The sequence below is a fragment of the Equus caballus genome, chromosome 1, assembly GCF_041296265.1.
Source record: "Equus caballus isolate H_3958 breed thoroughbred chromosome 1, TB-T2T, whole genome shotgun sequence".
Lineage (NCBI taxonomy): Eukaryota > Metazoa > Chordata > Mammalia > Perissodactyla > Equidae > Equus > Equus caballus.
The window spans coordinates 167,952,141-168,024,229 of NC_091684.1; the positions used below are offsets into that span (position 1 = coordinate 167,952,141).

General features: G+C 36.6%; 5 protein-coding genes and 1 long non-coding RNA gene across 6 annotated transcripts; all 6 read right to left on the minus strand.

Annotated features, from left to right (window-relative positions):
* Nucleotides 1-17,536: 17,536 nt before the first annotated feature.
* Nucleotides 17,537-18,475, minus strand: OR4F58B (olfactory receptor family 4 subfamily F member 58B). Its single transcript, XM_001501798.4, has one exon. The coding sequence runs from the start codon at nucleotides 18,473-18,475 to the stop codon at nucleotides 17,537-17,539; it is 939 nt and encodes a 312-aa protein (XP_001501848.4).
* Nucleotides 18,476-26,609: 8,134 nt separating this feature from the next.
* On the minus strand, nucleotides 26,610-27,465 carry LOC100071955 (olfactory receptor 4F3/4F16/4F29). The gene is given in 3 exon segments (XM_067053849.2): nucleotides 26,610-26,749; nucleotides 26,752-26,793; nucleotides 26,796-27,465. Coding segments are annotated over 3 exon segments (852 nt in total).
* A 5,494-nt stretch (nucleotides 27,466-32,959) lies between these two features.
* On the minus strand, nucleotides 32,960-48,034 carry LOC111768384 (uncharacterized). Its single transcript, XR_002800724.2, has 3 exons — nucleotides 47,839-48,034; nucleotides 38,348-38,479; nucleotides 32,960-33,047 (listed from the first exon to the last, which is right to left on the minus strand). It is a non-coding gene; the product is annotated as an uncharacterized lncRNA (long non-coding RNA).
* On the minus strand, nucleotides 33,903-34,840 carry OR4F77 (olfactory receptor family 4 subfamily F member 77). The gene is given in 2 exon segments (NM_001391517.1): nucleotides 33,903-34,560; nucleotides 34,563-34,840. Coding segments are annotated over 2 exon segments (936 nt in total).
* Nucleotides 48,035-52,154: 4,120 nt separating the features above from the next.
* Nucleotides 52,155-53,108, minus strand: OR4F14O (olfactory receptor family 4 subfamily F member 14O). The gene has a single exon (NM_001391519.1). It carries the CDS (start codon nucleotides 53,106-53,108, stop codon nucleotides 52,155-52,157), a length of 954 nt encoding a protein of 317 aa, NP_001378448.1.
* Nucleotides 53,109-70,165: 17,057 nt separating this feature from the next.
* Nucleotides 70,166-71,119, minus strand: OR4F14K (olfactory receptor family 4 subfamily F member 14K). Its single transcript, NM_001391520.1, is given in 1 exon segment — nucleotides 70,166-71,119. A coding segment is annotated over 1 exon segment (954 nt).
* Nucleotides 71,120-72,089: the final 970 nt, after the last annotated feature.

Consider the following 72,089-nt stretch of genomic DNA (forward strand, 5'->3'; position numbering starts at 1 on the left):
CTGATATAAAGAAACCAACAGAAAGGGTGGGTTAAAGATGTGGGACTGAGTGGGAGTAATTGATGGAGCAAGGTCCCTGAAGGAGTAGAGAGGGATGAGGTTAGAACTCATTCACAGAAAGGGCCCTGTGCCTTGATTGTCCTGACTCTGCCTACCCAGTCAAATTCTCTTTCCTTGAAATTTGAAATTTGCCATGCCTGTACTAGGTCACAACAACGGCTGCCACCAATGTCTCAGTCTCCGGAGGGTCTCACCTTTCACCGAGAGGCACCCACAGCCTACGAAGGAGAAGTGAGTGGTGAGGTGGGTGGCCAGGTGTGTCTGGGAATAACTATACAACTGGAAAAGGAGGACAGGTCAAAAATCGCTCATTCCAAATGAAACAACAATACAGCCTGAATGAACGCCTAAGATAGTGAGCATGAAACACAAAAGTAGTAAAAGACCAAGAAAGGGAATCCAACTGTAGATAATAGATAGAGAGAGAGAAGCAAGTTGAGTACTAAGGAGCTGGAGGGTTTACTCTGGTGTCTGATATAGCAAATGTACCCTTAGGAGAGATGCATTGGGATCTCAGGAGAAAAATATGTTCTAAAATATGGTCAGCGCAAAACAGGAATTCCAGGAAATCCAGACCCTAAAATTTTTGTACTTCCAAGAATTGCCCAACCAGAAGAAGAGGCTATGTTCTGAAAAGAACGACTAGGAGAGATGATGAAAGTGTGAGGCAGAGGTCTCTAAGAGATCCTTGGGCAATGCTGGCCAGCCCTCAAATAGGTGCACAGTGGCCATAGGGGCCTTGCAGAAGGGAGACAAAGCACGCAGATTTCCCAACAGACAGTGACGTGAACGTGAATTTGGTTTTGACTAATGTGAGAAAGACTGCTTCTTGAATTATGGTAAATCTGAGTTTACTTTCTTATACATTGCTGAATATAAATGTGACAGTAGTGACAAGCTAGGGTTTGTTACAACTAGAAATAGAAATCTTCAGTAAATTTATTATATATATATATATGTAATTTGTTATATAATTATGTATACACAATATATAATCACATATAGGATTAATGGTCAAACAGCAAGGTTCAAAAAAATGACTTTAAAGCCAGCTTTGTCAGAAATACTTTCCTGTGAAAGTACTTTTACTTTCTCAAACAAAACTACCAACTGTTCTTGTCAGAAGATTCACAGTAACAAAAATGGAAGGTTTACCCAGTTCTGATCTGAAACGTGTATTATTCTGCAATTCTAAATTATGCTAAGCTGTGCTTTGTGTTTATGATTCTGAGTGAAGTTATTTTCCATTGTTTTGACTATGAAGCAATGCAGCTGTCTCATTGTCCAATAAAATTGCTTATACGTTGTCTTTCAGCTGACAGTGTGTGACTACACTGAACAATATGGGCTGTATTCTCTATGTAATATACATGGTTTTGATTAATCAAAGCTTCCTGTATTATACAAAAAACTATTTGAAATTATCTAGATATTATTTTTCCTAGACATTTATAAATATGGCCTAACCCAGGTATTTTTCTAACCTATTCATAGTGTTTCTGTTTTAGATTGAACTTCTTAAAAAAAATAAAAATTTAGTACAACTGAAATGGGAATGCCCCACAGGCTTATGCGTACAGACAAGTAGTGTCATTCACAAGTCACACTCTGATCCTACTGATTCACATGTTAAAAAGGTTAGATTCATCATTTGTTAATTGATTGGTCTGAGCTTAGAGTTTGACCATTGTAAGAATGCACAAAATAAATGGATTAAAAAAAATTAATCCAAACACTTGGGAAACAACTAATTATTGTCTCCAGACAGATGTTCCAAGCAGCCTCTTGGTGGCTGTTCAGCTGAGACATGTTAACATCTCCAAGCTGCCTTATCATCAACAAAATAGAACTTAGAAGATTAAAATAGATAACCACATAAATGTCTTAGCATATTGTCTGGTATATAATGAAGCATATTACATTTAATGGTAAAAATTACTAAAATGATTACTTATTGTCTTTCAAACTTAGGATCCAACCACTTTCTATTGTTTTTTCTACTTGACAGATTCTGGAAAGTTCACTTTATTTTTCATTATGCTTTCATTAAATAGAAATCATCATAATTATTTTTTCCTCTTATTATGTACATTTCTTTCTGAATTTATTAATCTAATAAGTATTTAATTGAATTCCTACTATGTGGAAGAAATTACACTGGGCACTGGGATAAAAATATGACTATTATATAATCTCTGTTGTCAGTCCATTTGCAAACATAGACCCAAATAACAGGTAAATGATGCGTTTGTTTACCAATGGACACCTGCATAAACACCTCTCCTCTGGGATGCCCATTCATATTTTTTTATTCACTCATACTTCAAATTGTAGTTGAGTCTCTACTATGTGTATAATATTCCGGAAGGTAGCTTATAGGTATAACTAGGATGCGTACCTCAAGAATTTAAATAAAAGGAAATCTAGAGACCACTCCTTGGTGAAAAACACTACAGGGTGAATAGAATGAGATCAGAAACTTATTGAGTCATCTTATAAATACAGCATTGATTTAATTCAAGGACAATACCAATCCAATTAAATAACATTTTCTGAGAAATAAGTTGTTTTCATAATTAACCTCACAAGTGTCCGACATATACAAGCAACACACACTCATAAAACAATATATAAAATATAATAGCATGAAGACTATAAATGGTCTAGAAATAAATCTAAGAAAACTTATATAGGACTTCTTTATAAAATCGTATATAATACTATTGAGAGAAATTCATGATGATGTAAACAGATGGAGGGATATCACTGGTTGTGATCATGAAGGGGGTAAGTCTGCAAAGGGAAGTCCAAGAACAGAGCCCTGGAGTACCAGTGCGTGGAGATCATGCAGAAGAGGAGAAAACATCAAATGAGACTGAGTAGGAGAAGCCAAAGAAGTAGGAATAAAGTTAAGATAAATATGATATTATGAAAGTCAATAGAGTGTTTCTAGAACAAGAGATTGTTTACCCTTATCAAGTGCTGCTAGGTCCAGCGAGATAAGTCCTGAGCACTCACCACTGGAATTTACGTCTATTTTCACGTAGTCAACTTCCATATGGAAGTAACTGGAAATCTTTAAAAGAACAAATAAATGACATGGAGTATTCAAAACAGAATGGAAGTTTTGCTCTAAAACATAAAATGCACTTCATGCCCGAAAAGCAGGCTACAAAGACATACGTAAATAATTGTGTAATGACAGGATTTTATATGTGTATTCACATATATGTGAACTATATGATAGAAAAAAAGAAATTTTAAATTTGATATTCGTATATGCTGGTCAGACTCTGCTATACACTTAAACTAAAGTGATGTAGTTACAGGGGTGAGGCATAGAGAGAGTACAAAAGTACATATGAGAGACCATGCAACCTCAGGCAGGTGGAAGAAAAAGTGATTTTAGTTCCCTGTGCCAGTCCTATTTCATTCCAGTTCCTGATGGTTCTGCTCTTGGGTTCCACAAAATACATCTACATGAAAATAACTCCTCTCTTCTTGTTTCTGCTACTTGCAGCTAAAAATTTTGACTAAGAAATTGACAGGATTTGATTTTGATCTTGACTTATCATTTTCTAGGCATGTGACTTCTAGGCTGAAACTTCTTCATTTGTGAAGTGGGGATAACAGAATCTACCTCTTAGGGTTCTATAAGCTTCAGATGAGAACATATGTGATGCCGTGGAGTGTCACAGTTGTTCATTTATTGTTGGTTCCTTCCCCTTCACCTAGAGATTGGTGGAGGAAAACAGAAAACTCTGCCCATATAGTTCATTTTATATATGGTAATAAGCACTTGGGAATAGATACTAAGGAAAATCCCATGATCAAACGTGGTAGATTATAGAGAAGTCTGAAGCTTCCCTTGGAAATCTTAGAAAAGATGAGGCATAATGCAAGATGACCTTTCAATCTGACAGCATATCAGCATCTCTTTCCTGTGTCTCTGCCAATCACCCTTGCCTCTGTTTCTGCTCCCACCCGACCCCCAGATAGTTATAAAATAACAATTTACCTAGAAACCTATCAAGGATATTCTTCAAAGCATTCTCGTTTCTCTCTTCAACCTAGGACACACATTCCTTAAACTGTACTCTCCATAAGAAACAAAGTGTGTCTCTTATCTTACTCTTCACAGCACCTAAAAATTGCAATTCCTATAACAGGAAAACTTTGGGCAAAATAATAGAGAAGTCATTTTATCTCCCCAAGTTTTCTTTTCTTTTCTTTTTGCACTTCTGAAATGGGGATAATAATAGCATCTGCTCCATAAAATTGTTGTGAGGAATAAATGAGCTGTTCTTTTAAAGTCTTCATTAAGTGTCTCACCAATGATGACAAAGATGAGGGTGACAGTCCTATAAATCACTCTTAGCTTTTATTCATTCAGTGGAATACTTGGTCAAGAGATTTGATGCTGTCTCAGGTTGATTTTACAGGGGGGTTCTAAGAAATCTGTTTTATTGTTGTGACCATTGTTAAGTAACTCCAAATGCTTTTATATTAAATAACAAGTTCTCTTGCTATAAATGTGGTTCTGAAACTAAGATTTGCATGATGCAAGTTGCCAAAATTGTCGTGTATTAAAGTAGATTGCATATGTCTAATTTTAAATCAAATAACATGTGAAAAGAAATCTATTTTGATTCATTATATAATCTTTACTCCATCAAGATTTAGGGATATGACTCAGAAACGTATGACTTACACTCAACTCCACGTTCTCCTTCACTACTAACAGCAATGATTACTAAGTTAAAGCAACGTATCTTCAACTATTCTCACTTGCCATTCCAACTTCTGCTCCATTAGTTCATGCTCCTGTAATTTCTTTTACCTGCACTACAGAAGCCATTTCCCCACAACTGGCCTACCTGCTGCTAGCTTTGCACCTCTCAAATTCATCTCCTATATTATCTTCAAAGTGATCTTCTAAAACACAGAACTGATCATGTTACTCTCCTGCTCATGTTACTCCCATTACTTACTACTGCTAATAATCCAAGTCATTAAATATGTCTATATTGCACCCTCCATCATATGATGTCTGCCTAACTCTCCAACCATATCCATACCTTATGATCCAGAAAAAAGAAAGCTTTGAGAGCTAATTATGCCTGCTCTTTTACAGTACCCCAGAATTTGAATGTTGTTTGCACTGCATGCAATGTCCTTCCATACCTAGCTGACAACCTCCTATTCAACTTTCAACAACAAGCTCAACTTTCTTGTCCTCTGAGACTTGTAAGCAGAGTTGTTCATTTTCTCTATGTCAGCACTCTACTATAGATATAGACATAGATAGAGGCATCAATAGGTACAGATGTACAGTATAGATATGCTTCACTTGTGATATTTATATGTTGTATTGTGATAATTTGTTTCCAAGTCTCTCTCCTCTGTTATGCAGAGGTATCCTAGAAATCTGCAATTGTGTATTATTCATCATTTCGTCTCCATTCCTAACTGGGACATACCAAGTTATTCTGAATACTGCTTAATGCCTTTAGACATTGAGCTTACTGACCTAACTCCAACCTTCTAATTATAATCCAATTTACTGCATCACTGTTCCTAGGGAGAGAATGAGCTAACCAGAGGCCTCCAGCATAGGACACCCTTTGGCATTTCTTTCTTCTTACAAATTAATAAATAGTAACTATAGGTTACACATTAGTTACTGTGAGTTTAGTAATCAGGAGTTATTTCTCCAAAGAGAGTTTGCTTCTGGAAATGTTAAGAATATTGTTTCTAGGTAACCAAATGGAGATCCAGTTCTTACAGTGTAATGAACCTACAAAGTCCATCCAGAATTTCTAGATAACTCTTCTGTCTCTTTACACTGTAATGTCAACTTTGGTTAATTATTAGTGAGAAATTTTTAAAGCTCTACTCAACTTTTCCTATCCATATGTAGTTCTGTATTCCCAAGACAAATGAGAGAAAGGTTGAATGTTACTCTGTCTCCATATATGTTTTTTATCCTTTTTATTTATTATACAATTGGACTAAATCGAGTCTCTTTCATTATTATTGCCATCACAGGCTTCATAGCATATAAAGCTAGAATAAAAACAGTTATGTTTGGGCTGGCCCTGTGGCCGAGTGGTTAAGTTCATGTGTTCTGTTTCGGTGACCCAGGGTTCTGCAGGTTTAGATTCTGGGTGTAGACCTAGCACTGCTCATCAAGCCATGCTGAGGCACTGTCCCATATGGCAAAACCAGAAGGACCTACAACTAGAATATACTGGGGGGCTTTGGGGAGAAAAAGAAGAAAAGAGGAAGATTGGCAACAGATGTTAGCTTAGGTGCCAATCTTTGAAAAAAACATCAAAAAACCCAAGTTATGTCATCATCATATAGGCCAAAAATTTCTTCCAAGGTTGATTTGTTACAGCAGCATCATTAAAAGTGCCTTCCTTAGAAACATTTGATATTGAGTTTTCAGCTGTAGCCCTTGAAAAGCCAACAGAGGCACAAAATTAAAGAAATAAAAATATTAAGAAAACAATCCCATTTACAATAAGCCAAAAAGAATAAAATACTTAGGAACAGATTTAACCAAGGAGGTGAAAGACTTGTATCCTGAAAACTATAAAACATTGATGAAAGAAACTGAAGAAAACAAAGAGAAAGAGTTCATAGATTGATGACTTAATTTTGTTAAAATGTCCATACTACTCAAAGTCATCTATAGACTCAATGAAATTGCTATGAAAATTCTAATGGCATTTTTCACAGAAATAGGAAATAAATCCTAAAATTTTTATGGAACTACAAAAGACTCAAATAGCTAAAGGAATCTTGAATAAGAAGAATAAGGCTAAAGGCATCACACTTCCTGATTTCAAATTATATTTCCAAGCTATACTAACCAAAACAGTATGGTACTGGCATACATAAAGATATGAATGTGACAAAATAAACCAGTAGAAGAGCATAAAGAGCCCAGAGATAAACACACACATATATGGTCAACTGATCTTTGACAAAGTCACCAGGAATGCTCACAGAGGAAAAATAGCCTCTTCAATAAATGGTGTTGGAAGAACTGGATATCCACATGCAGAAGAATGAAATTGGACCCTTATCATACACCATGCACAATAATCAAGTCAAAATGAATTAAGGACTTAAATGTAGGACCTGAAACTTAAAAATTCCTAGAAAGAACATAGGGGAAATTTCCTTGATATTGGTCATGGCAATTATTTTTTGGGTTTGACACCAAAAGCACAGGCAATGAAAGCAAAAATAAACAAATAAGACTGTATCAAACTCAAATGTTTCTGCACAGCAATGGAAACAATCAATACAATGACAAGGCAACCCACAGAATGAAAAAAAAAATTGCAAACCACATATCTAATATGAAGTCATACCCCAAATACATAAGAAACGCATAAAGCTCAATAGCAAAAACAAAAGCAAGATTAAAAAATCAGCAAAGGACCTTAACAGACATTTCTCCAAAGGAGATATTCAAATGGCTAACAGGTATGTGAAAAATGCTCAACATCACTAATCATCTGGGAAATGCAAATCAAAACCACAATGAGATATCACCTCACACACATTGGAACAACTATTATCAAAAGTCAATAGATAACAAGTGTTGGCCAGAATGTGGAGAAAAAGGAATCCTTGTACACTGTTGGTGGGAATGTAAGTTGGTACAGTTGCTATAGAAAATAGTAAAGAAGTTTTTCAAAAATTAAAACTAGGTCTACCATATGACCCAGCAATCCCACTTCTGGGTACATATACAAAGGAAAAAGATCACTATCTCAAAGAATATCTTCACTCCCATGTTCATAGTATTATTTACAGTAGCCAAGATATGGAAATAACCTTAGTTCTTCGATAGATGAATGGATAAAGAAAATGTGGTACATAGATACAATAGAATATTACTTAGCCTTAAAAAAGAAGGAAATCCTGCCATCTGTGACAATATGGATGAACCTGGAGGAGATTATGATAAGTGAAGTAAGTTAGACACAGAAAGACAAATACTGCATGGTCTCACTTACATGTGGAATGTAAAAAATGAAGTAACAGAGTAACAAAGTAGAGTGGGTTTTACTAGGGTCTAGGGGTGGGGAAAATGGGAGATCCCAGTCAAAGGGTACAAACTTCCAGTTACAAAATGAATGAGTTCTGGCAACCAAATGTACAGCATGGTGACTATGGTTAATGTATTACATACTTGGAATTTGCTAAGAGAATAGATCTCAAGTGCTCTTACCGCAAAAAAACGAGGGAGGTAACTAAGTGAGGTGATGGGTCTGTTAATTAACTTGATTGTGATAATCACCTCACAGTGATCAAACCTTCACATTATGCAACCTAATACATACAATATTTATTTGCCAATCATACCTCAATAAAGTTGGGGGAAAAAAGAAATAAAAATAAATCTTTGTCCATTGGTAGACACCTGTTATTTTGACACCTCCTAATGTGATAGAGAAACCGTCTCAAAATGCCTCTTACTAGTTAAATATATTAACTAAGAAAAGAGAATTTTGTCTATGCCAGAAAGAGCTGTACTTAAAACTTAGTGTTCATTTTGTTTTTTCTTTAAGCTCTTGTTGGAGTACTTTGGAGGAGCCTCATTGTGTACAATCTGGAAGCAGTGCATCATTTGTTAAGTCATTTCCTGTTGTCAATCAAAGTCATTAAAATTCACTCATCCTCTGCCTGGACTAATACAGACTCTCTGGTTCTGTGAGAATGAAGGAACTACATGAGGTGTCTACTCAGCCTTCAATTTTCTCCTCAAACAACAAGACTCTATCACAGACTAAATATCTCAAAGAGTAGATGGTGCAAGCCCTCCACTCATGCATAATTGTATTTGATTATGTGGAAGTTATAAAGTCATTTTATTACATAAATCTCCTCTGAGTCTTAACACCTTTGAATAGTAAAGAGATGGATATTCTAATGATAGATTAAAATAACAGAACAGAAATCTTGAAGAGCATTATATTGTATTGAGTTGATGCATGTTTTATGTTTGTTATTTTATGTTATTAAGAGGGGAGAGAGGGGAGTGACATCAGCATCATGGAAGAGTGAGCTGTTCCCTTTATTTCTTCCCCTTTGAACTACAACTAAATGACAATTATGGACCAATAGTACAACAGGCTGCCTGAGAGACCCATGCAGCTATACATCTGAATGTGGATGGACTGACCATCTGTGAAGTGGTGGAGATAGGTGAGCACTTCTGTTCTTCTCTGGAAGGCAGCCCTGTGCATGGGTGTGAATAATTTTCTAGCCGGTACAAGTTCCCATAGTACCACTGTGCCCCAAAAGTGGAAATGTGCCTTGGGGTGACAGTAGGAAAAGATAGTGGCAGCCCTTAGCCTGTTTTTGATCACTTTCCCAGCAATGAGAGAGCCCACCATGCTGCTGCAGCCCCAATAAGTGGCCTTGGCTTGGACTCTGTGAGGAAGTTCTGCCCACCAAGCACAGTGGCTGGCAGAATCATAAGAAGAGGTAGCAGCAGATCTACACATGAGCCCAAAAGATACCTGGCTTGTGCAAGCACCCATAGTTCCCCCACAACTTCAAGCAGGTGGGATGGGATAGGAAACTCAGCGCCTGCTTCGTCCTAGCAGTAGCAGGTGGACTCTGTGACCTAATACTACCACAAATTCACTGACAAAAGATAAGTTCATCAAATACCATGAGAAACTACAGTAACAATTCAGACCAGAAAGAAAAGGACAATCTACAGAGAATTAAAAACAGCTGTCATAAAGAAACTCAATGAATTACAAGAAAAGTTGGAAAGACAATCCAATAAGCTCAGGAATAAAATTAATGAGAGGAAGGCATACTTCATCAAAGAGATTGAAACTACAAAAACAAAAGTCAACCAGAAATTCTGGTTATGAAGAAGACAATTAATGCAATAAAAGGGAATTTAGAATCCTTAAAAAATAGAGCTGATATTATGGAGGAAATAATTCTTGATTTAGAGGACAGAAGTTTAGAAATGCTACAGGTGGTGGAGGAGAGAGAACTAAGATTTAAAAAAAATGAAGGAATTCTTCCAGAAATATCCGACTCAATAAAGAAAAGCAACATAAGAATTATAGGTATTCAAGAGGGAGAAGAGCGGGAGAAAGGAGCAAGGAGCTTGTTTAAAGAAATAGCTGAAGACTTTCCAAACCTGGGGAAGCAACCAGATTTACAAATACATGAAGCTAATAGAATGGCTAATCACATAATGCTAAAAGACCTTCTCCAAGGCATATAATAGCAAAAGTGGCAAAAGTCAATGACAAAGAAAAAATATTAAGGGTAGTAAAACAGAAGGAAAAAACCTACAAAGGAACCCCTCTCAGGCTTTCAGTGGATTTCTCAGGAGAAATTTTACAGGCTAGGAGAGACTGGAATGATATATTTGAATTACTGAAAGACAAAAACTTTCAGCAAAGAATACTCTATCCAGTGAAACTGTACTTCAGATACAATGGAGAAATAAGAGCTTTCCAAGATAAACAAAAGCTGAGGGAGTTCATCACCATTAGATATCCCCTAAAAGAAATGATTAGAGATGCCCTCATACCTGAAACAAAAAGGCAAAGGTCTACAAAGCTTTGACCAAGGAGATAAATAGACAGATAAAATCAGAAAACTGCAGCTCTCTTTCAGAACATGGAAGCAAATACTAAATTGCAACTTAAAAATCAAAATAACTATAAACACTTCAACTTAGTCATAAATTCACAACACAAAACAGAATAGTTTGTGGCAACAATAACTCATAAGGGGCAGAAAAAAGGAACGGAACCAGCTTAGGCTAATGGAGATAAGACGCTATCAGAAAATGGGCTATCTCATCTATGAGATCTTTTATACAAACCTCATGGTAACCATTAAACAAAAAAATCATAGCAGAGCCACAGTTCACAAAAAAAGAGAAAACTGAGAAAACCTCCACAGAAACCACCAAAATAAAATGGCAGTCAGAAATACAAAGGAAGAGAGACAATGGAAACATAGAACAGCTGGAAAACAAGAGATAAAATGGCAGTATTAAGCTCTCATATATAATAATCACTCTAAACGTAAATGGATTGAATTCTCTGATCAAAAGATACAAAGTGGTTGAATGGATTAAAAAACAAGACCCAACAATATGCTGCCTCTAGGAAACACATCTCAATTCTAAAGATAAACATAGGCTCAGAGTGAAAGGATGGAAGACGATACTCCAAGCAAATGGCAAACAAAAGAAAGGAGGTGTTGTCATATCAGACAAAGCATACTTCAAGATAAAAAATATAATGAGAGACACAGAGGGGCAGGATATAACGACAAAAGAGATATTTCACCAAGAGGACATAACACATATGAATGTATATGCACCTAACACAGGAGCACCAAAGTGTATAAAGCAACTATTAACAGACCTAAAGGGAGAAACTAACAGCAACACAATAATAGTAGGGGACCTTAACACCCCAGTTACATCAATGGATAGATCATCCAGACAGAAAGTCAACAAGGAAATAGTGGATATGAATGAAACAGTTGATCAGATGCAAGTGATATATATAGGGCATTCCATACAAAAATAGCAGAATACATATTCTTCTCAAGTGCACATGAATGATTCTCAGTGATAGAACATATTTTGGGAAATAAGTCAAGCCTCAATAAATTTAAGAAGACTGAAATCATCTCAAGCATCTTTTCCAATCACAGTAATATTAAACTAAAAATCAACTAAAAGAAAAAAACTGAGAAAGTCACAAATATGTGGAGACTAAACAACTTGCTATTGAACGACCATTGGATCAATGAAGAAACCAAAGGAGAAATTAAAAAATAGTTGGAGACAAATGAAAATGAAAATACAACATACTAACTCTTATGGGATGAAGCAAAAGTGGTTGGAAGAGAGAAATTCATAGCAGTACAGGCCCATCTCAACAAACAAGAAAAATCTCAAATAAGTAATCTTAAACTGCACCAAACAGAACTAGAAGAAGGACAAAGTCCAAAGTCAACAGAAGGAGGGGAATAATAAACATTAGAGCAGAAATAGATGAAACAGAGACTAAAAAAACAGTAGAAAGGAAAAATGAAACTAAGAGCTGGTTCTTTGAGGAGGTAAACAAAATTGACAAACCCTTAGCCAGGCCCACCAAAAAAAGGAAGAAGGCTCAAATAAATAAAAATAGAAATGAAAGAGGAGAAATTACAATGGATACTGCAGAAATACAAAGGATTGCAAGAGTATACTATGAAAAACTATATGCCTACAAATTAGGCAACCTAGGAGAAATGGAAAAATTCTTAGACCCGTATGACCTCCAAAAACTGAATCAAGAAGAAATAGAGAATCTTAATAGACCAATTGAAAGTAAAGAGATTGAAAGAGTAATCAAAAATCTCCCAAAAAAAACCCCAAAAGCCCAGGACCAGATGGCCTCTCTGGAGAATTCTACCAAATATTAAAAGAAGATTTAATACCTATCCTTCTCAAACTGTTCCCCAAAATTGAAGAAGATGGAATGCTTCCTAACTCATTCTATGAGGCCAACATTACCCTGATACCAAAACTAGACAAGGACAACACAAAGAAAGAATATTACAGTCCAATATCACTGGTGAACATCGATGCACAAATCCTCAACAAAATACAGGCACACTGAATAGAACAATACGTTAAAAGGGTGATGCACCATGATCAAGTGGTTCAACATCCACAAATCAACGTGATGCACCACATTAAGAAAATGAGGAATAAAAATCACATGAACATCTCAATAGATACAGAGAAAGCATTTGATAAGATCCAACATCCATTTACGATAACTCTCAATAAAATGTGTATAGAGGGAAAGCATTTTAACATAACAAAGACCATATACAACAAACCCACAACCAACATCATACTCAATGGTGAAAACCCGAAAGCGATCCCTCTGAGACAAGAACAAGACAAAGGTGCCCACTTTCACCACTCCAAGTCAACATAGTACCGGAGGTTTTGGCCAGAGCAATTAGGCAAGAAAAAGAAATAAAAGTAATCCAAATTGGAAAGGAAAAAATGAAACTCTCACTCTTTGCAGATGACATGATTCTATATATAGAAAACCCTAAAGAACCCATCAGAAAACTATTAGAAATAATCAACAATTACAGCAAAGTTTCAGGGTACAAAATCAAATTGCAAAAATCAGTTTCATTTCTATACACGATTAGTGAACTAGCAGAAAGAGAATTCAAGAATACAATTCCATTTACAATTGCAACATAAAGAATAAAATATCTAGGAATAAATTTAACCAAAAGATGGTAGACCTATACCCTGAAAACTATAAGACATCATTGAAGTAAATTGAAGAAGACATAAAGAAATGGAAAGATATTCCATGCTCATGGATTGAAAAAATAAACCAGTTAAAATGTCTGTATTTCCTAAAGCAATCTAAGATTCAATGCAATCCCAATCAGAATCCCAATGACACTCTTGACATAAAGAGAACAAAGAATCCTGAAATTTTTGTGGAACAACAAAAGACCTCCAATAGCCAAAGCAATCTTGAGAAAAAAGAACAAAGCTGGAGACATCACGATACCTGAATTCAAAATATACTACAAAGCTATAGTAAACAAAACAGCATGGTACTGGCACAAAAACAGACACACAGATCAATGGATCAGAATTGAAAGCTCAGAATTACAACACACATCTATGGACAGTTAATCTTGGACAAAGGAGCCAGGAACATACAATGGAGAAAGGAAAGTCTCTTCAGTAAATGGTGTTAGGAAAACTGGACAGCCACATGCAAAAGAATGAAAGTAGACCATTATCTTGTACCATACACAAAATGAATTAAAGATTTGAATGTAAGACGTGAAACCATAAAACTCCTAGAAGAAAATATAGGCAGTACACTCTTTGACATTAGTCTTAGCAGCATCTTTTTGAATACCATGTGTACTTGGGTAAGGGAAACAAAGGAAAAAATTAACAAATGGGACTATATCAGACTAAAGAGCTTCTGCAAGGCAAAGGAAACCATAAACAAAATGAAAAGACAACTCACCAATTGGGAGAAAATAGTTGCAAATCATATATCCAACAAGGGGTTAATCTCCAAAATATACAAAGAACTCATAGAACTCAACACCAAAAAAGCAAACAAATCCACCAAAAATTGGGCAGAGCATATGAACAGACATTTTTCCAAAGAAGATATACAGATGGCCAATAGACACATGAAAAGATTTCCAACATCACTAATTATTAGGGAAATGAAAATCAAAACTACAATGAAACATCACCTTATACCTCTCAGAATGGCTGTAATTACCAAGACAAAAAACAACAAATGTTGGAGAGGATGCAAAGAAAAGGGAGCCCTCATACACTGCTGGTGGGAATTCAAACTGGTGCAGCCACTGTGGAAAACAGTAAGGAGATTTCTTAAAAAATTAAAAGTAGAAATACCATATGATCCAGCTATCTTACTGCTGGGTCTTTATCCAAAGAACTTGAAATCAACAATCCAAAGTGATTTATGCACCCCTATGTTCATTGCAGCAATATTCATGATAGCCAAGACATGAAACCGACCCAAGTGCCCTTCTATGTATGAATGGGGAAAGATGTAGTAAATATATACAATGGAATACTACTCAGCTGTAAAAAAGATGAAATTGTCCATTTGCAACAACATGGATGGAACTTGAGGGTATGGTGTTAAGTGAAATAAACCAGACAGAGAAAGATAAATCCTGCATGATTGCACTCATATGTGCAAGGTAAACAAATACATGGAGAAAGAGAACAGATTAGTGTTCACCAGAGGGGAAGGGACTGGGGGTGGCCGAAAGGGATAAAGGGGCACATATGTACAGTGATGGATAAATATTAGACTACTGGTGGTAAGCATGATGAAGCCTATACAGAAATGCATGAATAATAGTGTACACCTGAAATTACACAATGTTATAAACCATTATGATCTCAATAAAATAATTGGAAAATAGGCAAAGAGGAGAGAGAAAAATAAGTTCAGGTTTCAGAAGTACAGGTAAGAGGGACCCATCAAATCTGGAGGCAGTGGAGTACGGTGATTAAAAGCAGAGATGCTGGAACAGAAGTTACTTGGATTTACAACCCAGCTGTACCAATTACCAGCTCTGTGTCCCTTGGCTAGTTACTAAATCTTTCTGTGCCTCAGTTTTCTCATGTGTAAAATAAGCATAAGAATATTACCTACCTGGTTGTTGTGAGAATTAAATGAGTTAATGTGTATGAACAACTTAGGATAGTACCCGCCATATGATAAGTGTTCAATAAATGTTGGTGATGGTGGAGGTGGTGGTAGTTGGACAAAAACGATGAATGGGCTTTAAAAATCCTGTGAGAACGCTGATAGATGGGAGAGAGTTATGACAGTTTCAACCGGGCTTCTAAATGAAATAGAAAAGGGCAAGCGGAAAGATGACATATCTGACGTGAATTTTATTTGAAGTAATTGTGTGTCTAAGTTTCCATTATAAGTTTCCAAATAGAAAGTCAAAGAATCACATAATATTTGTAAGGCTGATATCCAAAGAAGCACTGTATGAGGTCATCTGGAGAAAGCGAAGTATAAAAAAAACTTGTCAGGAGGAAAACGGAACAATTTCATACATATGACAACATGCAACCAAAGGCTAATTTTGCAAAAAGAAATTTCTCTCACCTGGATAACCTAATGTCTTAGCCTATACTTGTCCCAATAAATACGTATTTTAATAACAAATTAATAATTTTAAAGAAGTCTAAAACAAAATAAGAAGAAAAATGAATGTAAAATAACTTCCTAAAAGAAATCTGAAATCTGTCAGTGGTTTAAGAAGACAGATTTATTACAAGGATCTCCCAAAAATTGCTAACCTGCAGGGATATGAGTATATAAGTGACAATTTTAAAGAGTCTTTAAAATAAGTAGGAATTATCACAGTTTTTAGTTTGTAAATCAATAGCTTAGTTTGTTTACAGATCAGAATGATTTCATCTCTGGTCTATATTATCTTTGGCCCCAAGAAGTTCTAATATGTCTCAGCTATTCAGTCCATGGTCACTAGTAGAAAAAGATAAAGGAAAGAAGTAATATTCATAAGTGAAATTCTAGAAGCTTGCTTCAGATTGCTTCTGAACCTTGGTAGTAATAAGAAAAATGGTGAATACCTTCAGAGTGCTCATTAGCATAAAAAATGGTAGAGACACGTGAATACTGTTTAATTGTGGATTGTTATTAAGTGACAAATAAAATCCATGGGTGAGACAATGGATGAGAGTGATAATATTATCATTTGGTTATAAAATAACCAGGAACATATTTAAGAAATTTCTTCTTGGGCTGCAAATAAAGAAGGAACTTGGAAACAACAATCATATGAAATCGATGCCAATGAGAAGATAATGATGTCACTGCTATCATCAGGGACAGGAAGAGAAAGACAATAGGAGGCCAGAGGTGTATCTGTTAGTTGAAATCTCAAGAAGCCAAATTAACAAGTGGACTTCGAGTTTTTTTCAATTTTTTAAATCTAAAGTGAGGAGAAAAGACTTAACCATACGAAGTGATGGGTGTGTTAATTATTTTGATGTTACTAATCATTCCACAATGTATATGTATATCAAATCATCATGTGGTACACTTTAAATGTATACAATTATATTTTTCAATTATCCCTCAATAAATTTGGAGAGGGGAGTGTAAGACCTGATTTCAGCCCTAGATGTCTCATTTAACAACACTGTGCCTGAGTATTATCATCTATAAAATAAATAGGGTAGAACAAATAATCTCTCAACTTCCAGTTCTGAAATTCCACAATTCTATTGTACAATCAACAGTTCTCTAGATAGCCAAAGGATGTGGGCTAAGAGGAAGCAAACAGATACTAAACTAAGAGGAAAAAGAAACTAATTTGATACTACTGCAGTTTGGTAGGTAGTTTGAGAAAAGGATATCAACCAATTCAATGCAGGGAAAGTTCAACAGTGAAAAGTCCAACACTGAATTATTGAACACATTCTCTGTTTGGCACCTTTTGAGGGATAAGACAATTGGAAGTGGTGGATTAAGATGATAATCAGTTTTGCTTTGAAAAATTTTATATAGTAATTATAAGGACACGAGCAGAAAGCATTTCTTAATTTATCAAAAATAATCAAGATAAAAGTACCACACAGAGATATCACGAATATTAAATAAAATAATTTACATAAAACATCTAGCGGAGGGTCTGAAACACAGACACCTCCTATGTTAGCTCCTTTATCTTTATCAGTTAGGGTACTAGAGACACACAGCAACAGGGTAAATGCCTAAATGTAATCAAGTACAAAAAATTAATAGAGACATAAAATTTCAATGACTTTATTTTTTCCCTTGTTATTGAGGGTAGAGCTAGTTTTTCTTAATCCTTAGAGTATTTAGGACATCTTCCTGTAACCCACAAGCTGATGGCAGAGTTTCTTCATTGCTGCCTTCATCTCCTTGTTCCTGAATGTATAGATGACTGGATTCAGAAAAGGAGTGAGGACTGCATCAAAGATAGCAAAAAACTTGTCCAAGCGTGATGAGGGGAAGGGCCATGTGTAGAAGAAGATCAGTGGCCCAAAGAATAAAACCACCACGGTAACGTGGGCTGACAAAGTGGAGAGGGCCTTGGTTAAACCACCTGAAGAGTGTTTCCAAACTGTGACCAGAATGAAGATGTAAGAAATAATCAGTATGAAGAAGGAGCCCACGGAGATGAGTCCACTGTTGGCTGTGACCATGAACTCTAGTCGATTGGTCTCTGTACAAGCAAGTTTAATGAGTTGAGGGAGGTCACAATAAAAGCTGTCCAATATATTAGGACCACAGAAGGGCAAGTCTACAACAAAAGCCAATTGGGCCACTGAGTGGATGAGGCCAAGGACCCAGGCTACAGCCAAAATCAAAATGCACATTCGTGGGCTCATGATGGTCAGGTAGTGGAGAGGCTTACATATGGCAACATATCTGTCAAAGGCCATGGCAATGAGCAGCACCATTTCTGTGCCCCCAATAGCATGAATAAAGAAGATCTGAGTTATACAACCTGTAAAAGAAATGGCTTTGTGTTTCCTGAAAAGGTCATAAATCATTTTGGGGGCTGCAATAGAGCAAACCCCCAGGTCAAGAAAAGAGAGGTTGGCCAGTAGAAAGTACATGGGAGAGTGTAAGTTAGGGTCAGCCCTCACAGAGAACACAATGAGGAGGTTTCCCATCATGCTTGCCATGTAGAACACAGTGGAAAAGAGAAAAAGAAGCAGCTGGATCCCCCATGAATTCGAGAGACCTAGGAACACAAACTCAGACACCACAGAGTGGTTGGCTCCATCCATTTCCTCTGCAAATGGAGGTGACATAAATTTTACCTGAAATAGATAGTAAAGAGAAAATCAACTTTTTGGGGAGTTACTGACTGCATGAGTTTCAAATCTTAAAGAAAAAATATTGCCTTACTTCACGCAGCCAAAATACCTCTAATATAACCCCTTAAACAGTTTTTGGAGAAAATGGGCAGTAACACATTGCTAAAAAACACCGCTTCTAATTCACCAGTCTCCCTAAAATTACCTGGGATTTGATAAGAGAAGATTAGGCAAAATCTTCTGCTGAATCAAAAGGTTATGAGAGGCAGACTAGGAATGCCCTGGAGTAACACAAAAGAAGAAAGAGGAAATGGAAATGAACTCAGTGATTTCTCCCTCACAGTTTGTTACTCATGCCCATGGAGATTCCCAAACCTCAGGCAATTTCTGATGACTTTCATTTTCCTTACTTCTTTGATTGCCTCCTACATGTAATGCTACCAGTCTCTTAATACTGACTCATGCTTAGCCTCATGCTATTGCAGTTGTATCAAATAATATTCACCTTTTCCTCACAAGGAGAAAAGTTAATGCAGAAACTTTAAAGGTATCCAGCTATTGCACAGCTCAAGGATTGGAAGTGATCACAAAGCTTGAGCTGTGACAGCATAGGATAGAGTAAGGACAAGCCAGAAAAGAGATTTATGCTGCAAAATCTGAGCATAGATGAGCTAATGCAATGTAGCAAACAAAATCCTATGTGATTGATATTTGCAGATCATTGTCCACACCATGTTCACTCTTCACTGTTCATGAAGTGGTGGAAAGAACGGTGCACTTGGAATCAGAAGAGTTGTGATGAAGTCCGATCCCTAAGTCTGTGGGAACTTGAGTAAGTTCATCTCCCATCCCTTCCACACTTGACTCACTTCCTTTCTTTTCCATTTAAGAAAAACATTTTTATTGCAACAAAATATACATAACATAAAATATACAATTTTAACCATTTGTAAGTGTACAGTTGAGTGGCATTAAGTTAATTCACATTTTTGTGCAAGCATCACCACCATCCATTTCCATAACTTTTTCGTCTCCCCAAACTGAAACTCTCCACACATTAAACAACTCCCCATTCTCCTTTCCTCCAGCCCTGTACCTCATATAAGTGGAATCACACTGTATTTCTCCTTTTGTGTTTGGATTATTTCACTTTGCATAATATCTTCAAAGTTAATCCATGTTGTACCATGTATCAGAATTTCATTTATCTTTTTTTATTGAGATATAATTGACATATATTATATTAGTTTTATATGTACAACATAATGATTTGACATTTGTATATATTGCAAAATGATTCCCACAACAAGTCTAGTTATCATCTGTCACCATACACAGTTAGAATTTTTTTCTTGTGATGAGAACTTTTAGGATTTACTCTCTTAGCAACTGTCAAATATGCAATACCTTATGATTATTCAATTGACTTGAACTCAGTTTGATCATCTGTAAAGGGACTAAGGCAGGTGATGCTATGTAATCCTTTCAAGTCTAAAGCTTCTGTGATTTTATAACACAATGCTAACCCAGTATGTAATGAAGTTCATCACAATGATGGTATTCTCTATATTAGACTGCTACCACATTCACCATCGTTTCCCTCATCTGAAGTTGGTGATAAGTCCCTTATCCCATAGAAAGGCCTCTCTTCATATTAATCTTCCTCTTTTCTAATTCCTTTTGCACTATTTATATGACTCATTTGGCATATTATTGTAAATTTGCTATATCATTTATTTTTCCCTTTATCATAAACATCTGTAATCAATCAACAAACATTTACTAAATGCCTACCATGCATAATGCATTGTTCCAGGACACTATAGACTTAATGAAGTAGTAAAGTACTCATTAACCTTAAGACTTTTAGCACTCACAAAAAGTATACACAGTAAAAACTGTGCTATGTAAAGAATGTCTAATAAGTAGTATGATTATAGAATATTTGAAGCAGGAAAGATAGCCATGAGCCAGGGTATCAGGGCTGTCTTCAGAAAGAAATCAAGACCTATGGTGCACTTTAAGATATAGATGTAGTTTATTTGTATACGTAGCTTCATATCTGAGTTTAAAGAATTACTGAGACATAATCAGGTAACATCTCCCAGTCTGGAGCAGTGGTTGATGAGCTATCTATGGAAAAAATAACACCAAAAACCACAGAAAAAACCAGTGGCTACTATGTGCAAGACACCACAATGACTCCTTTATGTGTACTGTCTTACTTGATACAAAAGCCATGAAAGCTGGTATTATTAGCTCCTTTTTACAGAGAAGGAAATTGAGACAAGGAGAGGGGCAACATATTATAACAGTAAGTGGTAGAACTGATATGGATACTCTGGTCTGCCTCTTAACCAGTATGTAAAGAACACTTTGCTTTTGTCTCACGACTCTGCTTGTAGGATACACCTTAGTCCCTTTCTGGATGCCCCACGTTCTACTCTCAGCAATCTGGGAAGATCTAAGTGAGCGAGAAGGAAGCTTGTCCTCAAATATTCATAAGCGTCTGTATCTCTTAAACTACTTCAAATGCATTCATAATTCATTCTGGACGTTTAAATAAGCATGGTAGAAGAAGCCAAATCTGTATAATACCTGCATCTCAGAGCATCTTGGTTGAGTTTCCAGATCACCACTGTCTTGATCCACATGAATTCCTTTAGCTTCCTATAGAAGAGACAGTTCTCACTAAGCTCTAATTAATAGAGAAAACAAAGGTGCTCTGTTTCCAGGTCAAGAAATGAAACAAAACCTAGAACTAAACCAAGTCAGATTCCATTCCCACTTACAAGGTCGCCTCCTAACCATTCTGATTCCCCTTTTTAGATCTCAACCTTGGATATCAATGGGTAGAAAAAAAAAAAAGAAAAGAGAAAGACTTGAGTTTATTTGTATTGACTCTTTCTCATTAAGCTAGATGAAAGCTACATCTGTTGGACAAGGTAACATTTACTTCTCAACAAAACAATCCAGTCACCAGAAAGATCTATTCAATACTGGCCTTTGGGGACTTCAACATTGTACACCGATAGCCCTAAGCTAGTTCTGTATTTGCCACCAACCCACTCATTTAAGGACCTGGTATGTGACTGCTTCCAAACAATTTGACACGTTCAACCTTCCCTTGGTTAAAACTAGCATTACTTCATGCACAAATAGCTATAAAAATGCTATTATTGTAGGAGAAATGGCTAATTGGCACACAGGAGAATACTGACCAAATGATACTGCGGAAACTTGAGATCGCCAACATGAGTTCATTTATCCAAGGGAATTGTCACCCAGAATCCTGACAGACCAATAGAGGAAGCTATTAAGAAGTCACAAAAAGGAGGAAAAAGAGATCAAAAAAATTTTTTAAGAAACACCATTTTCTTTCATACTTTGAAATATTTATCTTCTGAGTAAGGTTAAAGAAGGATTTCCAAGGAATATAATTGTATTACATTTATACTAAAATCAACTCCAATAAAGTACCTTGGCAGGTAAAACAGAAAACTTGATGGAAACCTTCAGGATGGTTTCGAGTCTTACGTTTAAGTCTTTAATCCATTTTAGGTTGATTTTTGTGCATGGTGTAAGGTAATGGTCTACTTTCATTCTTTTGTGTGGCTGTCCAGTTTTCCCAACACCATTTATTGAAGAAACTCTCCTTTCTCCATTGTATACTCTTGGCTCACTTGTCGAATATTAGCTGTCCCTAAATGTGTGAGTTTATTTCTGGGCTCTCGATTCTGTTCCATTGATCTATGTGTCTGTTGTTGTGCCAATACCATGTTGTTTTGGTTACTATGGCTTAGTAGCTAAGTGAAATAAATCAGAGGGAGAAAGTCAAATACCATATGATCTCACTCATAATTAGAAGATAAAAGCAATGACAAACAAACACATAGCAACAGAGATTGGATTGGTGGTTACCATAGGGAAAGGGGGAAGAAGGGAGGACAAAAGGGGTGATTAGGCTCACATGTGACGTGATGGACTATAATCAGTTTTGGAGTGGGGAACATGATGTAATCTACACAGAATTCAAAATATATTATGATGTACACCTAAAAGCTATATGGTATTATAATCCAATGTTAGTCCAATAAAAAAATAAATATTAAAAAATATATTAAAAAAGAAATCCCTGGGATGCATGTGTATGTGTTTTAATTATTTGTAAAGTTATTCTTCTCTACAATCAAAAGCTAGCATGTACATAATTCACATCGAACTGTTTAGGTATAGATTCTATTACATGATCCATAATACTTTTAAGTCAGAATCAACTGTAGTGTGTTAGACTTGGTTATAGATTATGAATTGGAAGTTTTAAATTCTATGCAAGTTTGGCCAATAACTCACCCTATCGCTTTGGATAACTCACTTGATATCTCTATAGTATTATTTCCTTATTTGTAAAATGAGCAGGCTATAGAAAATGATTTTTACAGGCCCTTCCAGGTCAAAAGCTTCCTATGTTACATGCAGCTGTAATATTCCCATTGATTCAAGGGAGAAAGGTAAAGAGTACAAAAAGAAGAGACAAACATCAAAGAAAAGGTATCAGATAGTAGGTCTACTGTTGCATATATGACTTAGCAAACAAAAGAAAAAATTTAGAAGATAAATACAATTAAATCTTGGCACATTTTTACTAATTATAGAAGTAGCAAATGCAAATTGTAAGAAATCGTATATCTGTTTGGTGAGAAAGAGAGAGAGAAAAAAAATCTTTTTGTATTATGTACAGCCCTATAACTGCCCGACTAACTCCACTGGCTCATAGAAGTAAAGGGGAAAAAAAGCTTGCACAGGCAAAGAAAAACAACTAGCTAATGAGAAAAAAATCCTGTTAAGCTAGAACACATTTCCATTCACTCACTGACATGAAACTACCACAAAGAGTTGGTGCAGGAAAAAATATACCGCATTTTAAGAAGTCAGCAGCTAACAGAGTAGACTTTTAAAGTACTCACCATGAAAAGGAGAAATAAAGGAAGAAAGGAAGGAAGGAAGGAAGAAAGAAAAAAGAAAGCAAAGCAAAGCAAAGCAAAGCAAGAGTACATTGCCCCTAGAAGCTAGGAACACGGGGGAAAGAGAATAGATAGTGTGAGTCTATAGTGCACAGGGCAATATGCCCTCGTGTGTGGAACATCATTCTGCCTTACATGTGAGGTAATTTTTTAAAGACAGATATTTAAAAACAAATTAAAAAAATTAAAAATGAAAAGAGCCAGCACGAGATCTACAAATTGAAAAAAGGAAAATAAGCATGAAAACAAACGGGAGAGAAAAGACTCCAGAAAAATATTGCCACAAAGCAGATCAAATTCGGGACCAAATATTTCACCATGAATTTTTTAAATTTACGGGATTGATCAACTGTAGAAAGACATAGAGATTTAAAAGCTCAAAAAGGTATGACAGAAAAAGAGATTAAATATGAACAGACACATCTCAAGATGGAAATAGAAGGAAACAATTATTCATTACTGATAGTAAGGTAAAATTGGAAAGAGACTGGGGAAAGAAACCACTGCTGAAACACACCAGGAGAGAGATAAAGACACGCATGAGAACCCAATGAAATGGAAATAAATTAAGAGATTAAAAGGTGTAGAGAAGTTATAGATACGGAAGATTCAATATACAGGTCCCTAAGAAACACAACAGAAGAGAACACATCTCTGAGGCTACCACTTGAGAAGACTTTCCAGAAAGAAAAGACTTGACTTTCCAGACTAAAAGAACACTCCATCCGAAAACCAAAAGCAAACAAAAAACACTAACACAAGATGTTCGAGAAATAACATTTGACAAAATACAACACATTTTCTTGATAAAAACTCTTAGCAAACCCGGTGCTCTAAATTGGAAAGAGGTAGAAAGCTGTTAAACTTGAAATTTATAAAAGAATCATGGAAACTTTGAATATGTATTGATTTGAATGAAAATGAAAATGGTTAGGTCAGTGTTTAAGTTTTTAAAAAAATCCTCCTCATTCAGGAAGACAATTAGTAATATGAATCAAAAGCCTTAAGGTTATGGCTGCTCTTTGCTCAGTAATTACATATCTAAGATTTTGTTCTAAGAAAATAATCAAAAAAGTGCACAGTGGCGGGGCTGGCCCCGTGGCCGAGTGGTTAAGTTCGCGCGCTCTGCTGCAGGCGGCCCAGTGTTTCGTCGGTTCGAATCCTGGGCGCGGACATGGCACTGCTCATCAGACCACGCTGAGGCAGCGTCCCACATGCCACAACTAGAGGAACCCACAACGAAGAATACACAACTATGTACCGGGGGGCTTTGGGGAGAAAAAGGAAAAAATAAAATCTTTAAAAAAAAAAAAAAGTGCACAGTGATGTATTATAGCACGTTTCCCATTAGTAAAATTTGATGACTCGCTATATGTTCAACAAAGGAAAGCTCATTTAAAAAATTATAGTACAAACTTCCAGTTATAAAATAAATAAGTCCTGGGAGTGTAATGTACAGCGTGGTGACTACAGTTAATAATGCTGTAGTGTATATTTGAAAGTTGCTAAGAGAATAGATCTTAAAAGTTCTCACCATAAAAAAAATTTGTTAACTATATGTGGTGATGAATGTTAACCAAACTTATTGTGGTGATCTTTTTACAATACACACAAACATCAAACCATTATATTGTACACTGAAACTAACATAATGTTATATGTCAATTATATCTTAATAAAAAATAGGATGAAAAATTTTAATACACAAAGGCAGGAACTACAAAAGAGGAGTGTCAGCACATCTTTCCTCAGGCTTCAGAGGATCTGATCTTTCACCTGAGATTCACCAGCAAATTTGTGTGGGGAAGAGGGTCAAAATTTGTCATTAATTGCAGCCTTGAATATTACTCTTCCCATCTTTTCTTAATAATCTATTACTGCTGCTGGTCATTTGGATGCTCATAGATGGCAGGCCAGTTTCACAACAAGTCCCCCAACCTACAGGTGAATAATAATGCCTTCGCTCCACATCTGCTGCTGTTCATTTGGTAACTCAGAAAGAAAAATGAGGTACACTTTGAATAGTTATTTATACCATTTCTAGGCTGTATATTTATTTGTCAAACTAGTTACTAGTTGTATGTAATATATTTTATCACATGAAAGTTTAATATATTTTTCCATTGTAGCTTTCTATCTCCAGTTTTGTAATAAATTTTCTTTTGTAGTATCTACACTTTGTATTTACTTTTAATTTAGCTACAAAGCTGGTTCACATAATGTAGAAATCTTCTGTATTTTTATTCGTTTTGTCGTAAACCAGTGTCATCTCTTTTAGCTCCAAAATATTCAATCCATTTATAATTTTTTAATATGCACATAGTTTTCTTTGCAATATAAAAACAATCAATATAGTTTAGGAAGTAATTGTTGTAAAACTAATTATCATACACACTGAGTGGTGTAGGAATTCATATCTTCTGGTCTCAAAACATTTGATTAATTAATAATTTTAGAGTTTCCTGAATTGCCACTCTATGATTTATCCCAAATTTCACTTTTCAATTCTACCAAAATCTAAAACCCTTAGTACTAAATAATTCTGAGTGTGGATTGGCAAATCCAGATGTTAGAAGCCTCAAATTCTTAAAGCTACCCAGGCAATTATCTTCATTTTGTTTATTCTTCCAGGTAAATAGATACTGAAAAACTCAAAGGGCATGCATAAACAGTACATATGTAGATTAAAAGAGATGTGTCTTTGATATTCACTACCAAAGAAAAAAGTATCCAACATTTTGTTTTAAAGGAAAACGTGCCCAGATGTGAGATTTCAGCCTTAACCAAAGTCTTCAGTTGTAAACAAGGACACTACCTTCCAAGGTTGAATTCACTCCTCCTCAATATTTTTAGGATCCTTAGAGCAAAGGTCCCTATGAAAACCAACCAGATCAGAACAGAGACTTTGAGGAAAGATTTCACAGTAGCTGTTGAAATCACTAACTAAATTGAAAAGATTTGTAAAGAATGTAAAGAGATTAATTTCCAAGGGTAGTCAAGATGAATCTGAATTTCTTTCTGAATGAAAGAACTCTTCCTGAAGTTAAACACCTTGCCAAATAGTCTTCTCATTGCCACCTTCATCTCCCTGTTTCTAAATGATAGATAATGGCACTCATAAAAGGAGTGTTAAGGGCATCAAAGACGACTAAAAATTTATCTGTGGGTAGGGCAGGGAATGGCCACACATAGACAATAGTGCAAGGACCAAAGAAAAGATCACCACAGTGATGTGAGGTGAGAGAGTAGAGAGGCCTCGGATGAACCACCTAAAGAGTGTTTGCGAACTGTGAACAGGATGAAGATGTAAGACACAATCAAGATGAAGAAGGTGCCCATGGAGATGAAACCACTGTTGGCAGTGACTGGAGACTCCAATCTATTTGTGTCCATACGTGCAAGTCTGATGAACCGAGGAAAATCACAGCAAAAGCTATCCAGTTTTCTGGGACCAGAAAAGAATAAGTTTACAACAAAAGCCAGTTGGGCCACAGAATGGATAAGTCCAAAGGTCCAAGCAACAGCCAAAAGGGAAAGGCACATTCTTAGGCTCACTATGGTCAGGTAGTGAAGGGGTTTACAGATAGCAATGTATTTGTCATAGACTTTGACTACGAGCAGCACCATCTCTGTACCACCAACAGTGTGAATAAAGAACATCTGAGTAATACAGCCTTTCAAGGAGAGGAGTTTACCTTCTCTGAAAAGGTCATAAATCATCTTTGGGTTTGCAGTGTTGGAAACACCTGTGTCAATGAAGGAGAGATGTGTCAGCAAAAAGTACTTAGAGGAAAGTAAGTGATGGTCTGCCGTGATTGTGAGCACAATGAGAAGGTTTCCTAGCATACTTGCTGTATAAAATACTGTGAAAAACAGAAGAGGAAGAATCTGAATCTCCCAGGAACTGGAGAGTCCCAGCAACAAAAATTCAGACATCGTTGGGTCATTTCCTCCACCCATCAACTTCGTGTGCGAGAGTGACCCTGAAGTGACCTGAAGAGCATAAGAGGGTAAAAAAAATATAATTTTTAAGTTGAAGGAAGTCTTGGTTACAGAGTGACACAAATGTGAAAAACTTAAAGATCGTCTTGCCATTTTACACAGTCGCTTAGAATGTACATAGTACAGGAATCACAGGAAACCAGCATCAGAAATTTTTCCTTGCCTAGATCTTTGGTATTACTGAATCATATGCCTCAAATTTAGTTTGAGCTTTAGTGTACTATCAAGAAATGAAATTATAGGCAAAGTCATCTAAGAATTTAAGTAGGAGCACATCAGGAAATAGAGAGACTTATGCTTCCTAATTTCTACATGAAATATGCCACAATGAAAATATGTGCAAAAGGCACAGAGAACTGTCTGGCAAGGTGCTCTAATTTATTCTTTCTAATGGCTGCATAATATTTATGGAGTGGATATGCCACAATTTGTTTCCTTCTTTCCCTATTAGTAAGCATTTTCCTTTTTTCTAGTTTTTTCGCCCTTACAATGCTGCAAATAAATATGTGTATACATACATTCTTGTGTATTAATGATTTTCTTTCTATGTCATAGATTCCCAGGAATGGGATTGCTTGGTCAAAGTACATATATTTTTAATTTTAGTAGTTTTGCCTGATCGCTTTCCAAAAAGGCTGGAACAACACGTATTTACACAGGAATAAATTTTAACCCTTTTTAAAATTGTTGCCATTATAGTGGGAATAAAGTGATAGCTCATTGTTACTCTAATTTTTTTCTTTTTTTTTCTGGGAGGAAGATTGGCCCTGAGCTAACATCTGCTGCCAATGTTCCTCTATTTTATGTGGGATGCTGCCAGAGTGTGGCTTGATGAGTGGTGCCATGTCTGTGCCCAGGATCCGAACCTGTGAGCCCCAGGCTGCAGAAGCCAAGCCCATGAACTTAACCACTACACCACTGGGCTGTCCCCTTGTTACTCTAGTTTTCAAATTTCTAATTTCCAATTCTGTGACCACCAATAAATTTGAACATGTGTTTTCTTGCAGTTTGAATTTGCTCTTCTGTGAATTGTCTATTCATTTCTTTTCCCATTTCCTACTGTGCTGTCCTTTTCTTGTCAATTTGTAAGTTTTCTTTTTATATTACAGATATTAAACTTTTGTCATTTGTTACATATTTTTTCTAAATCAATCATATTTTAATTTTGTTTATGATGTTTTTTGCTATACCTAAGTTTTAATTGTTATATGATTAAATACAACTATTACTTATTTTATAGCTGTTGAGTTTAGTCTTAGTTAAGGTTGTACTAGCTCCTGGATCATATGTATACACCCTTAGATTTTCTTTTTTTTTTTTTTTCATTATTTTTTTTTTTTAAAGATTTTATTTTTTCCTTTTTCTCCCCAAAGCCCCCCGGTACATAGTTGTGTATTCTTCGTTGTGGGTTCCTCTAGTTGTGGCATATGGGACGCTGCCTCAGCGTGGTCTGATGAGCGGTGCCATGTCCGCGCCCAGGATTCGAACCAACGAAACACTGGGCCGCCTGCAGCGGAGTGCGCGAACTTAACCACTCGGCCACGGGGCCAGCCCCTTGATTTTCTTTTAATATTTTATTATTTTTTGTTTTCTATTTAGAACTGTGCTCTGATATTTTTGCAAATGTTTTAAAATATAAGTCCAGTTTTAATTTCTTCCAGATGAATAGGATTTAAATGGCACCACCATGTGTTAAATGATCCATTCTCTCTGTACTAAATTTAACTACCATTTTTGCATTATACTGAATTCTCAGATATTTTGGAATCTGCTTCTGAATTCTTTATTCTGTTTCTGCTGATATATTTGTCTACTTCTGTAGAAATATCAGCGTATTTCACAATGAATTTTTGCTAGTCACTATGTCTGATAAAGCAAGGCCCTCCTTCACTGTTCTTATATTTCATATTTTCTTGGCTATTGTTGAGCATATATTATTCGATATAACCTTTAAGGTCATTTTATCCAATCCTCCCCCAAAATTCTGATAGACCTCTGATTTGAATTGCATTAAATTTATACATTAACTTTGAATGAAGTAGCATTATTATGATGGTCTCTTCTCATCTAAGAACATAGTTCACCCATCTAGTTGTTCAAATCTTGTTTCATGTTCTGCAATAAGATTTTGGTTTTTTTCATGTATGGTCTATGCTTTCTTAGTTAAAATTATTCCTATGTGTTTTATAGCCCTTTTTCTTGGCATTATGGATGGAACATCTTTCCTTTTTTCTATTTCAAAGTTCTTTTTGCTAGAATGGAGGAAATATTTCTTTTTGTTTGTTCTGTGTAGCCATATTCCTACATTCTGTTATTGAGTATAACAGTTTTTTACTGAAATGTCTTGGGTTTTCTAGGTTTATAATAATGTAACCAACAAAAGAGATAACTTTTTTTTGTATTCAATTTTTGCTGTTTAAACATCCTTAGTGGCACTAAACTCTCCTGGTAGTCTTAATTCTCAAACTGCTCCTTTCGTCATTCCCTGGTTTTTCATCCTTTGTTCACTGTATAAATAATAACATTATTTATGATGTTACCTTAGTCTCTTCTTTTAATAGGCTTTCTTTGTATTTGAGTCATACCCTTCCCAAAAGCTTGACCACTGTGTGAAAGGCAATATATGTGAAAAGGTCTAGTAGTTTTGTTAGCATTTAAATGCTAGTTGAATCTGAGTAGGTATGTCATTAATCTCCTAATTCTATCCTAAACAATATAGTCATATTTTCCATAGCCTACCAAGCATTATCAGCTAGATGCTTATATATTAATCTTGTGCATGTGAAATTTCAACAGAACTCATAATCATCTACTCCCCAATGCAGCTTTTCCTCCAGATCTGTTATATATAATATTACAAACATCTCATCCATCCCGCACTTCTCAAATCTTCCATTTGCTTTCACTAACCATTAGCAAAATCCTACAATGCAGGGCAACTGATTTCTCCCCATCTAATCTGAACATGACCATCAGATTACTTTCCTAAGTATCACTTTGATTATATCAATATAATTGCCTCTGAAAGCACAAATTCCTAACTTAAAATATGCTGCTATAATTTGGCTCCCTACCATCTTTCATGAATGTTCTTCCTCTGTGCTCCTACTTTCATGAAAAGTTTATTCCCCCTTAATACCATCTGCTCCACCATCCCTCAATGACTTCCTTCTTAATTCCTTGCAGTCTGACAGCTGTCCCCTCCACCTTCTTAAAACTGGCGTCCTGAAGATCACGAAATACCTCAGAGTAGCTAACTCTTTATCCTTATGATCTCTCTGCATCATTTCATACTGTTCACCATTGCCTGCATTCTGAGAAGTATTGTAGATAGTGGGGTGTGCAAAGACTCTGTTATCTCTCCCTATTGGTAATGTCTATTCTACAGGCTCGATCTAAAGAAGATAACTCTTCAAATAAGAATTCTAACTAGAGTCGTTAACTTAGAGAAAGACTTCAATCTTTGCAGGTTAGAGGTCAAGGAGCAGATCATCCCTAAATACACAATGCAAAACTCAACTTTATATTCAAATGTGTAAATTCTAAAATCTGCTTTGGGCATCCTGCTGAATGTTTCAAAAATGATTTTCTACCCTAAAGAATCCATCGGAAAACTATTAGAAATATTCAAAAACTGCAGCAGAGTTGCAGGGTACAAAATCAGTTTACAACTTACAAAAATTAGTTGTATTTCCATACACAAATAACAAACTAGCAGAAAGAGAAGTCAAGAACAATCCTACTTACAATTGCATCAAAAAGAATAAAATATCTAGGAATAAGTTTAAGTGAGGAAATGAAAGACCTATACAATGAAAACTATAACATTTTTGAATGAAATCAATGATGACATAGAGAAATGGAAAGATATTCCATGCACATGGGTTGGAAGAATAAACATAGTTAAAATGTTCATACTACATAAATCAATCTACAGATTCAATGTAATCTCAATCAGAATCCCAGTGACATTTTTCACAGAAATAGAACAAAGAATCCCAAAATTCATAGGGTGAAACAATAGACCAGGAATAGCTAAAGCAATCCTGAGGAAAAAGAACAAAGCTGGAGGTATCACAATCTCTGACTTCAAAATATACTACAAATCTGTAGTAATCAAAACCGTATGGTACTGGTACAAAAACACAACACAGATCAATGGAACAGAATTGAAAGAACAGAAATAAAACCACACATCTATGGACAGCTAATCTTCGACAAAAGAGCCAAGAACGTACAATAGAGAAAGGAAAGTCTCTTTGATAAATGGTGTTGGGAAAACTGGACAGCTGCATACAAAAGAATGGTACGTGAATCAAAACTACATTGAGACGTCAGCTCACTTTTGTAAGAACGGCTATAATTAACAAGACAGGAAACAATGTGGATGTGGAGAGAAGGATGTCAGAAAAGGATGCAGAGAAGGATCTCCAGGATGTGGAGAGAAGGGAACTCTCATACACTGCTAGTGGGAGTGCAAACTGGTGCAGCTACTATGGAAAACAGCATGGAGATTCCTCAAAAAATTAAGAATGAAACTACCACATCATCCAGCTATTCCACTGCTGAGTATTTATCCAAAGAACATGACAACACGAATGCATAAAGATACATGCACGCCTATGTTCATCGCAGCATTATTCACAATAGCCAAGATCTGGAAGCAACCTAGGTGTCCATCAAGGGATGAATGGATAAAGAAGATGTGAGATACATACATAATGGAATACTACTCAGCCATAAGAAAAGTGAAAATCGGCCGTTTGTGACAACATGGATGGACCTTGAGGGTATTATGCTGAGTGAAGTAAGTCAGAGGGAGAAAGTCAAATACGGTATGCTCTCACTCATAGGTAGAAGATAAAAACAATGACGAACACAAAGAAACAGAGATTAGATTGGTGGTTACCAGAGGGGGAGGGGAGAGGAGGAGAAAGGGTGTGTGGCACATGTGTGTGGTGATGGATTGTAGCTGGTCTTAGGTGGTGAACATGATGTAATCTACACAGAAAAATTAAAATATAACGATGTACACCTGAAATTTATATAATTGTAAAACCAAGGTTGCCTCAATTAAAAAAATAAAATGTTGAGAAGATGAAAAAAAATACTCTATTCCTGTTAGGACAAGAACAAGTTTTTGATCAATGTCTGACGAATGGAGTTAGAAAGGAAAGAAATAATTTGTAGACAGCATGAGAAAAGATTATCAAAACTGAGAAGCAGTTTTAATATTTTATTTCATTTTTTTGAACAGGCACTTAACACTATAGATGAATTGTTTAAAGCCCTTTACAAGTATTAATTCACTTCGTCCTTATAACCTTATGAGGAAGGTACCTTTAATCATTTTTGTGAGTCGAAAACAGTCAAATTTCAGACGGTTCAACTTACATCTGTTTTACAGAGGACAGAATTTAGGCATAAAGAGATTAAGCAATTTGTTTATTAGTGAAAAGCAAAGTTAAGCTTGAAGTCAGGTAGTCTGGCTCGAGTCTGTGCCTTTAACCATGTCACTGAAAAAGAAAACAGTTAACATAACTCTGAGGAATCTTGCTGATTTCAATATAATTAGGGCAAGGATTATCATGAGCTAGGACAGAATTCTTAAATAGGTCGTTGTCTTTGCCCATTACCTGGCCCCATTGTTCGAATCCCCTGACAGTACAGGAACACAGCTTTTGAAAGAACTGGAGTATTTACAAGGCTTAATTCCTAGTAACTACTTGCACTAGCTGAACTGTTTAAGAAATCATAACCCAGAGATCCAATTTTAGGCTGATGTTGTGATTAAAAAAATAAAAAATAATTCAAAATAACTTTAGGTCTTTCCTTTCATTTACTGAAGGGCAATATATATGGAAGGGTTAAAGATAGTCAACAATACCTCTTTAAAAGCCCCTTTTCATCTTATTTCTTTACACATTACAACTGCTCCCACACATGTCTCACTACAGAACATCAAAAAAAACCCACTGCTAATAATTTCAATTTTGTCATATATCCAAAGCACTTTTCTTCAGATTCTGCATCACAAACCCTGAAAATCAATCTAACAAGGGAGGATCCTTCTCAGAACACAGAGTAAGAAAAGAGATACAAGAGGCCAGTCCAGAATCCTCCTTATGAAGGAGGGGCAAAAAATTGTGGAAACAGTCTCATATTAATACTTCTTATTCCATTAGATTTCACAAGAAAGAAAAATACCATATCTTCCTTGGTTATGAGCAGAAAAGACGTTAAGAAAATCCAGGACATTGGTAGGTAAATTAGTAAGTAAAGCATCGCTGGTGCTGTGCTTCATGGGATTCGTGTTGGCAGCATAGGCAGGGCATGTTAGAGATGTTTGTCTTTCTTAATATCAAAACCACTTAAAACAGCTTCCTGAAACTCAACACCTGACTGAATATTCTCCTCATTGCCACCTTCATCTCTTTGTTCCTAAAGGTGTAGATGGTGGGGTTCAGAAACGGTGTGATAATTACATAAAAAATGGCAAGGAACTTATCCACTGGCACTGTGGGAAATGGCCAGGAGTACACAAAAATACATGGGCCAAAAAACAGGACCACCACAGTGATGTGAGCTGACAGTGTAGAGAGGGCCTTGGACAAGCCATCTGAAGAACGTTGCCAGACAGTGAGCAAGATGAAGATATAGGAGATGATCAGAATGCAGAAAGTTCCCAGGGAGATGAAACCACTATTGGCAGTGACCATCAGCTCCAATCTGTAAGTGTCTGTGCAGGCAAGACTAATAAGTCGAGGAAGATCGCAGTAAAAGCCGTCCAATTCATTGGGGCCACAGAATGGTAAGTTTACAACAAACACAAGTTGGATCAAAGAGTGGATGATTCCAACGGTCCAGGAAGCCACCAAGAGTAAAATACAAGTTCTGAAGTTCATGATGTTCAGGTAGTGGAGAGGTCTATGTATAGCAACATAACGGTCAAGGGCCATGGCAATGAGCAGAACCATCTCAGTTCCTCCCATAATGTGAATAAAGAATGTCTGAGCAATGCAGCCTTGGAAGAGATTACTTTTCTCTCCTTGAAAAGATCAGAAATCATCTTGGGGGCTGTACTGGAGGAAACCCATATGTCAATAAAGGAGAGGTTGGCCAGCAGGAAGTACAGGGGGGAGTGCAAGTGAGGGTCAGAGATCACTGTGAGCACAATGAGGAGGTTTCCCAAAATACCTGCTACATAGAACACAGAGAAAACTAGGAAGAGGGCTAGTTGCATCTCCAAGGAATTGGTGAGTCCCACCAACACAATCTCAGACACCACCGAATGATTTCCTCCCCACATGTCACTTTGGGCTCCAAATTTGCCTGAAAGAATGGGAAAAATAAGAAATTGGAATTACCGGCAGTATCACTCAGGGTTCCATTAAAGAAGCAGAATCACTAGCGGATAATGTACTCAAGGATTTGTGACAGTGACTTGACCTTACATAATCATTGAGGCTGATTCAACAGTCTCTGTAAGTCTGTTGTCTGTGCATCTGATACTGTAGCTTAAAGTCCACAGCACAGGCAGTCAGGAAGGGAAGATGGATGTAAAATGTGGCAGAACAAAAATCAACTGGAACCTACAAGCAAGAGCTAAAGACTGCAAGGACAGACTAAAACCAGTGTCAGCGCTCACCGTCTCTGACCTTGATGGTAGGGTTCCCTGCTGAAGCCAGGGCCCTTCACCACAGAGCTAAATACACACCTGGCCCACGAGTCAGAGAAGCTAAAGAGGGATCCAAGGAAGGTGCGGCACTTGCAGTTCCGGTCACGGCCTCACACCAGTGAGATAAGCCAGCAGAGAAGTGACAAAGTGTGTGAACTACAAATATGGCTTCTTCTTCACTTCTGCCCTCCAAATATTGCCAAAGAATCTCTCTTGCAACCCATCCTAGTTGGAAACATACAGGAATGCGACTTCTGGGGAATTTAGCTCAATCTAGAAAAGTTGACATAATACAAAGCCACCACACTGGCTATTTAAAAGAATGTACGAATTTCAAAAATTATGTTGATACTAAAATTTGACTAGGGCAATATGAAAAAAAATTTTCAGGCCAATATCATCTATGGATTTAGATGCAAAATTGACAAAAATGATTTTGCCAAAAGGAGGAAAAGGGGCAGTGTAGCAGTTAGGTTCCCCAAACGCAAAAATTGAGGTTGAGTTTGGGGTACAAGATGCTTATGAGAGATCAACACCTTTAACGGAAGTCAGAGGAAGCAGGATTGGGCAAAGGAAGAAATCTAATTGCAATGCAGACCCCACAAAGCCCTGTCACATGGAGCTCTTGGATGAGTTTTGCTCCATCAAATTGTCCCACGTCGGGTGGAAAAGCTCCCCCTCACTTGGTCATCCACCACGTGTGGATTGCTCCAGGCACGGTGTGACTTTAGGGCTCGCTGCTGCTGAAGCAGATGCCAGGGAGCTGACAGCTAGAGGCTGTCTGTTAATGGCATGCCCCACAGCTGGGCAGCATGTCCATCCTTGAAGGGAAATCTGGTGGCAGGGAGGGCAGGAGATGATGGATTTTAGTCTAGATACGTAACATTTGAAGTGAGAGGTGGACATCCAGGTACCAGTGTCCAATAGTATACATCGTTAAACTATATTTATGTATATATTTTTCTTTGCCTATGTTGCATACATCGATGATAAAAAGAAAATGAAAAATCCACAGACTTTCAGACAGTAGATGTGAAAAAATCAAATCAGATGGTAGTTAACTGTAGAAGGGAGGGAGGGGAATAAAAATAGAGAAACACAGGCACTTTCTAAGGTACTAGGAAACTCTTTAACCTGGGTGATAACTGCACAGGAGTTCATTTTATTATTTAAATACACACAGATGTTTTATATGCTCTTCTGTCTGTAGAATATATTTCATAATTTAAAAAAAATAATGAGAAGATGGATAGGGACATTCCAGAGAGAGGAAACAGCATCTGCAAAAGTACAGAGGTGAGAGTGAGCAAGCAGTCTTTCGATACAAATAATGACTTATTTTGGCTTCCACAAAACGTTGTGTAGGAGAGACATAGGAGAAAAAAATGTAAAAATATGTAGAAAACAGATTGTAGAGGTCCTGGAAAGCCAGCCTATGGAGGATGAAATCCAGTATAGTGGAATAGCCGCCAGGTGGGGTTTTTAAGTTGAGAAGGGCTTTATTTATGTAAAGTAATGTTTTTAAAAAGAAGGTAAGGCTACCTAAGAAGGGGTAGCTTAGAAATCATTTGCTTAAGTATAATAATTGAAGCCACAAGAAATATATATCTAGAGAAAAGATCAGAAGACTACTAAAAAAGCCCAAGATTTAAAGTCTGGGAAAAGGAAACAAAAACAGTGATTCAGGCTGAGACAGGCTGCCAGAGAACCAGGAGAGTTCAGGGCTCTAGCAGCCAAAATATGAGATTATTTCAAGAATGTGAAGAGTGTTGCAAAGGAATCAGGCAGAATAATTCAGTGTTTCTGGATCACTAATACGAAAATGGATATTTGAAGGCAATGTATTCCCAATGCCTAGAACATACCTAACTCATCAGATATGCTCAATAAATATTTACAGAATGAATAAATGAATAATGGAGGGAGGAACTCAGGTTGCTCAGGGTTAAGGTAAAGGTAAGTTGTTAAGAAAGTTAGTCTATTGAGAACATACAATTTAAAAATAAAAAGGAGAAGAATACATAAAGAGGGTCCAAATAAAGAACTTTTTAACAACTAAATAAATAGCAGAAATGAGCGTTTCACAGGAGCCAGTGGAGGAGACTATGAAAGGGCATAAGAATCAGATATAATTGATCATAAGGTTCTAGATTAGCAGACATGGATGAAATAAAAAATAAACATAAGAAGGGTTAGCTTTGCAAAAGAAAAGGTCCATGTATTGTTCTGAATCAGGAGGGGAAAAGGCAAAGAATGTGTGAAGATACAAAAAAATGTTATCTATAATAAAGATTTTTTGTTATAGCAACAAGAACACTAAAGTAGTGACAGGTGAATTTTAACTGCACCGGAAATCAGAAGGTCTGTCTTTTAGTGGCTATACTGTCAATGATTGGATGAACTTTAGATTTTCAAGGAGATGTATAAAAATATTTCTGCCTATTACTATCCCTTTCTTCATCTGATCATATCCTCATCAAATAAACAAAAGGAAAACCCAAAAGCCAAGGAAAAGATCATCAGATGTCCTGGAGTTTGAGTATCTGAGAAAGAAAATAACTCAAAATTTTCCATGATTTATTTGGAATCTGGTTGTGATGGAGTAGGATCTAGGGAGGCAGGGAAGAGACACTGAAATAAGAAGCAAGAAATGAACCATCAGAGCCTCAGGATGACACAGTGGTGAGTATTAACCAGCTAGAGACAGGAAATCCGGGGGTCCTGCAAAATTCAAAGTGCCCTCAGTCCCCAGGCTCTGCCCACCCCAGCCCATTCTACAGAAGATAAATATTCCAGAAACACTAGCTATGCCTTTCTACCTTAGTCAAAACTGGTGATTTCCCACTAGCTAAAGAACAAGCATAGTGTTCTAGGGCCTCTGTGTTTTGGCCCCAGCACTGTCTCACCCTATCTTCAGCTAAATCAGTCCCTTCACCATCTCTGAAAAGTTCTTTTCCTCCTTTTGTTCAAACTATCCCCTCCACATAAAATACTCTGCCTCATCTATCTTGAAATGTTGCTCATTTTTCACAGCCCAGTTTAAACACCACACATCTCATGAAACGTCTCCAATTCTCCTCACTAGAAAAAAAATCTGTTCCCCTCCTTTCCCATAGCGCTTTGTACTTATCATAGTACCTTTTGTCCTGTGTTACATGTGTAGGACTTATTTCTTCTGTTTCCCAGCACTAGAAGTAGGGCTCCTGCATTATTCATCTCTGTCTTCATCCTCAGCTCCTAGGATACTTTCAGAAGGTAGAATTATCTGTTCTTGGAAGTCAATAAGTGTTTGCTAAATTAATTTGAATTAATGCCTTGGCAATTTTAATTTAATTGTTTAAAATAATTTAGAAGATGAAGACAAAAGAAGCATACAAAGAGAAAAAATTGAAAGATGGTAAGGGATAGGGAGAAAAACATGATAGGTAAAGAAAACAAGAAAAATTATTCAAAGGAATAAGAAATAGGGCAAGACAGAGCGATGAAAAGAATCATGTAAAAGAGAAAGAGAAAAGAAAAAAGAAAGAATTTTCCCTCAAGTTCTGAGACTAGAGACCGACATGCCCAAATGGAAAAATACAGAAAAGGAATAAAAAACTAGCTTCCATCTTTAGAATTCCAAAAAGCCCTAGACACACACCCAGTGAAAGGCTTTAGAAGGAAAAGCTAACCTCACAAAGACAGAACTTGAGTTTTCCTTCTCAGAAAATATTTGACAGAAAGCCTCATTTGCCATAGAGAAGGGTAGATCCTTAATTTTAAGCCAAAGTTTCTCCCATTCTGGCCACTTCTTTTCTAATGAGACACATCACTAAAGAATGTTCCTCCTTTACTTACCTTTGCACCTTTCAGCTGTTCCTGCTCCAGGTGCACAATGATGCAATAGAACTTTCTATTTCTGATTTTATCTCCTAGACCAGGCTATGAAATCATGGTGAGAAGTTGTGTCATTTTCTTTGTATTCCCAGCACCCAAGACAATGCTGGAAACAACAGTAGCTGAAGAAGAGTTTTTTGTTGAATGAGAAAATGGATGTACAAATAACCCAGATATCAAGTTTCTACGAATATTTCAGGAAGAGTGGAGTCCAACTGAATGAATAAAGAGAGAATATTTGGCCTCAGTAATCACTTCAGATTTTTCTCCTCAGTCATTTATTATAATAACTGATTAAATGGTCAGTGCAGGAAGAGAAAACAAGCAATTCCTGCATCTTACACTGCCTCGATTGTATATTTCTATGTGTTTGGTCCATGTAGAAGTTGCCTTCCACAACCAAGACCAACTACTATTTCCTGCTCTGGAGTGGATGTTTACTGCCAAACTAATCTGAATCAGGAGCTAAATCTAAATATTCCATAGGCATCCTAACGGTATTTACACTCATGTGTGCCTCCTGGATCATGCCTGACTCTCCCACATCATGGTTCTTGTCTTTGAATACCTGATCCCCTCTCTGTCCCTGTTTAAAGACCAAAGTAAGTTCCCTGCCAAGCATATCTCAAATTCTGCCCATTAACTTAGCTACTATTCTCAACTCTTTCTCTTCTGGGTAACCTCCTCTCCTATTCCACAACTAAATCACAGTTTCAAATCTCCAGTGGTGGTTTCAAACTGTGATTTATTTACAAGAAAATATCTTAGTCAACCAAACACAGCAATCTGGTTGAATCTGTTCTGCCTCTCCTCACTGTCTTTTTGTCTAGCAGATCTGAAATAGCAGCATCTTCAGAATAGTCACATCTGGCACATGGAGCTATTTGAAATTTCCCCCACAGTAGAAAGAGATAGCTAATTAAGAATAAGAGGGTAGTAAAAAGTGGTACCAAATAGACCAGGGAAGGCCAATATGACTTCAATCTGTGTTGGGAATGGTCTCAGACTAAGATTGATTTTCCCAGAGCAACATAAGAGGAGGTAGTTAATGGGTCACCTAGGGGAAGAGATCCATCATGAATAAACAAGCTTTATCAGGTTATTTTCCTACCTCAGGGCTTGAGGAGAAGATGAAGTCCTAAGATTCATGAAAATATCTTTTAATTACTTTTTAATGAAAATCATCTTTATTGTTCTCCCATATACAGACATATAAGACAGACACGAATATTTATTTTTTAGACACATGAATTTTTCACAGAAAAATGAAAAACAAGCATATTCTGGGGTTTAGCAAATACAACAATCCAAGAAAAAAAGCCACCAAAAATATCAAGACTTGTTCTTGAAGCTGTCCTGGAGCCACTTGTTGATCTATCTGAGGATTTTCATCAATATTCTTAACTCTAAATGCCCATTGCACTGCCAAATAAATATTTATAAGATTTTCACGAGTGGGGGTATATTTTGTTTCAGTTGTGGCCTTTGCAGTGTCTAGTTAGTATTCTTGACAAAATATTTTTCTTTAAATATTCGTAGACCATTGATCAAGATGATAGAGAAAAAGATGAGATCATGGAGTTCAAATCACTTCCAGAAACACTAATTTGGAGTCAGGATTATATGCTTAATTTCTGAGTATATCAATTAAAAAATAGGTAATATCAATGTAAATTTACTCTCAGTCAGTGAATCATTATGGTTAATGTGGTCTGAGTTAGTGAGATCTCATTGTGTTCTCAAAAGTGTTAATGAGGTTATTCTTGGTAAATTAAAAAAAAAAGTCTATAGAGATATGTGAGAGTAAGAGAGAGCACTTCTAACTGGAAAATCACGATTGATTTTCAGGGGGATGTGGTGTTTGCAATGGGCCTTGAAGGATGTGTGACTTTGGGGCAAGTACATACATTTGAGGCAGGTAACTACTGTGATTTCAGATAGAGAGGATGGCATGAGCAAAGAGGTAGTGGGCAGAAGTGGCCATGGGAATTGCGAGCAGTTCCAGGCTGAATTGGAGGATTTTTGCATTAATGTGTGCAGCCCTGGAGCGTCTGCAGTTGACCATTTGTTGTTCTGCTTCCACACATCCAATGTGCCTTCCCTTAAAAGGAAAGGAATACTAGTACAACCAGAGGCACTCACAACTAGAATATACAACTATGTACTGGGGGTATTGGGGATAAGAAAAAGAAAAAAGGAATACTAAATCCCATTCATGAGGGTTCACCCTCATGAACTAAGCACCTCCCAAAGGCCCTACTTCCTAATATCATCACATTAGGCATTAGGATTTCAACATATGGATTTTTGGGGGACAGAAACATTCAGACCATAGCAATCAGGGAGAGAGATTTTCAAGTGATCTTTGTGAGTAGAATGTAAGATTGCCTGGCACACAGAGAGGAAGCACTGGAGAAGATGGAAAGGAACACACTTAGGTGAGATTGCGGGGTTTTAGACCAGCAGGATAAATTTAGGTGTGTGACTTCTCTAGATAGGGTTTCCGGCTACTTCAAAACCTCTTGTTGATTTTCAGCTTCATTTTTTGTACTGCACACTGTATGTCTTCCCTGGGCTCCCATGGACATCACAGCTTCAAACTATGCTTAATTAACTAAATCTAATTCTATTCCTCTCTTCCCTTTATTTCTGTAATCAACGGCAACACCAATCACCTCGTCATCCAAGAGAGAGAAAAACTCCCATGAACTCGGATTCTGATGTCCCAAATTCTGTTACAGATGATAATTATACAAAAGAAGAAGGAAGAGGAGGAAAAAGAGGCATGGACTCTCCCTCAAAGAATTCATAGTCTGTAGATGAAAGGTAAAGAAATATTTTAGAGTGGTAAGTGTAGTATTAATAGGTCAACATAGAAGATAAATAATAAAGTACAACTGGAAACTATGAAAAGGCTTCATCAAAGAGGTGCTAACTTGGTGATGGCTTGGCTTTGAGCAGTGACAGAGGAAGAAGTGTATGTAGAGATATGAAAGTTTGAACTAACATGGCACATTCAGAGGCTTGCTAGCAGTTTTTGCATGGAAGGCTGTGGTTTTTGAAGAGAGCTGAGGATTCTTGGAAATAACTGCGGTCATCTTGGGTTAATGAGAGAAGATATGACCACAAATCACAGACCAGCTTGTTATCAAAGGGCACAGAGAGTGGATACAGCAGGAGGACTGGTCACTTGGCAATATAGAGCCAAGTAGGACTGTGATTCTGAACCTTGTGTTCTTATTAGAAAAGGCTGAATTTTTGTTGGCTTTGAGGAATTGTGAGTGGCAAACCCCAATATCCTTGACTTAACATGAGTTTGCAGCCAATATAATTCTTTCTCATTATTTAATCCTAAACTCTTCTTACTTTTTACCTTTTCTGTCTAAATCTAAGTCAATGGTAAAATTGTCAGAAAACTACAAGAGCATAAGTGTATGCTTCACTCTGTGCAATACTCCTTAAGTTGGTGCTTTATGGATAATGTGTCCCTGAAGTTTCAAATTCACCTAATTGTGTTTCCAGAGAACTCAGTTTTTAATTTTTTATTATGAAAGCCTGAAAGACACCTTATTTAAATCTATATATATATCATGTCTTTCTCTTTTTCTTCTATATAGAACAGATTAACTCATATCGACAGAATAATTTCAATCTTGACTGTGAGCTCAAAAAATTGCAGTGAAACTTTACCATTGCTAGGCTACCACATAGCTTTACTTGATAAAAATCCATGAATTAACAATGGTTAAGTCCACAAGAACGAATAGTTTCCCTTTGACACTATTGGTTCAATAAACACATGATAGATTCACCTGCTGATGACTAATGCAATCAATAACCATAGATTTTAAACATCTTACATTTTCATGAGCTTTATAACTTTGTCTAATGAAGGCTTTTCCTGCTTAGGCATATTTTTATCACCATCAATTGTAACACATCTTAGCAGATTCCACTTCAGGTTGTACTGAATTTGTGTTTTCTCAACTTCTTAAAAAATATACCACCTATGTTGTAGTAGTTCCACACAAACTATTCTCAGAGGCTAACTTTTTAACCATGTCAAACTCGGCATTGACTTCTAAAATAAATGACAACTGAGAAGTAGCAGTAACATCTGTAATCTTATCAACAGCCAAAGGAAACCACTTGAAATAATTTGCCTTGTGTTTCAATTGACTATTGATGTTGTCCCAATGTCCCCAAGTCTGCAAACAACTGCTCTCACTGAAAGGCTAATGGTAGTCTTTAAAAAGTTTATCTTATCTGCATATATTTCCCTGGCTGCTACACTCAAACATGGCTTCATTAACTCACCTTTATAAATGGATTTCCTTGCTTGGTTAACAAGTAAACCACTTGGAAATTTAGTTTTGTTGTAGCCTCGTTTTTATATTTTAATATTGGGAGAAAAATTCTGCTGTACTGAGATATTTCATTTTAAATGTTCTAAATTTTCTGACCACTGCTTTCTTGTGAGTGCTTAGTCTGATAATGATACAATATATTGTATCATCTTAGCACAACTAGTGTCATTGCCTAAGAAATACACTGCTTTGCCATCTAACTCAATCACAAAATAATTAAAATAATTCACACTCCACTATGCCTTAACAGCTCACTAGAAGTCCACTTTTGTCTTCTTTTCTTATTTTGGCATGATGGGTATGTACTCATATATTAGTCAGATTCAACCATGGCAGCAGAACAAGCAGGAGCTAGATTAGATAGACAGATAGATAGATCGATCGATAGATAGATAATCAATAGATTTATTACAAAGAATTGGCTTATGTAATTTGTCTGTGCTTGTTTGTTTGTTTTGTTTTTTCCAGTGGTCACCATAAGGTTTACAGTATACATTTTTAACTTATTATACTATATCTTCAAATAATTTTATGCTACTTCACATATAGTATAAAAATCTTTCATTTTCTCTATCCTGTCCTTTCTGCTATTGTCATACAATTTATTTCTAAATTTGTCATTATCGTTATAACACAGTGTTATTATTTTCTCTTTCACAATATTTTAAAGACATTTAAAAATCAGGGGGATAAGTAATATATTTATATGCATATTTACCATTTCTATGGCTCTTCATTCCATTATGGACATCTAAATTTCTATCTTGTATAATTTTCCTTTCGCCTGAAGTACTTTAACATTGCTTGTGGGGTAGGTCTGCTTTAGATGAACTCTCTAAGTTTTTGTTTATATAAAAAATAGTATTTCACTTTCAATTGTGAAGTATATTTTCACTAAATTTAAGAGTTCTAGATGACAATGGGTTGTGGGTTTGGGGGAGGGGATTGTTTGTTTGTTTGAAACTTTAACAATATTTTTGCATTGTCTTCTAGATTGCTTAGTTTCTGACGAGGAGTCATTTGCTCTCATTCTATATATAATGAATCCTTTTTATCTAGGTGCCTTTAAATTTTTCTCTTCATCACTGACTTTCAGCAATGTAATTGTTATTTGCTTTGGAAAGCTTTTCACATCCTTTTCTGATAGTTCTATAATTTTTGTCATTTTTGAATCTGTTTCTGTTGATTTATTTTTCCTCTGGGAGTCATATTTTTCTGCTTTTTCTCATGCCTGAGGGCTGTTGCTTGCATACTAGTCTTTGTGCTTTTTACCTTGTTGATCGTTGCATTTTGTTGTATTCATTTAAACATTAGTGTTGGATTTTATCCTAGAATTTAGATCAATGTAATCTTCCACTCTGCTTCTTAAATATCTATTATAAGATTTGGAGAGATATTATGTAAAGAATGATTGAAAAGCATAAACAAGGAAGAAGGAAAATCAAATGTTCCCTGGCTGATTCAGCCCAACCTAGTAGTACTATTTTGCAAGAAATGCAGAAAACTGTAATGACTTTTAAGTTGTTCTTAGTTATTTGGAGGAGAGGAGCTTCTTTTTTCTCCACTATTTTCTTTAAATAAGTGGTTGGTTCTACTTCCTGAAACACTAAGGAGCCCTCTGTAAGCTGAAATAATAAACAGATCTTTTCCTCTTGTTTTAGAATTGTCTTCTACAGAGTCCCCCTCAAAATATATTTCAGTCAAGGTTACTGACAAATCAAGAGATATAAATTCCCTAAGCTTCAAGGGTTGCTTGTTGGTCATATAACCAGCCTTTCCCTTCCAGAAAAGTCAGTCCTTAAAACATTGAATTCAAGTAGCTATTCCAAGTGATTTTAAAATCATATCACGAAAATATCTTATGACCAGAGTGAGGTGATACCTCATTGTAGTTTTGATTTGCATTTCCCTGATAGCTAATGATGTTGAGCATCTTTTCATATGCCTGTTCTATCCGTATATCTTCTTTGGAGAAATCTCTGTTCAGATCTTTTGCCCATTTTTTAACTGGGTTGTGGGTTTTTTTTTTGTTGTTGAGATGTATGAGTTCTTTGTATATGTTGGATATTAACCCCTTATCTGATATATGGTTTGCAAATATCTGGTCAGAATGGCTATAATTAACAAGACAGGAAACAAGTGTTGGAGAGGATGTGGAGAGAAGAGAACACTCATATGCTGCTGCTGGCAGTGCAAACTGGTGCAGCCACTATGGAAAACAGTATGGAGTATCCTCAGAAAATTAAGAATAGATCTACCATATGATCTAGCCATCCCACTGCTGGGTATTTATCCCAAGAACTTGAAAACACAAATGCATAAAGATATGTGCACCCCTTTGTTCATGCAGTATTATTCACAATAATCAAGACTTGGAAGCAACCTAGGTGCCCATCAAGGGACAAATGGATAAAGAAGATGCGGTATATATACATGATGGAGTACTACTCAGCCATAAGAACTGATGCAATCTGGACATTTGTGACAACATGGATGAACCTTGAGGGTATTATGCTGAGTGAAATAAGTCAGAGGGAGAAAGTCAAATACCATATGATCTCACTCATATGTAGAAGATAAAAGCAATGACAAACAGAACATAGCAATGGAGATTGGATTGGTGGTTACCATAGGGGAAGGAGGGGGAGGGCAAAAAGGGTCATTTAAGCTGAGACCTGACTAAAAGGAGAGTCTCACAACATGATGAAGCATTTTTAGATAAGGAGAATGTAAGGCCCAGCCCTGTGGCTGAGTGCTTAAAGTTTGACATGCTCTGCTTTGGTGGCCTGGGTTCACGGATTTGGATCACGGGTGAGGACCTACTCCACTCACCAGCCATGCTGTGGTTGTGCCCCATGTACAAAGTGCAGGAAGATTGGGATAAATGTTACTTCAGGGTTAATCTTCCTCAAGCAAAAACAAAATTGGTTGTTAGCTCAGGGAAAACCTATCTCAACAAGATAAAAAAAAAAAGAATTAAAAATGTAGAAAAAGAGGAGAGAGGAAAAGAGAGAGAAATTATGATGAAAAGAACCCTAATACAGTCGAAATAAAAATGGTATAAAAGGTGGCCAAGATTTCCATAATATCTACTTCAGGATTAGAAATCTCAAAACTTAGCCAATTGTCAAAATTATCCTGAACACTAATTACTACATAAGCTCCTATTCTGATAGATGAAGTTGTCAATTAACAGTTCTGAATATAAGTAACAATACGTTCTACTGAGACCTGCAAAATAGCCAATTGTTTTGCCCAGGGAATTGTGTCAGGCTGTAACCCTAGGTTTTTATTTACTTTATAATGAAGTACACAGAGAATAAATTCCTCCTGTGTCTGAGATGAGACAGGACCCTGTCTACCAGGAACGGGACAATGTGCAGCATGTCTGCTTAGAATGATAGAGACTCCCTTGAATCACAAACAGCTCATGTCAACCTCATATATACTCACAAAATCAACTGTCTAGGAGAGAAAATCCCCAAGACCCTCTGTCTGACAACAGTAAGCCTAACTACTGGTTCACCTTCTCCCAGCCTGTGGCTAGAGCTGTCCTCTCCTGCTTTCTTGATTTGAGGGCCCCAGGAGACTGTGGGTCTCCATGGTACATCAAACCTCCCCCTTGTTTCAAGATATCTTAAAAATGAACAAGGATCTTGAGTAGGAACTTGAGACATACAAAACATTATGCCTTTGAGAACTTCTGTTGTACTCCACATTACTCCCTAAAGCTGAGGAGCAGTGGGAGGGAACACAACCGTAAATCTGAGAAAGAGCTATAGCAGTAGAAGAAGGCCACCAACAAGAGCTGAGGGCTTTGGTGGAGGAACTGGGTGCAGTAATTTTCAACACAAAGCTCAGAAGGGAGAAAGTGAGGGAATAAATATCCTGATTTCACTTTCTGCCTGTCCTCTAAATCCCTGCATAGACCCCATTAGCTACACCCAAGCAGAAGCAAAAGGGCAAGAGCCACTGGTTGATTCAGCCCATAAAGTTCAGTTTTACAGGGCTCAGAGAAGAGTGGACATGATGAAAATTAGATATGGAAAGGCAAGTAGAGAATAGACATCAGAACAGTTTAACTCTCTCCCGTTAGTGGACATTCGGGTTTTTCCAATGTTTGCTTTTACAAGGTGGTAACTAATGTTTCTACATGTCTTCTTATACACGTGTGCAAGTGCTTCCAAAGGGCAAATAATGAGAAGTAGAGTTTCTAGGAAATACTAGATGCACAGTTTTATTTTTAATATGTACTGTTAACTTGTGGTTCTCATGACCACATGGAAGTTCTTGGCTACAACTACTTAAGTGGTAAAGAGAAAGAATTCATTCAGGATCTAGTCATATGAGATAATTACCAATTAGGGCAAAGAATAAATTACATACCGAGTGGAAACAGCTTATTGGTACTTTCTTTTCTGCTGGGTTGGTGGACCTATGACCAGTAAGGTGTGTAACTACCAGATCAAAGGAGCACTGGGTGTCATCATTCTAGGGCTTCTATCCCTTAGAAACCCATGAATACCCCATCAGCATCCTAGTCAATAAACCTACATTCTAACTGCCACATCATTTGGATTTTGTTTCTGGGTTCCAAGACTGGAATCTCTCACTATATCACAAAGCCGAGGGACTTCGCAGCCTAGGTCTTGTAAACTACATATCATATCCCACACAGCATTTGGGCTTTCAACCTAAGGAGTTTATTTAATTTGAATTTCCCTGATTAATAGTGAAGTTCAGCATTATTCACACTGACTGCCTCTTTATTTTAAACTCCTTGAATGTCTTAAGACTGCTTCTTTGTCTAATATACCAAATACTTGTATCAGTTAGTGTCCCACTAGGAGAAACTGCCCCATTAAAATGGAATAAATGGGGGAAATCTAATTTACAAAGGTATAAAGAATTTTTATAAATGAGAGGTAATGTGACTCTAGTTTTATTCCAGGGTTTTGTCTCTTAAAAGATCTGATGTGGTCACTGTGCCTCCACCTATTTATAAAACACTTGCACAAGTCAGAATCATGGAATTGGTGAAATTGAGACGTCCTGAAGAACATTTACAGGGGGATCTAATCTGTCTTGGAAACTGATTCCATAAAAACTTGATTGGAACTAGATTACCCCCTGTTGCTTCCCTCATTAGTGAGCTCAGTAAATAATTGACACATGTTCATTTTATATGGGTTATGTTTTTAACTTTTTGAAAATTATACTTTGGCCACTCTGAAGGTCCCATAAAGATATCCAAGTGGACTCACTTTCTGGAACTAATAAACTATTTCCCAAGGAATGCTTCTCATGGGATGTTTAAGGCTAGGCATGACTCTTCTTGGTTCCCATAATGATTCCCAAGCAGCATTAAAACTACCTTCGCTGACATTCTGATCTCTGTTTTGTTTTTCTGCTTTGGTTTGTTTCCGGTTCTTGGCCAAGTTTGGTTCCAATCCTGGTTTGCATGAGGCAGATAGGTTATTCCTCATTGATGGCAACAGAGATTGTGAATTTGGTTTCAGGATTTGATCATTTGGTAATCTCTCTTGGGATGTGGGGACCAATTTTCTATCAAATGAGAGATGATAGAGAATTTGATTTGTTAATTGGATTTTTTTCCAATCTGTTTGTTTTGTTTCTATTGGAAGTAGGTAGAAGTTCCACTGAAGATCCCACGTGAGATTTTGTGCATCCATCTACATTTTTTACTTTTTGATAAATCTGAGTCTTGATTTCTAGCTGAACTTCTAGAATGGAATCTAATAGTCTTAGGTGTGACTGTGTTTCTTCAATTGAGGAGCCTTTTCCTTTCATTGTATGAGTGTGAAGTGCTTTTCTACTTCAATGTTGTATTAATAAACTAAATCTAAAGCCTCTTAAAGGAGTTCTTATTATTGCTTTATGGAGATTAGTAAGTGCTGACTTGAATCTAATATTCCTCAAATTCCACCCCCTAAAGAAAACTGAATTTCTACTGTTTGCTGTATGCCATCTTTTTCAGAAAAAAAAGTTTCAAAGAAATTACAGGTCAGAGCATTTTTAAATAAAAATTCGAATTCAAATAATCAAAATAAAGTTTTGGACAATACAGACTGGGTTGATAACATTTTTTATAAAATAGCTATGGGTATTCTCCCTGATATTATCAGAATGGAGCATAAAGCAAGCATTTAAAATTATAGAAAATGTAAAATTATGTGTTCAATAAATTGGAATTATAACTGACAATTTTTTAGTGAGTCCACTGAAATATAACTTCTAAGATCCTCAGTTGTTTTTAGATTTTGGTTTTATGTTAATAAAGTAATTAGTAGATATTCATTAGATAATTTTTAAATAAGACTGAGTAATGAAACGTTGGTCATAGTGTGTGTGTGTGTGTATCAGTTTACTTATACCTTTATAGAGCGTCTATATCTTTGGGTCATGTTAGCAAATGTGTTAATTTTGACAACGTTAAGGATGTTTACAATTTTTAAGAAGGTGTAAATAGGATGTTTGTGCCAGTGGGAGGTTATATTTTGAGTGTTCCTGAGCTTTGTTAGTCTTCTAGAATAATTGTATATGACACTACTTTTCAATTACCCACCTTTAGGTTGACAAAGACTCTCTCCTTGACCAGATGTTACTTGGGCTCCTCTGAGCCCTTTTCTCCACCAGATGTCAACCTGGGATCCATCCTTGCTGGGCTTGCATAGTCCAGTTTTAGCAACAACTCTGCTAAGTCTGTTTAGAGAAAATCCCTCATCTTTGATATCTGGTAAAATTCCTAAACATCTACATTTGGTGTCTGATCACCATGGCCTGCCCTCAGCAAGAATCCTGTTAGGTCAATTTAGCAAGAATTCTCCTTACCCTTAATGTCTCCTCTTAGTAAATTGCATCGATTGACTCCTGCCACTCCATCTGCTCTTTGCTGTAAATTCCCACTTGTTCTAATTATGTTAGAAATTAAGCCCAGTACTCTACTGAAGTCTCTTTTTCCCCTATTGCAATAGTTTCTGATTAAAATCGGTTTTTACCACTTAAACTACTGTCAGGCTCTGTATTTTTTAAACGAAGTGATGTCTGTGAAATAAAAGTTAGTTACTTTGGTTAAACTCATAAAATGGGTGATTGAGACTGTAATAGAAGTAACTATAGTAAAAAATGTGATTGGCTGTGCAAGGTAATAGGATCTGGATTTATTTATCAAGGAGAAAGAAAGGATAGCTTTATCCTAAAATAAAACATCTAGTTATTCCAGCATCTGAAAGAGGATAGTAAAAGAGAAAACCCAATGGAGATAGAAAGCTGCAGAAGGCTCAGGAAGTAGATTCTATTTGAGCTGGTTACAGTTATATATATCTTCAAATAATGAGTCTGAAAAGAAGACGTATTAATATTTTGGCAAAGTTTGCACAGCTCAGTTTGATGGGTTTATTTTAAAAACTTAGGGATGATTTACCACCAAACACTAAATTGAAGCAAGGCTAGAATTTGGTTTTCTCTCCGTTAGAATGACATGACAAATTTATTTGGGTATTTTCATTCTGCTCTTGATTAAAGGCAGTAAATGTTATTCTTTCCCTTCTGTGTAATCTTCCTAGTTAGTAGAGATTCCTAAGCTCCCAAGAATAACTTTTGTGCCTTATGCTGACTTTATATGCTCTGTTATTTAAAAATATAGTTAATTCCCTATGAAAGAGCAAAAGTTCCTCCTACTATTTTATTTATTTTAAATATATTTTCACTTTGATTATGGGGAACTATGCTACAACCATTCTTATTCCCAGATACCTATACTACCTACTGTTGTGGGTTGATTTGTGTCCACCAAATACGTATGTTTAAGTCCTAATCCCTAATATCTGTAAATGTGACCATATTTGGAAATAGGGTGTTTGCAGATGAGGTCAAGTTAAGATGAAGTCATACTGAACTAGGGTGGATTGAAAGATGTAGCCGCCCCTGACACAGGAAGGGTTAATAATCACTGGAAAAAGCTTGCCAACAAACTGTGACCCGGAGGTGAGAAGGCCGGTTAGCCAATGACGGGTAAGACCCCTGGGGGGGCAACCTAAGCCAGGCGGCGGACGCCTGGGGGCACAGATGGAGAAACGATATCGATATCCGGAGCAGGAGGGACCATTGCCTAAGAGACCTTGCCTGCTCCGAGATAAAAATATAGGAGCACAGCAATAAAATGATAATATCAAAACAGAGGCCAAGGGAGGGCTCCTTGAGAAATTACTAAGAATTCTTGGCATTCGCTAATTACTTCATCCAGAACACCTGTGTATGTTTAACAGCTGTAAGCTACGTATATATTGAAACGCTGGTTATAATAAACTCAGAGTGGCCATCAGCCCTCTCTGCATCCATCCTGATGTGTACATTGGATTGCAACACCAACAAAAGATTCTTCTCCCTGTTCTGAAGGACTTTAAGAAGACATTCCTCATGTATTTCTAAAAATTACTTCATACAACTATTATTCCGTAGGAATTTAGGCTCAAGATTATTGTAATCTTTGGTTTACAAATACTTTATAGGTACCTCTCTCATTTCAGAAGTGAATATCCCTCCTTCCTAGCGAAAGATAAAATAGACTATCAGTGTGTATAATCAAATCAAGGTAGGAAATTCAACAGCTTCTCTCTGGGTTTGACCATCAATAATGAACATCAGTAATTAACAAGGATTTTTCACAATACAGGAATCACTTAAGAGATCTTCCTGTAATTCACTATCTGTCTGAATATTCTCCTCATTGCCACCTTCATTTCTTGATTCCTGAATGTGTAAATGAGAGGATTCAGGAAAGGAGTGAGAACTGCATCAAAGAAAGCCAGAAACTTATCTAGGTATGTGGAGGGAGATGGCCATGTATAGAAGAATATCAAAGGACCAAAGAACAAGACTACCACAGTGATGTGAGCTGACAGTGTGGACAGAGCCTTAAATGAACCAGCAGACGAGTGTTTCTGAACAGTGAGAATGATGATTATATAGGAAATGATCAGTATGAAGAAGGAGCCAACAGAGATGAACCCACTGTTGGCTGTGACCATGAACTCCAGTTGGTAGGTGTCTGTGCAGGCAAGTTTGATGAACCGAGGAAGGTCACAGTAAAAGCTGTCCAATACATTAGGACCACAGAAAGGTAAGTTTATGACAAAAACCAATTGAACCGTGGAGTGGATAAGGCCAGTCATCCAGGCAGCCACTAAAAAGAAGACGCACATTCTTGGGCTCATGATGGTCAGATAGTGGAGGGGCTTACATATGGCAACATATCTGTCAAAGGCCATGGCTATGAGCAGTACCATCTCCACACCACCAATGATGTGGATGAAGAAGATTTGAGTGATGCAGCCTCTAAAGGAGATGACTTTACGCTTTCTGAAAAGGTCATAAATCATCTTGGGAGAACTGACAGAGGAAACTCCCAAGTCAATGAAGGAGAGGTTGGCCAACAGAAAGTACATGGGGGAGTGTAAGTGAGGGTCAGAGGTCACAGTGAGAATAATGAGGGAGTTTCCCATCATGCTTGCCACATAAAACATGGAGGAGAGCACAAACAGGAGAAGTTGGATCTCCCAGGAATTGGTGAGTCCCAGGAACACAAACTCTGACACCACAGAGCTATTCTCTCCATCCATTGGCTTTGTTGCCATTGCTACCTGAAGGAAGATACTAGAAGAAAATGTAAATTAAGATAATTATGTTAATAAGTTAGAAGATGAAAGGTCAAAGTTATGAAAGCCTACTTACACTTTAGCATTAAAACTGACTTAATAAATTCGTGGCCTCTGAAATGGAATCACAGAGAAATTTGTGGTTGTAACGTGGAGCTGTTTTCTACCATGAAGTGTCTCTTCATTTAGTACCCTCTACTTCCTCCCAGGGTCAATGCCATGACCCTACTCATGAGATACAAGGTGGTCAACATGAGTAACATGAATTCAACAACAGAAGTTTTGATTTTTGGTTCAAAACTAATATAGTCTGACCCCAGTCACATAGAAGTAATCACTATTGCAATCCCTTCCAAGCCTATAAACCCTCATCAGAGACAGACCCTTCTTCTCTTCCTTCTCAGTCCCCATCTCTGAGAACATATTCTTAAATATACATATTCATTAAGTAAACATCATCTTAAATGTTACTTAAATGTTTACCACAACTATGAAGTCTTACTTTATTAGTAGTAGCATTTATTTTACTGTCCCTTGTATTATAGTGAACTGAGTACAGTTCTAACTCACCAAGTACACTGTAAGCTTGTTTTTTGGGGACGGGGGAGATTAGCCCTGAGCTAACATCTGCTGCAAATACTCTTTTTGCTGAGGAAGACTGGCCCTGAGATAACATGTGCACACATCTTCCACTACTTTATATGTGTGACACCTGCCACAGCATGACTTGACAAGCAATGCGTAGGTCTGCACCCGGGATCCGAACCAGTGAACCATGGGCCACCGAAGCAGAATGTGCAAACTTAACCACTGTGTCACTGGGCAGGCCCCTCCTGTAAGCTTCTTGAAGGCAGGGATTATGACTTATTCATACTTGGACACCCTGAAGCAATAAAAAAGTGGTCCACAGAGAGGTGCAGGTCCATGAACTATCTGTTACCGGTTTGCATCATGTTTCGTACAGAATTTGTGAGTGAGTTTTTAGAAACTTCTGCAGCAATTTGACATTATAGTGACACCTAAGTTTCTGATTTTGTATTTTACAAAGGTATTAGTCCATGAGAAATTGTAAATTAAAGAAAAAAACTTAGCCTTCAAGACAGGTAATTTGAAAAACACTGCATTAGGATATTTAGCACATGTTCTGAAAAGCTTAAAACATGAAATGTATCATAATGTAGTGGAAACCATATGTACAGATCTCTATGTAACAACTTATCACATTATCTTGTAATTATTTGCTCTTATTTAGAGAAATAGCATAGCTTAGTAAGAACAATATGGGTTTTAGATCCAGGTTACCAAGGTTTATACTAATGTTCAATCACTGACAAGTTGATTTGAGCAAGATACTAAAACTCTTTGAGGCTCATTTTATTTATCTATGATACTATAATTAGCAAAATAATTAATATATCTTAATCATATGGCTATATTAAGAATTCAGTAAATATTAAGTTTTCTTCTCTTTGTTTCTCTTGCTCATAACAGCCCTCAATACATGAGGCATATGTATGAATGAATAAGCAAATAAGATATTATTGACCAATAGAAAGCATCAAACTTCCACATCAGAAAACACATTTCAGTAAATAATTATGATTAATATCATATTCACATTATCCTAGTGATAGAAATTAAACTGTCTTGCATAAGTGCAATTGGTTTGCTTTCAAAGAACCTTGTATTTCTAAGCAGTACTTATCACATATGTAATTTATTATTTGCTTAATTTCTCCTTCCCAAGTAGGCTGCAAGCCCCATAAAGTTATGGACCACATGTGTCTTGTTCAATTCAGTGTATCAAAAATTTAGAATCACAAATAATATTTGCTGATGGGTGAATAAAATATATTTACTTGAGTTGGACACTGACCACATAAGGAAAGAAGGAAAGATCAAGAGTGAGGGAAATCCAGAAAAGTGAAAAATTTGTCTGAAGGGAAACCAAAAGTCGGAACAGGACTAAAAGGAAGTCTTCAATCTAGTGAAAGAGAATGAAATCAATGAGATCAACTTTGGGACCTACTGATAAACTCAATGTCCCTAATTTGAGAAAATCTCTAGTCATTATAGGTCAGGAAATAAATACCCAAGGTGTTAGATAACTTGAGAAAAATGATAAATTTACTTAGTGTTTGAGCTTATAGTAGAACCCTCAGTCCTCTCTCCAACTCTCTTCTTCCTTTCATTTATCCGTGACTTCCTGAGGATACAACCTGAAGAAAAACATGTGTCAGGGTGATGAGAGAAATTGTTGGGGGAAAGATGAGCTCTTCTTATAGCTGATGATTGCCATTTATTGACATGCTGCTAACTGCTGCCTTGGCCTCCATGATTAATCATCCCTGAAAACTGTCTGTCTAATTAATGCACCTCAGTGTCCCAGGAAATCTGGCAGTTTGCTAAAACATTTGTTCTTATTCTAATTGTTAGGGAAAACACTCTTATTTGGATCAGATGGTCTTTTGGATGGACTCATGATATAAAATGCCAATTTAATCTGTTTCACTCAATCATTCTTTATCCAGAGGGAAGTGAGAACCCTGAAGAGGGTCCAGCATGAGGTAACTGCTTAGAAGCCTCCATTATGTTTCCTATATTCAAGTTCTACCTCCTTCATGAAATCACTCTTGACTTCTCCAACCTGAGTAGTTTTCTGTTTCTAGCATTTCATTTTAACCCCCCTAATAGATTATAGGACTATTCTACCTATCATATTTCTTTATAAGCTCCAAAGTGCCTAGAAGAGTGCTAGAGGACTTAACAGTCCCCCCGCCCCCGCGACTAGAAAGCTTGAGCATCCTATTTGAGTCACAGTATATTGAGGATGATCTTCAATCTGAGTGTGGGTGCTCGGACTCTAGACTCCAACTGGGACTTCACGTTAAAAATAGACTCTCCGTATGATTGCATCATTCTTTGAATTTATCTCTATTTTATCTCTTACAACATCTGATAGCAATTACGACTGTGATTTTTTAAAGAAGTTGCATGGGATAATGAAATGAGTGTGGGGTTCAGTATCTGAAAAACCATATTTCACCTTCTGTAACCTAACAACCTGGTGATCTTGGGTTACATACATTTCATCTCTGAGCCCTTTTCCCATTTGTAAAATGGAGAAAATTATTGTCTATCAGAACTGAGGATGTGAGATAATATATGCCACTAAATCCAGTCAATTCTTCCTCTCTAATGCCTCTGGTAATGGAAATAATCTACATATCCACAATGAGGTCATATATAAGTAAATTGTTATAAATTAATACAATGGAATGAGTTATTTAGAAAGGAAATTGAATGAACCAGATTTATATTTGTCATCATGGAAAAATCTCAAAAATATAATACCAGATGAAAAATATCAAATTAAACACAATACATGTAAAGTGATACAAATTTTATGAATTTCAAAACACTAAATAACTATTAAATATTACCAAATGTAAATACACACATAGTAGAAGTATAAAAGTTTGAACCAGAAGGATATCTGATAACTTCAGAATAGTGATTTTCTCTGGGCAGGGAATCTGAGAGGACTCTGAGAAGATGAGTGATTTCAACTGTATTTGTAATGATTTACTACCAAAAGAAATCTGGTAAAAAAATAGCAAATGTTCATTGTTAAATCTTGATCTTAAACACACATGCCAATCATGCAGTTTTGGGTACTTTCTAAATGGTTGAAATATGTCACAATTTCTTTTTTAATTTAATATATCTGCCATGTGTCTGCTCCGTATTCTCATTGCCCCTACTGTCATCAGTTCTCACTAGGTCGACCACAAAGCCTCATCAAGATCCTCTCCTTCAAGTATTTTCACTGTTCTAACAAAAGCCCATTTACTCTCAAAACAGTCCCAATCCTAGTGTTAATGGTTTAACGAGTGTTTTTTTGCCTCCAGATGAACCACAAGCTCCTAAAAGAGCGTTCAAAGCCCTCTGGAGTCTAGTTCTTTCCATCCTCATTTTTCCTGCTTCCTTTCTTGCATCTCATGATCCAACAACACTTGTTTATTATCTGACCATGCCACACACAACGTATGCCTCTATGCCTTTAAATATACTGGTTCGTCTTCCCCAACTCACCTTCCACCATCTCTACCCACTGCTCTTCTCTTTGGAATAGAAGCGCAATCCACACTTCAAAGTAAACACATACTGTAATGTTTGATTCCCTTTCCTACCTCTTCACACTCTAAGCACATTCATAAGCTCCTCATTTGTGTTCCTAGTCATAAAACTTTATTCATGCCCTAAGCATCACTTATCACATTACATTTTGGTTAGTTTTATATGTAAATGGATTGAAGGGAGTAATTATGTTTAACCTCTTTTGTAACCTCAACTGCTAACGCATACTTAGAATAACAGAGGAGGGAGGGGGACACTAAAAATATTGCCTCTATCAAAAATTGGCTAAAGATTTCAATGATGTGGAAATTATGACCTAGACATAAGAAATAATACAGGCAGCCTTTGACATGGGAATATTAGATTACAAGTGAAATAGTAACATGTCAGTATTTATAATATAATCCAATGTATTTATAATATCAAAATTCAGCAAAGATGGAAAAAGATATAAATGGATGATTAAAAAACCTGAAAGTATATCTGATTATATAACTAGGGAAGAGTATTGAAAAGACTGAGAAGAGTTCTGAAGAGACAAGAAAAAACAGAAAAGAGGAGATTATAAAAATGAAGAATTAAGGAAAAAGAAATAAACTAGGTCAAAATTTAAACTGAAAAAGAAGAGGAGATAAGGAAAGTATGTGTATAATGACAAAGAGAAGAAAGACAACGTGTAGTTTAAATCAAGTAAGAGAAAGTTTACGAGGTATGATTTAGATTACTTTCTGAATCCATTCTTCAGAAACTCTATAATTAATAACTTATAGTACTATGTCTGTGGGTGTCTTTTAAGCGCTTAATGTCTTGGAAAACTTTCTTCATAAGGCTTTATCAGTTATACACGTTTAGCTGTGAATGTATCTGCCAGTTGGCTCTCCCATCCCCTTCCAATACATAAGAACTGGGAATTTGAGGAAAAGCTCAGTTAAAGGAGAATGAGCTATAAATATGGACGCTAATAGAACAACACTGGGTGTTCTTTAATTGCCCTCGTAGGAGTACTGAAAATAAGAAAGTTGGAAAAAGTCAGCAATAAATTTTCCCTAGATATACTAAAAGGAAGAGAAATACACAACCAAATGTCAAAGAATACACAAACTCACAGTTTGATGCGTGAAACTCACACATCAGAGTTTAAATCCACTTAAGGCATAGACAGGATCCAGTCTTCCACCCTGAACAATAGTCATAGGTAGGATTCTAGATGGAGACACTAGGATATGATGCTTATTCACCTAGGAGTCGTCAAATAACTGCAATCAGTCTCCTGGTTGATTATGTTCTGAAACCACGTTCTTATAGATTAGTTCTGCTCAAAAGAGAAAGTTTTTAAATTGTTTTTCTCAAACATATTAATTATAACCATTTGTTTTAACTAATTAAATATCTGTGATAGAAAAGAAAAGGCCTAGTTGTCTTTTATTGTGATTAATCTTTTTTCTTGACCCATATAGAATTGATCAATCTTTCAGAAACAGCTTCTCAGACACTTAATTTTTTACAGATGAAGGAAATACTGGTAGCTGAGTTTCCAAATAACAGAATTTTCAAGCTGCAAGGGGCCTACAGACATGTAGTTTTGAAAATCTAAATTATTTTTCATATAAATTTCCTTTTCAACCTAAAAATATTGAGAGATTAGAACTTTCCTAGCTAAAGCATTCTGCATTTTATCTTTCAAGTTGTCATAATATCATTTTTCATACCTAAGTAAATATCTGCCTCCTCTAATTTAATACCGTTTCTTTTACTTTTTATAACTGCATGCAATATAAGTAATTTTCAGTGTGTCTTTCAATTAACTTTATATATACATAAACTCAACAAACTAGTTCACTCCTTAGCTTTCTGTTTTCGAGACTCAAAATCTCAATCCCTTTTATATTTTCTCCTAGATTCTCTTTCTCACCTATCTCCCCCCTCCAAAACACAATCACACGTGTCAACTTTCACTAAACACTCTGCATTCTACTTACGTCTTAGAGACAAAATTAATGCAAAACATCCTAAAATTCTAAAGCACTTAGAGCAGGAGAACTACTCTGATCTCCTGGTCATTTTCACTTTGCGAATTTTCCACATAATACTTTAAGATGACATTTACATTGGAAATAATTTATTCAGCTTTGGGTCTTTGGATGTCTCTTCTATTCAGGTATCCATAAAACTTTTTTCCATCTTGATAAGTTTACGAGTACCTAATAAATACCTGTGTTTCAGTTTATACGTTGTCTCTTTCGAAAAGCTGTTGGAGAGTACAACAACTCTTGTTTTCCTAGTTTCATATGTCAGCAACTTTTCTTACCTGTTCATCAAATTGATGAGGATAAGAGTTATTCATATAATCATCACCGGCAGCAGAGTGCTGAATCCCAAACATTACAAAGCCTTCGGACTTTTCGTAATATCTTTCACTGTGTGATTCCAGTTAAAAGTCAAGTTCAGTCAACCTTCTCTAACATGTCAATACCCTTTTGCACAACGATCTTTCACTACTAGTCAATTTGTCTGACACCAGAGCTACTCTCTTTACTGTTAAATTTATTCTCATTCTTCCATTTTGCCCTATAAAGAAAAGAGCATCTTCACAGAGTCTGAGATATTCCTGTGTTCTCTTACAGAAAGTGCCACAAAACCTTGCCATTTGTGGAAACGGAGCTAATAAACAGTCTAGAGGACAGTGATCAAGTGATACTGCAAACACAGGAGTTTAGAAGTAGCTCATGGATCAAGGGACTTTACCCCTAGGGACTATTTAGTTTGACCAAGACAACCAAAGTTCCTAGAAACTCATAATAAGAGACTAGAAAATAAGAGGAAGCAACAAATATTTATCAACATAAAAGGATTTATTATTTTGATTTATACCTTTTAAATATTTCAACATATGGTTCATGGGCTGCCATTTTTATACTTGCCCTAGTCCCAACAAATAGCTCTTTTTTGTCTTCTGGTTCAGTGACATGAGGAACCCAAAGTGGTCAGAGGCCAGTCTCGGCTGTGTTCCCTTTGGAAACATTCTTCCCTGGGTCACTAGGACCTCTAAACATACTAAACCAAAGTTCACATGGATATGAAGCATAGATCTTCCTAGTAAATGATTTGGTCTTATTGTTAAAGTGAATTTTTCCACCTTGGGTTCATATGTTCTTGCTATAAAACAGAAAGAAATATATATTGGCCACTGGTTTAAGATAGGTACTGCATCAAATAGGCAGCATCATACACTTGCAAGATGTTCACCTCCCAGCTGGAACAAAAGCTGAGCATTCACCAGGCCATTTCACCACTCCATCAGTGAGTTGTTTCTGGGTTATGGAACACAAATAAGTCTAGTGAATTCTATGGGTGTAAGACTGTTGTCACACTTCATGTTCTGTAAAAATGTATCTGGAACCGATGCTCAGTGGAACACCATAGGAATAGATAAGGCAGGAAAGGCTTCTATAAGTCCATGCATGGTAATGCTAGTAGAAGCACCATGGATGGAAAAGAAAAATCAGTATCCACGATAAATTTATATTGCTGTGAAGACAAGTCTCTAATATTTCCAGAAAATGTAGGCAATGAGCCTCCTGAGAGTATGGTGAAGTATAGTACCATAGAGGGTATTGAGGCTTTCCTTTTGCATTGACAGTTTGGACACTCAGCCATGATTGTAGGCAGATCACCCTTAGTGAGGGGAAATTCATATTGTTGAATTTATGCAGAGACTTCAACCATACTGCTATGGCCACTGTTTAGTACCAATTAACAAAGAATTAGGTACTTAGCACATGGTTCCAATGAAGCAGTACTAGGAGAGCTGGGAAAAGGGACTGATTTACATCACAAAGGCAAGTCGTCTTGTTCCTTCTACAGGGAATAATTCTAATAGGTTTTTCCATGGGCATTTTCTATTTCTGAAAAGTCCATCTGCATACCTTTCCCTAGACTCCATCACAAGAAATTTATACTCTTGTTCTTTCTTAGACCTTAAACAAACAACAAACATTAGGCCTGCCCACAAATCAGTAGAATCTACACCACAGGCCATCTTTCCTTCCAAGGGAAGTGTACAACTAAAGATATTCCCTGAGGTTCTTCCCATTAGAAGAGTTTTCTTTCACCATGATCCTCAGGGTAATTTCGTTCTTTCTTTTCTTTTTTAAAGGTATGTTTTTTGGTGAGGAAGATTGACCCTGAGCTAACATCTGCTGCCAATCTTCCTCTTTTTTAATTTTATTTCTCCCCAAAGCTCCAGTACATACTTGTATATCCTAGTTGTAAGTCATTCTAGTTCTCCTGTGTGGGATGCAGCCACAGTATGGCCTGGCACGTGGTGTGTAGTCTCCACCCAGAATTGATGAACCTGGGGCAAATGAAGCAGAGTGTGTGAACTTAACCTCTTGGCCAGGGGTCAGCCTCAGGGTAATTTCTGAGAAGGGTTTACTACAGTGGCCATTCACTTCCAGTTAGTGCCAGCACAACACGTACATCCATTCATTAACCAAGCTCATGTTTTCTCTTCTTTTGTTAATTAGTTATAGAGAATACTCTAGGGGAGAATAGAGAGATATGGTGAAAGAGTAGGAGACCATGAGAGTCTGAGCCTCCATCTCGTACAGGCTACTTTTTCCTTCCAGACTGTCTACAGAGCCTTTTCTTGCATTAGAATTATCTCAAAACTGGCAGCCTTGTAAATTTCCCGATAGATAAGTTGGAGCAACACAGTCATGTATGGCATATATTGCCTCAGAAATACAAAGAAATTCACCAAAGATTGGGCCTTTTTCTCCGATGGCTATTGCAAGGTGAAAAAAATTTTGAAGAGATACCCTGGAATACCCTAAACCACTAGGAGATGTCACTGATGTGGAAGGTCCCTGAAATTTTGATGGATTCATCTCATCATCTGGCACATGTATGTCTTACTGAAGCATTTAGGGTACTTACAGCTTCTAGCTTATGACATCTAATTGACATGTTGTCATTAGAGTAATGGACCAATATAATATTCCATGTGATACCAAAACCTTCAAGTATCCTCTCTGACAATAATATGAGAAGGATCAGGAAAATTACATAAAAGTTTGGATTCCCAGAAAAGCAGATTCTAGGATGAAGATTAACACACAGGAAGTTTGTTAGGGAGCTCTATGAGCATCAATTCTATTTAGAGGTAGCAAATTAAACAGGATGTGGCATAAGCAGAAGTTGGACAACAGTACAGTTACAACAATGCCTCAGTCAACCTTTCAAGGAGCTCCAAACCTGGCGTGACCTTTCAGAATTATCCCCTGTGGTTGATAACCAATCATTGGAAGCAAACTAATACAGAAAGGGGACATGGCCTTGGGTATGTCAGCTCTCTTTAGGTGAGGACATTCCAAAGAGAGCGGAATGATGAGAGATGTCAGACAACAAAACTCCCACCAGTTAGAGGAATAAATTTTTCTGTCCTGAAGAGGGGGATCTGGGTGGCAGAGCATAGCACACATGACATCCACTCCTAACACTTGCATTTTCTTGATTCATTTGAATTCCAGGAGCAGCTCCTTCAGGACTTTGGTGAACTTCTTATCCTGTTGACATCTTATAAGATGAAAATTTATGGGATGGATTACACCACCTGCTCCTGAAGTGGGTAGTGAAATCACAACCAGTACTCATATCCCTCCTCTACTTATAGTCTAGATTCCTTAGTTGGCAACTCTGCTGGCTCTTCTCAAGCCATGGCTTATGCACTTGTCAATTTACCACCAAAATTGGTTAAGGGATTTCTAAAAGTCACGCATGTGGATCAACTGGTTTCAAAATGTATCCTCCCTACTCTCACTGGGTAACAGTAGCCTTACTTCTTCTTAATGATCAATTACCCCTGCCTAGATGGTAATTCCTTTTCTTGCCTGTTTGCTCTTGGTGCAAGAAGCCTGAATTTCCTGGACCATAGCCATAGACCAAAATTTAGTGGGACCCCTTTTGTGTCCCTGATGGAAATGTTTCCTCTTATTATTGAAAACAAGACTTCTAAACCCATAGTTCCCAGAGTTCCAGGGATGGGAAACTCACATTTCACAATCATACCCTTGCCCTGGACCCATGTATGCTAACTAATGGGGACACAATTCCAAGTAAAAATTACTTATTGTGTATATGTAAAGTATTCTAGAGAATACTACTGCATTCTCAAAACATCATCTCCAAACTAGTGGTTCAGCTGCAAATGCAGTAAGGCATTTAATTGCTCTTTTATGCCAGGAGATTCTGGGTGGTGCTTTATGATGGAGAGAGTAGATCAAATGGTAATATGTCAGCTCCCACACTCCTTTTTCTTTAATGTAGATCCTTGGTATTCTATGATGTTTGTGGGATACCATATCTGTATATAAATTACTCTGTAATTTTAGGAAAAGGGTTGCTATAAAACCATTGCAATTTGCAGCTTGATTATCCTATTGATGCTTGCTATGAACTTCACATCTTATCGCTTCTCACCAACAGTTTTTCTAATTCTATTGTAGTTCAGGTTGTATGGCCCAGACAGTAGGGACCTGTGTTACAGAGCCTGGAAGAGCTGCCAAAAAACCTTTTCCAGATCTGGGCTCCACTCAAAGCTGAGAGAACTTCATGTCATCTGGTATATTACTTGGAGTGGTATTCCTGGATATAGACTATACTTTCTCCAGCAAAGGAAGAAGTCACACTATTTTCCATAGTGACTGTACCACATTACATTCCTATCAACAGTGTGCAAGGGTTCCAATTATTCCATATCTTTGCCAATGCTTGTTATCTTTTTTCTTTTGCTAATACCTTTCCCAAAAGGTGTGAGTTGATATCTCATTTTTGTTTTGATTTGCATTTCCCTGATAATTAGTGATATTGATCATCTTTTCATATAACTGTTGACCATTTGTATGCCTGCTCAAATCCTTTGCCTGTTATTTAATTGTGTTACTTTTTGATTTTGAGTTGTTTGAGATCCTTATTTATTTTGGATATTAATCTCTTATTAGATACATGGTTTGCAAATATTTTTCCCAATTCTACAGTTTGGCTTTTGACTCTGTGATTGTTTTTCTACGGTGCAGAAGTTATTTTAGTTTGATGCAGTCCCACTTTTCTAATTTTGCTTATGTTGCTTGTGCTTTTGGTGTCGTATCAGAGAAATCATTGCCAAGTCCAATGGCTTGAAGCTTTGCTCCTATGTTTCTTCTATGAATTTTAAAGGTCCAGCTCTTACATTTAAATCTTTAATCCATTTTGAGTTTTTTTGTATATGGTGTAAGATAAGGATCCAGTTTGATTCTTTTGTATGTGGATATCCAGTTTTCCCAACGCCATTTGTTGAAGAGACTTTCTTCTCTCTATTGTATATTCTTGGCACCCTTGTTAAATATCCAGTTGATGCATAAATGTGGGTTTATTACTGCACTCTGTAGTTTACCCCATTGGTCTATATGTCTGCCTTTCTGCCCGTACTATGCTGTTTTAACCAGTATATATTTGTAAAATTTCTTGAAATCAGGAATATGCCTCCAGGTTTGTTCTTCTTTCTCAATATTGCTTTGACTATCAGGGTCATTTGTGGTTTCATGTGAATTTTAGGATTAGTTTTTCTATTTCTGTAAAAAACGTCAAATATCTTTGCTGAAGCTAAGGAATAAGTTGGTGACAAATCCAAAATTAGTATGTTTGACCCTTGGCTTCCAGGCAATCCAGGTTATTTCCAATATCCTACCCTTCTTTTGCTGTGATGGTCCAACATTTGCATTCAGTCTGTGGCCCAGGAAATTGTAATCTATCAAAGCTACTCTTTTCAGCATTTTCCAAAATTCTTCCCATTTTACTCCCTCTAAACTCAAATCCTCTGCTCCTACTTAATTCTTTGCCTGGAGACCAACACTCAAGACATCTGTGCAAATGTCATTAGAAGACCTTTTCCAACACGGAGCATGAAGTCATGATTTGACTTCACTTATCCGGCTCTTCTACAGTTTGGTTGTGAGTTTACCTGCTTCAAAAAGCCCCTATTGAATTACAGAGTTGATTCATTCCTGCTCTGATTAGAATCCTTTCCCCCTGCTCTATTTCTCAACCAAAGACAATTTCCATCCATCTAATTTATCTGAACCGATATCCAAATCATGATGGAGTCAAACTACCACAAAACTCAGAGCTCTTATTTTTAGAATATTATTATCCTCTGTCACAAAAAGCATGTAGAAAATCTGCATAGTGCAAAAGGCAACTGATTAGCGGCACTGAAACATCGTATGCACAGTTTCACTTTTAAGGTACAGTGTTAAATAGTCCTGTATGGAAGTCTCATGATCACGACTGTTTATTTGAAAGAATACATTTAAATTTTTACCCATATGAGTTATTTAATTATTAAAGCAAAAGATAAATTACATTACTAAATGTATACAGCTTATTGATGCCTTCTTTTCTGCTGGGTTGGTGGACTCATGACCTGTAAGGAGTGACTGCCGTAACGTAGGAGCACTGGGTGTATCATTCTAGGACCCATAACCCTTATGATCCCAGGAAGACCTCATCAACATCTTAGTCAATAAACCTACACCTCACCTGCCACAGGACTAGGACCTTTTTTTCAAGTTCTAAGAATGAAATTCTCACTATGCTGCAGAGTTGAGGAACTTTCCAACCCAGGTCGTAAAAACATATTTTCCACACAGCATTTTTGGTTTAGAGACAGATTTTAATTTGGATTTCCCTGATTAATAGTGAAGTTGAGCATTAATTACTACTTCTTTATTTTAAACTTCTTAAATGTCTTAAAATGCAGAGCTTTTGTATTTTAAAAATCTCAAATATGTCTAATGAATATTTCTTCATTTAATTCACAAACCTCTTGGCTCTTAGGTCAGTGGGAGATCATTTTTGTGAATGAGAGGTAATCTGACCGGTGTTTTTCCCCTTCAGTATGACTCTTCAAATTCTAAGTGGTCAGTGTATTCAGCCCAATTGTGACACAATAATTGAATTGGTGAAATAAGAAGTATGAAGAGCATTTACAAGTGGGTTCATTCAGACTTAGAAACTGATTCCTTCAAATTTAATTAAAATCAACTTAACATCTTGCTTACACATGATCATATATGAGTCATGTATTTAACTTTTTAAAATTATACTTTGACCATTTTCGAGACCCATCAAGATATCCAAGTGGACTCACTTTCTGGAGCCTATAAGCTGTGTTTCCTAAGCAATGCTCTTCCTGGTATGTTTAAGCCCAGGCATGTCTCTTCTTGGTTCCCATAGTGAATTCCAAGCAACAAAAAAACTTTACCTTCACTGACACTCTGACCTCCATTTTGTTTTTCTGGTTTGGCGATTTGTTTGTTTCTGGTTCTTGGCTAAGTTTGGTTCCAATTCTGGTTCTAATGCTGGTTTTCTGGTAGGTTTTATCTCATTGGTGGCAACAGAGAGTGTGAATTTGGTTTTATGAACTGATAATTTGTTATTTCCTATTGGGATGTGTTGTATTGTATCCTCCCAAAATCCATATGTTGAAGTCCTTACCCCCAGTACTTTACAGTGTGAACTTATTTGGAAATAATGTCATTGCAGATGTCATGAGTTAAGGTAAGATGAGGTCATTAGGGTGAGTCCTAATCCAGTATGACTGGTGTCCTTTTAGAAAGGGGGAAATTTGAACACAGAGACAGACAATCGTAGAGGAAAGACACTGTGAAGAGACACAGGGAGAAGACAGCCATTTACACGTCAAAGAAAGATACCTGGAACTGATCCTTCCCTCACAGCCCTCAGAGGGAATCAACCCAGTCAACACCTTGACTTTGAATTTCTAGGCTCTAGAAACTGAGATAATAATTTCTATTGTTTAGGCTACCCAGTATGTGGTACTTTCTTATAGTGGCCCTAGCAAACGAGTACCAGATCTCCTCTCTATCAGATGAGAAATAATGGAGAATTTGGCTTATGAGTTTTTTTGTAAATCAGTTTGCCTGTTTGTGTAAGAATATGCTTGGTTTCCACTGAAAGTAGAAAGGTTCTTTGAGATCCAATGTTTATATGTGTCTCCATTTTTGACGTCTTGGTAAATCTGATTCTACTTTTGGTCTGTAGGTGAGGTTGCAAAACAACCTTGCAGTTTTATGTGTGGCTGTATTTCTGTAACTGAGAAAACTTTCACTCTCATTGTGTGAATGTGAAATATTTTCCTACTACAAGGAGATATTTATAACTTTTATTCAAAGCCTTTAAAGATAAAGAGGCTCTGTCAGAATTGGTTTATAGAGATTAATAAATGCTGACATGAATATGATATACCCCATACTCTAAAAAAATTTTAAAAGCTGTGCTTCTACTATTTTCCATGTGCTAGCTTTTCAGAAAAAAAATATTATGGAAATTACTAGTTGCAAAGCATTTTTGTATGAGAATCCAAATTCACATAATCAAAATTAGCTTTTGGACAATTCAGATTGATTTGATAATATTTGTAATAAAACAGCTATAAGTCTTCTCCATGATCTTATCAGTAAGCTATATAAAAGAAACATTTAAAAATATAAAAAATGCAAAATTTTGTGTTCAATTAATTTGAATAATACTCCTGACAGTTTTGTAGTGTATCCACTTAAACATAATGTCCTAAGCAATTTTAAGATCTTGGTTTAGTGTTAAGTACAGTAATTAGTGGATATTCTTTGGATAATTTTAAAATAGAATTGAATATTGAAACACTGGTCACTGTATGTATGTGTGTCCATGAGTGTGTATGTGTGTTTGTATGTGTGACTTTATTTATATCTTTATAAATTATCTGGATCTTTTGATCAAGGTACACATGTTTATTTTTGCTATTTTAAAGATAACATTTACTGCCTGTAAGAAGGTGTAAGTAGGATGTGTGTGGCTGTCAGGGGTTATATTTAGCGCGTTCATGAGGTCTCCTGGTTTACTAAAATGATTGTACATGATAGGCAATTCTCAATTAGCTTCAAGAACTCTCAATGAAATAGAAATTAGCTATGTTGATTAAAAGTCATAGTTAATATGTGTGACTGAGACTATACTAGAAGTAAAATTATCAAAAAATATTACTGACTATGCCAGAAATAGGATCTGGTTTTGTTTATCAAGCAGTAAAAAATGTACATTTATCTGAAGGCAAAATGTCATTCCAGAATGTGAAAGAGGATAGTAAAAGACAAAACTGAATGGATATAGAAAGCTGTAGATGGTTTTCAGGAAGTGTATTCTATTTGCTTTGGTGATATATATAACTTCAAATAAGGAGTCTGAAAGAAAGCAATGATATATATTAAAATTTTGGCAAAATTTGCACAGCTCAGCTTTGATGGGCTTGTTTACATAAACTTACAAATACTTTACTATCAAATAGCATATTAAAGGAAGACTAGAATCTGGTTTTCTCTATTTGAATGATGCAGAAAATTTGTCTTAGTGTATTCATTCTGCTCTTAACTAGAGGCAGTACATATACTTCTATAGCTTCTGCGTAATTTTCTTTATAAACAGAGATTCTGTAGATCACAAGCTATATTGTAAACAGATGTTTTCAATAGAAGATAAGAGAAAAGGAAAGGAAAGAAAAAAAGAAAATTTCATAAAAAATAGATATTGTTATGTGAAACTTTGATTCGGTTCTTTATGGAGATGGGTAGAGTATACTACAACGTTTCTTACATTTCACACTGACTCGATACTGTGGGTCACTCTTTAAAAATGTGAAAGCCACAGCTCTAAGTGACACTGCCCTTGCCATTTAGCTATTCTTCCTTCACTCACATACCACAGCTGAGGTTTATGGCCAAAACAATCAGTTATTCAAGTGATGAAACCTGTGGAGGAGACAATTTGTAATAATTATCATAGAACAATTTAAAAGGGACAGCAGTAATTTATTGTGATGGATGTTAACTAGACTTATTGTGGTGATTCATTTTTGCAATATATACAAATATTAAATCATTATGTTGCATACTTTAAACTAATGTAATGTATCAAGTATACTTCAGTGAAAAAAGAGAAGAAAAATAAATGAATAAAAGGAACAGCATTAAGGTAAGTTTGAATTTGACAGAGCAGCAACTGAAGAGAAGTGGGAAAAGAAGGAAGAATGATGGCACAGAAGAACGAGGATGGAAGCCTGAAAAAGGAGAGGGAAAGGAGGAAAACATCTTCCTAGCCCAGAGCCTGCGAGTGGCTGAGGAAAAATGAAGAGGAAGAAATAGGAGGAAAATGAGAATGAAAATTTAGTAGGTTTGAGTAGCACAATGGTAAACAGAGAGAAAAATCCTGGTGTTTTCCTTGTTCTTTTTGTCCCAAGAACAACTCATGTGACTTCTACCCAGAGACGTGCACCCATAGGGCTCCTGTATGTGTGTTCTCAAAGATTCTCTGTGTGCTCTCAGAGGTTCTGCCCTAGTTACATAGTCCAGGCAGAGACTCAAAGGAGGGGTAGAACGTGAGCAAGCTGCAGCATACAACATGAATGCTCAGTTCAATCTTCCCTTAGCAAACCCCCACTGAGCGCTGAATTCCTGTCTGTGAGACAGATGCCTGTTAAAGAGAGAGAGAGAGCTCTCCCTGTGCTGAAGGCCTTAAAAAAGCCTGTCCTCTTTGGTATTTTTGAAAATTATTTCATATACATATTATTCCTTAGGAATTGGGAGTCAAGATTATGATAATCTTTGATTATAAATATTTCATATGGAAATCTTTCTCTCTTTTCAGAAGTGAATTTCTCTCCCTTCAGAGTGAAAGACAAAATAGACTCTATATCAGTGTGTATAATCAAATCAAGGTGGTCCAAAGAAAAGTTTCTCTTTGATTTTGACCATGAATAATGAGCTTCAGTAATCAACAAGTGCTCTTCACAATACAGGTATCACTTAAGAGATCTTCCTGTAATTCACTAGCTGTCTGCATAATCTCCTCATTGCCACCTTCATTTCTTGATTCCTGAATGTGTAAATGACAGGATTCAGGAAAGGAGTGAGAACTGCATCAAAGATGGCCAGAAACTTACCTACATGTCTGGAGGGACATGGCCATGTATAGAAGAATATTAAAGGACCAAAGAACAGGAGCACCACAGTGATGTGAGCTGACAGTGTGGACAGAGCCTTTGATGAACCAGAGGAAGAATGTTTCTGAACAGTAAGAATGATGACAATATAGGAAATGACCAGTATGAAGAAGGAGGCAACAGAGATGAATCCACTGTTGGCTGTGACCATGTTCTCTAATTGGTAGGTGTCTGTGCAGGCAAGTTTGATGAACTGAGGAAGGTCACAGTAAAAGCTGTCCAACACATTAGGACCACAGAAGGGTAAGTTTACCACAAAAGCCAATTGAACTGTGGAGTGGATAAGGCCAGTCATCCAGGCAGCCACTAAAAAGATGATGCACATTCTTGGGCTCATGATGGTCAGATAGTGGAGGGGCTTACATATGGCAACATATCTGTCAAAGGCCATGGCTATGAGCAGCACCATCTCCACACCACCAATGACATGGATGAAGAAGATTTGAGTGATGCAGCCTCTAAAGGAGATGAGTTTACGCTTTCTGAAAAGGTCATAAATCATCTTTGGGGAAGTGACAGAAGAAACTGCCAGGTCAATGAAGGAGAGATTGGCCAACAGAAAGTACATGGGGGAGTGTAAGTGAGGGTCAGAAGTCACAGTGAGCATAATGAGGGAGTTTCCCATCATGCTTGCCACATAAAATGTGGAGGAGAGCACAAACAGGAGAAGCTGGATCTCCCAGGAATTGGTGAGTCCCAGGAACACAAACTCTGACACCACAGAGTGATTTGCTCCATCCATTGGCTCTGTCAGCATTGCTACCTGAAAAAAAGACAATAGAACAAAACGTCAGTTATGGTCATTACAATAATTATTAGGAATTAGGTCAAAGTTATGAAAGGCTACTTATACTTTAGCATTAAAACTGATTTAATATACTCAGGCCTTTGAAATGAAATCGCAGAGAAATTGGTGCTGGTCGTATGGAGCTGTTCTTTATCACCAAGTGGTCTCTGCATTTAATACCCTCTTCTCCTTCCCAGGGTTGATGCCATGATCCTACTCATGAGACACAAGATGGTTAACATGAACAGGAATTCAACCCCAAACGTTTTGATGTTTAGCTTAAAACTAATATGATCTGGCCTCAGTCACATGGAACTAATACTATTGCAATCCCTTCCAAGCCCATAAACCCTCATCAGAAAGACAGACCCTTCTTCTCTTCCTTCCCAGTCCCCACCTTTGGGAAGCTATTCATTTAAAATGTTTCTTAAATATTTACCATATCTAAGAAGTCTTACTTTATTCTTCCTAGCATTCATTATTACTGTTATAACCGACAAGTTTTCTCTGCATTTAATACTCCTGTGCTTCCTCCCAGGGTAGATGTTATGATGTTCCTCATAAAATGCAAGATTGGTCAGCGTGGGTAATAGGAATTCAAATTATAAACAAATTATAATGCTATATCTCCAGGTGTCTTTCAAGTGCTAAGCCTCTTGGGAGAGTTTCTCAATAAGCAGTTTATCAACTACGCACATAGCTGTGAATTTATTTGCCTTTTGGATCTGCTATCCTCATCAACTAGGTAAGAACTGGGAATTTCAGGAGGAGTTTGAAGTGGAAAAAGATATACATGTGGAACCTAGATGTACTAGAAGGATGAGAACATATCCATTCAAATCTCAGGGAAAATAGAAACTTGAGAAGTTTGGCTCATCACAGTTTTAAAGTCACTTGAGACAGAGTCAGCATTCAAATCTTGTCAAGAGAAAAAGTCATA

Excerpts from the sequence above, each read along its gene's own strand:
- OR4F58B (XM_001501798.4), bottom strand. The coding sequence starts at position 18,475 with ATGGATGGAGCCAACCACTCTGTGGTGTCTGAGTTTGTGTTCCTAGGT.
- OR4F14O (NM_001391519.1), bottom strand. The coding sequence starts at position 53,108 with ATGGCAACAAAGCCAATGGATGGAGAGAATAGCTCTGTGGTGTCAGAG.